This window comes from Vitis vinifera, chromosome 2 (genome assembly GCF_030704535.1).
Source record: "Vitis vinifera cultivar Pinot Noir 40024 chromosome 2, ASM3070453v1".
Taxonomy (NCBI): domain Eukaryota; kingdom Viridiplantae; phylum Streptophyta; class Magnoliopsida; order Vitales; family Vitaceae; genus Vitis; species Vitis vinifera.
This window is the reverse complement of record NC_081806.1, coordinates 9551832-9613456: the sequence shown is the minus strand read 5'-3', so window position 1 is coordinate 9613456 and position 61625 is coordinate 9551832. Positions and strand designations below refer to the sequence as shown.

Here is a 61625-nt window from a genome sequence, read left to right as displayed (position 1 = left end):
AGAAGGAGAATGGTAGCAAGTTTATTAAATTTGAGATTTTTGGTGACCTAGAACCCTAATGAAGGATGAAAAGTTGTAGAATTAAAAATATTTGAAATCTGTAGTAGAATTAAAGTTATTTAAAAAAAAACTAGAGTTTTGAAAATTATTTGAAAATTGAAATATTGAAAATTAAATTTAAAAATTGAAAATTTCAAAATGGGAGTTTTGAAAATTAAATTTGAAAATTTGAATTTTGAAAAATTATTTGAAAATGTAAGTTTTGAAACTTAAATTTGAAGATTGGAATTTTGAAAAATTATTTGAAAATGGAAGTTTTGAAAATTGGAATTTTGAAAAATTATTTGAAAATGGAATTTTTAAAAATTAAATTTGGAAATTGGAATTTTGGAAAATTATTTGAAAATGGAAGTTTTGAAACCAATTTTTGAAAGCAAGAATGAAGAATTAAAGAAATGAGAACATGTGGCCTTTGGGAATGATTCATAGAGGGTGGGATTCTAAAATTGACTTAAAAAAAAAAGTATGAAAATATTGAAGGAAAGCCATGTGTCTCTCAAAATAAAGCATAATGGGAGCCATGTGTGCATGCAAAAGTAGGAAAGATAGAAAGGAGCTGGTAGGGCCATTTTTGGTTAGCTAAGATGTGGGCCATTCTTAACCTTAGTCGCGTCCATCTTGTTCAACTCTGAGGGAGTAGACTGCTATTTTGACCATGGACATGGCTATATGTCTACCGGTCTGCTTCTATGGTCAAGGAAACTGATTGACTTGAAAAGAAACTTTGCCCATTTTGTCCATCTCTTCCTTGATTTTGCTTTTAGTTTCCCAACAAATGGAGCAAATTCAATTGCCAATGTAGGTGACTTGTGCCCAAATGAAACGTGAGAAACAAAAATCTCAAGAGACTCCTGTGACACGGCAAAGATTGATGGTTCTGAAAATTGTTGAAATGGTAGAAATCGCTCTTCGTGGTATAAGCTATTTTAGCATATTTTTTAAGAAGGCCTTCCTTTATAGCTTGTGGCCTCATCAATGTTTGTTTAGAAATGGATTTAAGGTGATTTATTAGAATCAGAATTACCATTCTTTGAATTAAGAGTGATCAGAGCTATGGAAGCTTTCCAGTTCAAGCTGGTGGGAATGAACATCACCAAAAAAAATTATGAACTTTGCTTGCCCATCTGTTGTGCAAGTAACAATGCTTTCGATTACCCATGTAAGCCATGAACTTTGCTTGGAAAATATTGTTAATATTACCATATTCAAATGAGAGTTTGTCATGCCCAGATTCCCCATCCTACAGTATGATCCGCCTTGCATCGTGAGAGAATTTGTGAGCTTCTCCATGGTTACTTTCTAAAGCCCTCCCATTTACACTATGATTTCTTGCATTGCCTTCAACAGACCCCACCAAACACATATTTCATAACCACATTTGCATGGCTTCAGTTGCTGATCAATCTAATCCATCTTTTCAATGCGAAGAGGGCAACACAAAGAGGACAAACTTCGATATCTTTTTCATTGTACATGCATTGTCACTCCTGTTTAACTCCATGCCTAACACATTGCCAGTTTCAGAGGATAAACTTCTTACGTGTAAGCGCCTCTGTTTACAGATATCAAAAGCATAATACATGCCCATAGTTGAAGCAGTTGTAACATCATTGGGCCCCAAATATTTCCTTTTACCAATTTTCGAAGATTCACATATAGAGCTAGTTCTTAGTTTGATTGACCCTTCTTTACATTCCTAATTTTAACAAGCATTAGATGTACCCATTATAAGAAATAGACCTTCAAGATGAAAGGTTGCAGATATATAATCCTCAAATTATGGAGCATTTGCCACAACTCAACCTTCAATACTGAACTTTCTGAACCGTTGGCACACCACTACTCAGCACCCTACTAGACCAAATCATCCATCATTTTCAGATATTTCTCCACAAGCATCCCTAAAATCTGTTGGTATCACTCGCCCAACTTAATGACAGCTTCACAACAACATTCAACAACCTCATATACTCTTTCATCTCAAACATCACACAACCCAACAGAAGACTCACGAGAAAGTGTATAGAGGAACAAAGAGCTAAGATAAAAGCAGCGTAAGAGAAAACCAAACAAATGTTAAATGTATGAAGCTTCATTTCATATATCCTTTATGGGCTTGAAACAGGTAAGGAAATCTTAAGCTAGATTTAAAGCATGAATGAAAATGATCTATATAGATTGCTACACAGTGTATATGAAATAGAGTCACACTAATCCCAAGCCAACCCATAATAATAGTAGAGAGATCGACAACAACAAAATATAAAAATGATCCAGAAATCAACAAAATTTAGCATGCAACTCATATCATCAACACCCAAATCGACAAGTAATGTAAAGCAAACAATGGGAAAGAAAGGAAAAGTATATTAATCAAAATAAGCAAGAAACCCACAACAAACTTACCTGAGGCTACTCCCCTTCCCTGTTATGGACTCATTTTTTTCTTATTTCTCTTTGCTTCGGCCTTTTCACCTCTATAGAGCTATTCTTGCCAAAGACATTGCCCAACTCATCATCCTCTAACCCCCCTCATTCCAGCCATCTCTCTCTCTCTCATTTCTGCTCTATTTTTCCTCCATGTTTTCACCTTCTCCCCCTAACTGCTCTACTGCTCCCTGTTAAGCAAAAAAGTCTCCATCCCCAACCACCACCATGGCAAGGTGGTCATGTCTTTGCCACACGTCCCAAGCAGCTTGCTCACCTATGGAAACCATCCCCCACCCCCAAATGAAATGCCCAGCTCCTTCCGATCCAAAGAACGTTCACCCCCTCTCTCAAATAAAAAATACCTTGCTCTCTCGGGGTTGTAGGAAATATCCCTTGGTCTCAAGAGGGGTCTACATAAATATTTTAAGATTTTAGGGATTTTGAGTTTTAAAATTATAAAACGTATTTGAGATTTTGACATATTTTCTATTCCTTCCATTAAACAATTGTAACCCACTTATGTAAAGTTTATAATTTTTAGAGTTACTATCTCTTCCTGTTATTATTATTTCTTACTATTCCTACTCTTTTTTCGTCTTATTTAAATAAAAATGTTCTTATTATTTTTCAGTAAAAATAACTCTTTTTTTAAAACCAATATATAAATATTTAAAACATCACAATGATTAGATTTACAATTTAAATAATTTCATCCTATTAATTAAATATTTCTAATGCAAAAGGAGTTACTTGTAAATGGTCTTTTCAACTGGTGGATGGGCCATTTCGGGAATGCTACGGTGTTACGCGATACACACTAGGAGTCCTCCGTCAAAACCCTAACGTCTCAACCTGTGTGTCTAAAGCCCTAGCCTCCCTGTTGGCTATGAATACTCCGGTCTTTGTCGAGGAAGAGGAAGGAGATATCTAAAATTTGCATTCGAACTGGTGTTTTTGTACTTGATTTTTCCCATACAGATACAGAGCTGAGGCGATAGGGCTTGGTTCATTCAGTGGTGCATTTGGTTATTGAATCTCAGTCTTGCACCAGCGGAGACCTCCTTTGATCCAAAGCTGGTATCTTGGTGACTTTCTTGCTTGGTTTTTTCGTTCAAGAAGAGGAACCTGCAGAATAGGCAATGCCGCGCACTAGCACACTGGAGTGCCCTGGTTGTCCTCCAATCAGAGCTTTAACATTTGATGTCCTCGGTCTTGTTAAAGGTGATTTCTAATTTCCTCAATTTTTTTTTAATCTGTTTGAACTAATTTTTGTTTTATATTCTTATCAATGTGCTGTTGCAATGATTGTAGTTACTGAAGCTCGTAGTAAGGAAGGAGGAATTCCCAAGGTGGTGGATAGATGGGGTGAGCCCGACTCATCCAAATGCATACTTGCTGCTTCTATTGATGACCGCAAATCTGGCCCTGTATGTTACTTTTGTGATATATGAGTTGTTAAGTATACATGAGTGGGAATGCAATTTTTTTTCTTTTTAAATTTTATGCCAAATGTATTTTCTTGCCCCGGAATATTTTGATTCCTGTTGTTAGTGGTCGTGGTCAATTGAAAACTAGGTTAATCAACTTCATGATTGATGCTATAGGAAATAAGAGAAGAATGAAAAGGAAGCCTTAGGGTTTTTTCTGATCTCGCTTTCTTATATAATACGGATGGTAATGGACCTGTTGCATTAGTTTCAATGAATGTAGGTGCTGATTCATTGGAAAGTGCAATATGCACATGTCCGCAGGAGAAGCTTATTTTAATCTGATTCATTTTCTTTTTGCATAAGAAGTTCTCCTTGAAACTTAAAATGCTTGGGTTGGGCTCTCAGAGTAATAGGAAGGTGGTATGTTTATTCGGCTACCTGTGAAATTGCATTGATAACTGGGGATACAATTTACTCTTAGACATTTTTTTAACATTTTTTTCATTGTGGTCCTGTTTTATCCATTAGACATAAAAGACCACCATGTTTATTATGCAAGTGGCCTGACTGTGTTGATGCAGTGGGTGAAGACATGCCTATTTCAGGTTCAGGTGCTATGCCATTGGCTTGACAATGTTGTGTTTCTGACAATTTAATTCTTGACTATGCTGTATAATTAATTTGCGTATTCTCATTATGACTAGTACGTTTTATGGGAAGGTTCTTTTTCGCATCACTATAGGTTTTGCGTTCTTGCTGGGCACAACCATTTAGTTTCTCTGTTTGGAAACAATTATTTCCTATTTAAGTTTCTGAATTCTTCTCATTTTGATTTTTCTCTTGTCTGTTTTTCTTCTTCTTGATGCAGTTGTTAGCTATTGCTAGGGAAGGTGGTCTGGTGAGTTCTTGAAACCATGAAGTCTTGGAATGCATTTTAGTTTTCAATTATTGCTAGGAATTTTAGGATCACTCAAGCTCTTTTGGATATTTATGCCACAGTTATGCATTTGCAGATTGAGATTCTTAACCCTCTTAATGGGCATCCTTGTCTTTCAATCTCCAATATCATTGATAATGGTCCTGAGCCTGGAGATGATGCTATTGTTGGGTTGCATTTGTTCAAAAAGCAAAATTTGGACTTATCGTCAAGGTAGTAACTGTTGCTGCCTTTTGGCCATGCCTTATGCACATAGATTCAAATGCAGACCTACAAAGCAATAAATCATGAATTTATGTTTTGGTCTTCCAAGTTTGTGATACTGTTCAACACATTTATGTCTTTATCTGTAGCTTTTGATCCATATGATTCTTAATTAGTAGCTATACTGTATGTGCAATGCATGGTGTTTATGATATCACTTGTCTTCCTTGTCTATGATTAGGTCACACACCTTGCTTACATGTACAACAAAAGGAAATGCAAGTATGAGGTCTGTTGAACTTACCAGTTCACATGCGGATTCCACCTCAAGTGTTTCTTCAAGAACATGGAATGTATGTGCTTCTGGTAATATCTTATGTTCTCAAGTGGATGGAAATGAAAACTATGCTTTGTTTGGCGGGTGAGTGTATATATTGCATATCTCTTCAATACAGGATTGAAGAATTATGTTTATCTTCAGTTAGGAATGGGACATTATAGTGTTCTCTATTTTTTGGGTGTGAGGAATGACAACTTCCTTGTTTTCTCACTCAGGAAGGGTGTTGAAGTTAATGTTTGGGATCTTGAACAGGGTACTAAGATTTGGACTGCAAAATCTGTAAGCCTTTGCATCTCTACTATTGCTCTTGAATGTGTAACATCAAATATTTAGTGTCCTCAAGACTCTCAAGCTATTTTTCCTTGCATTTATCTAATTATACTTACCTCGTGCAGCCTCCTAAAAACAGCCTTGGCTTATTCACTCCAACTTGGTTTACATCTGCAACTTTCCTAAGTAAAGATGACCACCGTAAATTTGTTGCTGGCACAAACAGTCATCAGGTAATTTCTCATGGAAAATTCTTCTTTTATGCCCAAATGTCTTCCAAGGAAAATAATATTCTTCTAGGTTACTGTCAAGAGCAAAAAATCTAGATAAATATTTATTCTAAGACAATTCCTTTTTGAGAATCCTTTGCCATTTTAGTGCTGCTAGTCTGGATGGTCAATTTGATTTCATTGTCATGTTTACTCCCAATATTTGCAGTACCAGAAATGCAAGATTTCTGGAATATCCTGTTATTTGATGTGCCTTGATGGGTAAAATTTTGTGATACATGCATTATTCATTTATATATGCATGTTATAAATATTTTCTGTGGGCTTCTTTCTTGGCTAATTTTTAGACAATATATGGAAAAATACTGTTAAATATATCTCCTGGTGTGAATGAGGCAGCCAATCTTTTTATTTTCTTTTAAATTATATAAAAAGAAGACCAAATTTTAGCTTAAACCGTTGGACAGCTTTGCTGTGTTCTGAACCATTTTGACCTGTTCTTTCAGGATCTTGTGATTTCTTGCATGTTTTTTGTACTTCATCTCTCAAGGGATGAGTGATCATATGATGTGTTAACTATAACCAGGAGAAGTTCCTTCTTGCCCTTGGACCCCAATAGTGCTAATGTTGTGAGAAAACAGGGTTCAGATGTGCTTCACTCCACTTTGCTTCAGAGAATTGCAGATGTTATGTCGGAAGAGCTAAAAGATTTTGACTGTATATATCTACATTATATTTGTGACATTTAATAAAATCTAAAGCTCTTGAAAGCTTTTCATGGTTAGAGGCTATTATAAAATGCCTGTTAGGTATTTTACCAAATTTGTTCCCCAGAATTTGATTTTGTGTTAATGTTTATTATTTTATTTAATAAATTTAAGTACTTGAAGTTCTATTTCATATTTGTTATCACAGAAGCTCCTTTGAGTAATCAGTTTTATGGTTAACTACAACAGGTTCGCCTTTATGATATTTCTGCTCAGAGAAGGCCTGTTATATCATTTGACTTCCGGGAGACCCCTATTAAAGCAGTTGCTGAAGATCAAGATGGCTATACCATCTACATAGGAAATGGATCAGGCGACCTTGCTTCTGTTGACATGCGCACAGGTATGTGATGTCATGCAAATGCACAGTGGTATGGATTTTATGTTCTGGTTTAGGAATATGATTATTATTGAAATCTGCTTAGGACCTTAGCCTACTGCTATGCATTTCTGCCCACAATTGTAAATTAAACCAGTTTGGGTGCTAGGATAACCGGTTGAAATTTATCTGGAAATCTATTCTGAATAACTCAACTCTTTTCTTGTGAACTTGGTTAAGCATGCATCAATATATTCTTGTTTAACTTAGCCATTCAAATTGGCCTGAGTTGTATCAAACATAGCCTGATTGGCTCTAACATGCATCAGCAAAATCTACTATAGAGTCCATCCTTTCCAATTTTCTGTTGTATTTGTAGCATAATTTTATTTTTATCCAAAAAATGAAAAATATTTTTTAGGCTTCATGAACTGCTAAAACAAGTAAGGACACTCTAAAACTTCTCTTTACTAACATAGTAACATATGAGGGCTCAAATTTGGTTCTTAAAACCTCTAAAAACTTTCAGAAGTTAAGATAATGTAACATTCTTAAATTAAAGATTCCTAATATTCTTGAACCAGTAGAACTAATAAATTGCTATACCTTTTTCCTAAGCCCCAAGTGCATCAAGATCCTTTTGCGGAAGAAAATTTGACCTTGGGTTTTAGGGCTCTAAGAGTTGAGGTGATGAACTGGCATTTTTGACATTGACTGGTCTTTTTGTATCCCATGAAATCTCCAACCAGAATCTACTTGCCTTAAACTGATGATCATAATTTTAAATTTCCCAAAAGCATGTAACTTTTTACAATACCAAACTTGGTGTGGCCTTTGCTTGTGTTCTTGAAAATAAGAACAGAACTAAGTGATGTTATTAAACACAAAAGAATGTCCAGCTTCGAGTTAGAGAAGGAAAAATCTTCACTTTTTCATTTATTCTTTTGATATTTTGAGAAAGAAAGAGGTAAGATGAGAGTAAAAAAAAGGGAGAGAGGGAGAGTAAGGCATTCTTCCATGCTTCTCCATCAGTTTGATCGATTAAGAGAGTGATACTCTCTAAGTGGCATTTTATCAAACATATCAAATGCCCAAACCTCAAGAAAAAAAGTAGAAAATTCTTCTCATTTTGTCATTTATTTATTTATATTTTGAGAAAGAGAGGAGAAAAGAGAGCAGCCAATAAATAAATAAAAATAAAAATATTATTAGAGAGGGAGGGGGCAAGGTCCAGAGGGAGTGAGGGTGGTGGGGAAGGAGTGGGTCGAGAAGGTGGGAGAGGGAGGGATCTGCGGAGGGGCTTTCCATGATCTGGTGATGATACTTTTAGTTTTCACAAAAGTGCATAATTGGTACAATACCAAACCCAATTTAGTCTTGTTAAATGTTCGGCAAACCCAATTTAGTCTTGTTAAATGTTCGGCTAACTACATTGATTAAACACACACAGCCAAAAAAAAAAAAACGGAAAACAAAAAAAAAAATCTTCTGTTATTTGTTTTTTGATAGTTTGGGAAAGAAAGGAGGAGAAGTAAGCAAATAAATAAATAAATGATGAGACTGGAGGGAAGAAAAACCCAGTGGATTTACATTTCAATTGAGCTAATAATTCTTTATTGGAATGATAGATGCTGTCTTGACTTTGTACACCTACACAAATACATCTGTACGTTTAGATATATTATTATTATAGCCACATGTACAGTTGCACATACAGATATGTATTGATGTCTTCAAATTACTATTGCTATCATTGAATTAAATTTTTTGAATGATGTGAATTGTTTTCTTTCTTGTAAGGGTTTTCACTTCAATTTTTTATTTGACTTGTGGATTTCTGAAAGGATTGGTTTTGAAATTTTGAAGTACAACCTTTTGGTGGATTGAACTACTTTCCATTCTGAAATTCGTATCATTGGCAGATTGTTGAACTCAATTTTTAAGTGCTCTAACCTTTTATCTTTTTGTTTGGTTGCTTTTGGTATGCAGGGAAATTGTTAGGATGCTTTTTGGGAAAGTGTTCTGGAAGCATTAGATCCATAGCCAGGCATCCAGAGCTCCCTGTGATAGCATCATGTGGTGAGTATGTTTTCTATATGTAAATAAATAATTGATATCATCTATGTTTACCTTTTTCAGGGATGTTTGGGGTATTGTTCTTGATTTTATGCTACAAGTTACGCTGAAATCATTTACCAAAAACTTCTATGTTTTATGTTCCTGTCTACTGAAGGAGGTCAGTCATTTGACCTCTTGAGAAGATGGCCCCTGGGTGGGGTGAGGTAGGGTAGGAGAGTGTGGTAGGAACTTTTGGGGAATTCTTGTAATCTAAAGAACCAAAAGAAAAAAGAAAGAGAAAAATATGAAATGATGTGTCAACACTTACCAAGCCATTTATGTATTATGAATCTCTTTTTCCAAGTAATTTCTTCTGTTCATCTTTGTTTAATAATCATGGTGAGTGAATCTAGCATCAGCATATCTGTAGCTTGGATGCTCCATGATTTGCATTATCGCCTTTATGGTTTAAGTGTGCTTGTGTTTTTGGGTTAAGTTTCTCTTTGAGTAATGCTGAAGTGATGGACTTTATTTATTCTATAGGATTGGATAGCTACTTGCGCTTTTGGGATATAAAAACAAGGAAGGTTCTTTCTGCGGTATGTTATCAGATTATTGTTATGAGCAATTACTTAAATCTTCTTTTTCATAGCTGTTATGCTGTGAACTTCTTGTGCTGAATGTTATTAAAAATTATTTGCAATTTCATCATAGCCTCCACATTTGACATTGTAACACTAAACTCCCTTATCAATTATGGGAACTCAAGTTTTAGGCCAGTGACATCTTTTGTGCTTTAATTTGTACCAGTGGCACTTTTCTTTTCACAGTGGGAAAAAACCTATGACGCATTTGGAGTCTTTTCTTCAAGAATTTAGTTGAACCTTTGTCTTCCTGAGGATTTGGCATTTCCCTCAGCTCATATGCTGGAGTATATAACTTTATATGCTAAATTTTCATGAGTCAGTTTTTTTGTGCAGCGACCTTGGCTCTCCATCTTATCGAGAAAAGCTTAATTACAGTATAATTCATCTGACTTAGGAGTTAGGGATGACATAATTAAACTGGACTGATGAAATTCCAACTACTCAATGCACCTGAAATCCTTCTTTTCCATTCAAAAGATTTTCAGAATTTATGCTGGTGAAGTTAGGGCTTAATGTTTTACACTGGCTTTCAACCTACTTCAACTTTCTCATTTGCTGGGCCTTGGGACAAGCTTTGTCAAAGGGCAAGGCCTTATAACAGTATACTTCTGGATTCTTAAGTTTATTGCAAAATGGTGTGTTTTCAATAAATTATTGTGGCCCATATTTTTAAATTGGATTAATATGGGTCCTTACTGTCTCAGTTTCATAGAGCTGTTTTGCACTTGCATCTTGCAATGAATCAATTTTTCACACACTAAACATCAAAAGTGCAAAGTTATGGTGCAATTAATAATATGAAAAGAGCGAGCTACTGCTTTTAGTGGGCCAAAGGTAGCTTTTATTTTGATTTTATTGTATGGATCCGCAAAGTCTAATTCTATCAGTCTTCCCTGGAACCTTGCTGAGACAAATTAAATATAAGAAGTGGTGGAACACCTCTTGGGTAGTATTTAACTCCTATGAAGGGGAGGTGGTAATTGAATGATTTGCTATTTGGACCTATTAACAACTATCATGATGACATCATGAATTTTGTTTTTTGTTTTTTGATGAGAATACATCAAGAATATTGTTGATAGGTGAAAATGTCAATCTTGAAATGCTTGGACCAAGACCATTGTGTTTTGTGTGTCTCCATACATGCATTTCACTTTTACTTGATCAGAAGCCTGTCAATTTTTTTAGGCCTGATCCTGAAAAAAGAAAACATCCTCCATCTTCTGCCCATCATGGAAAGTTCATATCCATTTATGATTCATTTAACTAGAAGAGTGCTAAAATAACATTGAAACCTGAAAGTGTACTTAGGTTCTTAGAGGGATATCTTTGTTTTTGTAACTAATGGGTTAAATGTGCATGCTGCTGATGTTTCTAATAATGTTTAGGTGGGCCTGAATGCATTCTACTGGATTAAGAGATTGACATAAAATAAGTATGTAGAAAATTTGCAGCCCAAGCTACCAAACAAGATATTCAACCAAACAAAAAAAAGAAAAGCACAAACCTATATGAACACGACCCTGAAGTTCCACCTGCCTAAATGACATTGCTATGTTTTATAATATGGTGTACTGTCTAAGAATTTTGTGGTCTTAAATAATATTAAAATCTGCTATAGACATGATTCCAAAACGACCACTATAAGGAATTTTATGGATCTTATTTAGTGGCTGAGGTTCTGTTTATTGGGAGATGAGTAAGTGACATTTTGTACAAACATGCCACACATGTAACTTTTGCATAACTATCTACATCATTTTTTTTTTTTTTTTGATAGGTAAATAAGAACATAACTATCTACATCATTGATGCAGGTTTTCCTGAAGCAGCCTCTTACAAATGTTGTTTTTGATTCTAATTTTGCTGAGGAAGGTCAGTATTCCTGTTTCAGCTTCTCTCATGTCTTTCTTCAGGGGCTTGGATTAGTAATTGTATTTTGGTTACCAATCACATTATTTACATGTGGGGAATGTGGAAGGACTGGATGGATGTTAGCGGGTCTCATTTAGATAACCTATGCTATGCCTACAATTAGGATAGAAAGAATTCCAATGAATTCTGAAGCATTCCCATTTCTTTGTTCATAGCATTTGAAGGTAGAAATTTCTCTTAGAAAGTTGTTACAAAAAAAAAAAAAAAATGTATTGCAAAGCCAATCAATTTTCAATGATGAGATCTGTTCTCTTTGGTTTAGAAAGGAATGAAAATGCCTATTTGTTGGTTAGGATGATCTTTTTCCTTCAATCTTTTGGGGGTGAATAAAAGAACTTCATTATTACAATCCAAGACTTTACATGAGCTTGATGTTGTCAAATCATCTGTTTCCACTCCTTTGGGGCCTGTTCCACAACAGCAAAGAAATTTAAACAGATCTTTGTCTTATTTTTTTTCTTTGTTTTGATAGGTAAAATTTAATGTTTTTGAATATATTAAACAAATATTTGTTTGCACAGACACACACTAACACATGTTTTGTGGTGAGTATATTCACCTTGCTGGATTAGAAATAAAAAGTCATGCTGTGTTTAAGGGTCCAATCTGCTTAAGATTAGACTTGGAGACATGGCTTTTGTTTTAGCTTGCTTGACCCAAATCTTTGGGTTGCCTTCGTTTTCTTCTCCTGTTGAATTTCTGTCTTTTAGAAATAGAAAAAAACATTTCATTTTTTCTCATGTGATTGTCAAAGATTCTGTTTCAACATAGCTCTAATCTTCAGGTTTTTTTTTTTTTTTTTGGTGGTGACCAGAAGTTCCATCTTCTGTAGTGGATCCACCAACTGAAGCACAAAATACGAATGAGACCCAGGAGAGTGATGAGGAAGAAGTGCAGCCTCTGAAAAGAAAGAAAAAATCGTCAAAGCATAGTGGAAGCAAGAAGCCGAAACCCAAGAAAAGAAGCAAAAAGGCTCAAGACGAGACGGTTGATGATTCATCATGATCCCAAATGAATGGAATACAAGCTTTTCACAAATGAAACAACACTGTTCAAATCTCTAAGGCGTATGCGAGTGGCTGTGGAGCATATTTTTACAGATGAAGAGAATTAAGAGTAGGACAATGGGGGAGGTATAGGTTTGGACGATTTTCAGGTTGGGGTGGAGGATCTTGGAAAGCTTAGAGCTTCCAGCACTGGACTTATCAAGAGCACCCGAGAGAAGGTAACCTTATATTTAGTTGGCTTAGTAGCAGTTTTGTGATGCTTTTTTGGTTTTCTGTCTTATGCTTGTATGTATTTTGGGATCTCAGGATTCCTAACTGAGGAGCATAGTTAGAATTTATTATTCCAAAAAGAAAAAAAAGAGAAAAAAAATTGTAGTTATGGTTGATAAACACATACTCTTTTATGACTTAGGTTTTTGTTTCAATTACCAAAATGTCAAGTGTCTCCTGATTTTGCCCATTTTTGGGCTTGCTTGCCAATGTTTTCTCAAACACTTCTTTAAATACAGTGCTTAAAAGGATCCATTTTTTAAAAAAACAATTCACCCTTCTTCAAAAACAGTGTTTAAAGAGCAATTTTCAAAAATGATTTTCTTTTATTTCAAGGAGTAAAATTTGAATATAACAAAAGTTTCTTCGACTTATTTTTCATGAATGCATGATGTATTCATATGTAATACAATAATTTTTAATGTACTTTTTAAAACATTTTTATTGTTTTTTTTTTTTAATTAAAAAATATTATTTTTAAAAGTTTATAGCATTGGTTAGTCATTAATTTTTGGAAAGGGTTTTTGAAAATAAACTGGAATAGAGTACAATTTTTAGAAAATAAGTAAAAATTGTTTTCATATATATATATATATATAATAAAAGAATAAATAATATAAAAACAAATAAAATAAAACGTTTTTAGTCTGTTACTTTCTTTCCACCATCGGGTATAAAATTTTTCAAATATGATATTTTTTTGATTTTTTTTTTACTTAAATTTTTTTTAGACAAATATATTTCGAAGCAAACCATCCTTGATACATAAAGATTATTAATTTTTAAAAATAGTTTGAAAATAAAAAGCCGATTCAATTAGTACAAAAAAGTTATGAAATTCAAAATTGATCCAATTAACATTAAAAATTTATAGATTAAAATTCATTTTGGATGATTTTGCTATTTTTGTGTTATAATTATATATTTGTGAATTTTTTTTTATTAGGTAAATAAACTTCAAATCAATTGAGACTTAATGTATTTGATTTATTAATGAGTTTAATATTTTAAAAATAATCTAAAACTTAAGTCGCGACCCAATTAATATTAAACATTTATGGACAAATTGTATTGTTTCTCTTTTGCATACAACTAAATTTTATAGACAAGTATAATATTTTTTAAAAATAATTTGAAACTCAGATAATAAAGTAATTAATATTAGAAATTTATGAACAAAAGTTGACTCGAAAATGACTATTATTCCTCTATTGCTTATAACAATATTGTTTCAATTTTTTTTTCATTAGATAAATAGACTTCAAGTTAAGTAAGACTTAATACATTAAATTCATTAACAAGTTTAATGATTTTAAAATAATTTAAAACTCATATAATGACTCGATTAATATAAAAAATATATGGATAAAAATTAGTCTAGAGTCACTATTGTTTCTTTTTTGCATATAACTATATTTTAATATTTTTTTTTCTAGAAAAATGAATTTGAAATAAAGCAATATTTTGTATTGAATTTATTAATAAGTTTAATAATTTTTGCAAATAATTTGTAAGAATAATTTAGAATTCAAAAAATTAATTTGATTAATTGTAAACTAAATCAAAAGTATTGTATAATACTCTCTCTAGTTGAGTATTAAATAAAAAAAAAATTATAATTTATGATTTTATTATAGTATTATTATTCATATTTTACTAAACTCTATTTATTTTTTAAATTTATTTTTATTTATAAAATTAAATTTATTTTTAATAACACTTTAATAAATTTAATTAATATTATATAAACATAAATTACAATATTTTCAAAAAATCAAAATAAAAAATTATTTTAAAATTTTATTTTTTATTTTTTGAAAAATGATTTAAAAAAAATATATTTGTTTTTTTCTCCGGTCAAAAATTATTTTTCTCTCTCTGTATATATACGGTGGAAGGTTGAATGTTAAGAGCTGGTTTAGGAATTTGGCGGGAAAGAAGATGAGCTCATCGGGTCCCGATCTGGTGTGCCAACTCGACAACGTCCAAGGTATGGTCGATGCTCTCACCGCCGTCCGATGGAAACGCCATCAGGTTCTCCCCCCACTTCCCCTGTTTGTTTCTCGGGAAACGTAATCACAAAATGATTTTTTATTTCCTTCTTTCTCGACAACCAAACGGAGTTCTAGGTTTTTACATTTTTACCTCCCTGGGAGTTGTTGATTACTGAAGTTGTGTGTGGATTTCTCTGCAACTGTTTTCCACAATTAGGACGCGGTCATGGAATTATCGGAGCACGGCGTCGTCTTGATCGTGGAGGAGACTCGTTGTCTCCAAGCCAAAGTTTATCTGCAGCGCGAGGCATTCACTTCACACTTTTCTTTTTTGCCAAAAATCCTTATCCCTCTGTTTGGTTTCTGAGAAAATGCAGGATAAGTAAAGAAATCACAAGCCTCACCTTGAATTTTTCATTAAGTGGGCGGAAAAACAAACTGAAACATAAAGTATAGATGATAAAGTTTCCGAAACTTTGTTTCCTTTATTTTCCCTCAATTTAGTTTCTTGGCAACCAGACGGGATTATTTTTATTTTTCTTATCCTCGAGGAAAATTGTTCTACTTTAATAGTAAATGTCGATCTCCATTTTGTAGCTTTTCGTTCAGTACGAGTACAGTGCTCAAGGGCGGCCTCGGTTTGGAGTGAGCTTGAGCCTCTTTGTTAATTGCCTCAACACTTTCTCAGTTCCCGGGCGCTCAAATATGATTGAAATTCGGTATCCGGGACCAGATATGCAGCTTCTTCTCAAGTATGTTCATGTGGATTTCTATCTTAGTTTGCTTATTGATTGGGTTGGCATATGAATTTACATGACAGCATTTCAAGATAAAACCTGATTCATTATTCTGTTTGCTTTCTTGGAAAAAAAAAAGAAGAAAAAAACTTCAAGTTTGAAACTTAGATTTTATATCACGTGGGATACTCACAAACTAAAGCCTTCACTTAACTGTGAGTAAGCGATCTGGTTTAGTTGAGTTTTTTATTTGCTGCAGCTCATTACAACAGAAAAAAAAAAAAAAAAAATTCTGACTTCCATCTTTTTATTTGTTTTTGTCCTTATATTTAGCATTGACTTCAAATCCTAAATACTTTAATTTCTTCAATGTTTTCTTAGGTCTGTTGATTCCATGGATGCTTGCATTTATGCAGAGATCAGAACAAGGATCCCGGATACAATTTCATGGGACTACAACTTTGAACCTGCTGGAAGTACTCCGCTCAGTTTTACTGTCAAGGTCTTGTCTTATCTCTTTCAAACATAGGTGACATTTTGGAACTCTGGAATAGAGAATGGGAATGGGAAATCAATTCCATTTTCGTTCATTAATGCGTTTGGATTGTTTTTTAGAATGAGAATGAGGATAAAAAATTTCGTTATTATGGAAACCAAATCCCGTTCTCATTACGATTTTGATTCCTCTCTTCTATATGATATTATGATTCACCTTCATTTCATCCTATTTCCGTTCCTCTTCGCACATACCAAATGAACCTTAAATGATAGGCCTTCCTGATAAATGACACCTAAGATCATTAGTTACATCTAGCAGTCTGCAAGATTTGCTCATCAATGAAATTGGGCAATTGTTTTACTATGTATATTCATTCTAGGTAGAGTTGAATGACCAAAAACATTTGTACTAGTAGTTAGGATGCATTAATTTGAGGAGTCTAGTACTACTAGAAATGTACTTAGGTATTGTGTTATTAATTCAGAAATTATGATTATTATAATCCTTTCTTTTTTATGAAAACTGCCTCATGAAAAAATTAAAGTCCTTTTATTAAGTTTGTGTTTCACTTTCACTTATGCTAAGCTCTCCCATACCATAAGTTCTTTTGTTACGATATCACAAGAATCTATGTTTAAGGGTATTGGTTTTTGGTATCCCATCTAAAAATTTTAAGTATGTAAGTTATTATCAACACAATTTGTGAAAAATAAAGTCATATATGCAGTATGCAGAAAAAGATACTGAAAGATAATCCTTGAAAAAAAAATCTCCAATTATTGATAATTTGTTTTTCCACTTAGATGAGTTATGATTACTCCTAATGGATGGCTTAGATGATTTATGATTACTTCTAATGGATGGCCTGAGGTAGGTGCACTTCTGAAAATGTGGGTGGTTTTTAGAATGGCAAGTCTCAAAATAATCTCATGTATTACGAAAATTAGTAATCATCTGACCAATTAAATTTTGGAAATTTCGTAAGCCCTGATTCGAAAACAAAACATTTCTTTATAGATAACTCTTCTTTATTTTGTGGTGATGCTCACCTGATTTTTTCAAGTCATGGCATTTAATCCCCAGTCTGCAGCACTGAAAGAAGCCATTGATGACCTTGAATGGCCAGGATCTAGCATCCAGATAACCTTGGAACCAGTTCCCCCTTCAGTTACCTTTAGAGGTGAAGGCCATGGAGACTTACAGGTGAGGTTTGACTGTCACGTATGGACAACAGGACACGTATTTGTTTGCATGATTTGATCCTCTTTGTAGGTTTAACTTTTAACTTGCCCTTGTCACAGATAGATTTCATGTATTACGCGAACACCGATCTTTTGATTGCTTTCCATTGTGATCACAGAGTCTCTTACAGGTATCACTCGATATCTTTTGACCTCCTTAGATGATTACGTCCAATACAACATTTCATTCTAACCACCTACCCAACCATGTTGGTTCTTGCCTTGATCTGGACAGATACAAGTATAAGTTTCTTCGTGCAACAACTTCAAACATACCCAGCAGTGTCATCAGAGATAACCGAGGAAGCAAGTTGACCATTGGGAGAGGTGGGATGTTGAAAGTTCAGCATCTAGTTTCAGTAGCAAGACCATCTATTCCACATCCACATGTTGATTCTGCTGGCTATCAGCAACCCAGTCGAATTGCTTACATCGAGTTCTTTGTCAAGCCAGAGGAATATGAAGAAGACATCCAAAACGGTTCCTAGGCATTTTTAGGAAGATATTTCCATCCTAATTTGTGATTATTAGCTGGAGACTGACTGTTTTAGTGAATATCAGTTTGCTCAATTGAACAAGCCTTACACATATGTTGATGTTTCCATGTTTTCTATTTTTCATTATCTTTCACTTTGTTATCTAATATTTTTACTTCTACCTTTTGTTTGTTAGTCTTTAAAATGTCAGCCCATCACAGCTCCTTATTTGAGGGATGTTGTTATCCTATAATGCAAAATGTTTATTGCTTAAGCTAACCACTCTACACTTCATGCAGTAGGTAGTTGAAAACTAGGCTTTTGTTGATGTTGTTAGGGATGATACCATGAGACTTGAATACAGATATCTTGGGTAAAGTGAAGTTCCACAAAAATCTCTCTCAAATTTGTTTGATACAACCCAAGAGTCCATATTCCATAATTTTAGACAAGATGCTACTGAGGCAAAATCTCAGATAAAAATGATCTCCTGCATGCTAATCTTTATGCATATTAACTCATGGCTAGAATTGTTTAAAAGCAAGAGAAAATTAAAATATCATCCTCAAATCAATCATATCATACTAGAAGGCTTAGTTTAGACTGTAAATGAGTCAAATTCTGCATGTACATAGTATACAAGAGTTCTCATGTTGCTCAGAAGAATCCAGTCTTTCCATCCCAGTAGGGAAGCTTGAAGCCCAAACATGCCAAGAGAGGATCTTCCATCAAAACCTGGAAAAAAAAAAGGGCCACTTATATACAACTTACTGGACAAGTTCATGTATTAGTGATTTAAACAGTGACCAAATCTGACATGGCGTCCATCAAATCTCATAGACATGTCTTCTACAGAAAGAGGGGGAAAAACTGAGATATCATGTGTCATTTCCTAAAATTAATTTGAAGCAATTGTTGAATGTATGGGAAAGTTTATCAAGGGTATAGATAAGTACTCCAAAATTTCAAGTCGATTCAATCTTATGGTTAGATTAGGTTTTCACCTTCATGGGCCACATTATACCAGATCATAACAAGCTGCTGCCACATGCTGATCATGCTCTACATACAGTAGCTTTTTTGAACACCATCCAATTGCCCAATCTGAACTCTCTCACTGAGCATTTTCTGCAGCACTTGGCCATTGGAGGAAAATAATGAACTGTTGGGCATTGGTTCACACATCAGCATCTATCTCCTGATTGCTGAGCACCCTGGATCAAATAGTGTCAGCATTATGGCTTATAGCATCAGTGATCTGCAGTAACATTTCTATATATATATATGAATATATATGTATGTATATATATGTAGGGTTACCTTGATCATGTTGGCAGTATGAATTTCCATAATAATAGCCTGAAAGCATATATCAGTAAGTCAAAGTTAGGATACCAATACATGAAATAAAGGTTCTTCATGAATTGAAATTTGCCTGATGGTAAAGGTACTTTATATGTTACAATTTTAATTCTTATAAATGGAATAGAAAACAAACAAGAGAATATAGTTTATGATGTTGAACTTGTTTTTTAGCCTAAACGTTTTAGAGATGAGAGAGATGTCTTTCTATTTACTAAAACAGATGCAGCTCTTGCAGTAACTTCAGAATATCTGTTGCAGCTTCTCATAGTTATAATCCATCAGAGTATCTGGCGATGTATATCAGCTAACAAATTTTTATTCAACATTAAGTAAAAAAATAGGACTTCTAATCCATTCTACAAATCGAACGAAATGCCTTTCCCCAGTCAACCCATCTAAATGATTCCAAAATACAGCAAGCGATGGAATTCAACCACTTGGAGAGATTGTAACAAAAGGTGGAAAGTTTTTGGCATGATTTAGATGATGAATGCCTGAAAATTCTTGGGGAATATGTCATACTCATTGAAGAACTCACCCAAAGTTGCCTCGTGTAAAAGATCGCCTACTTCCTTTAGCCCTCCACCATCATTCCTTGACCTTTATGATGCACCAAACAAAGGAAAACACATTCAGTCTTTGGAAATGACATCAGAGAAATTTACAGTCTCTTGCCAAATCACTCAAAACTACATTTTTTCTGGGATAAAAAATTAAAAATTTCACATGTTCAATAATACATTCAGGATTTATAAATTACTCAACATTCATGATAAGCATAACTAGTTCATTGATAATTAGCAATTGGAGATGACTTCTGTTACTGAGGGCACTACAAAGCTCATTCATATTCGATATTTCTTTAAAAACTAGGAGAAATTTTCCAAAATGGCTATAAGATAAATAACAAGACTTCAGTACCACAAATACCTAACAAAGAATATCTATGGTCCCACTCCAAACAAAGTTCATAGCTAAGATTCTTGAGGAATTGAAAGCTTTCCAGATTCCAGTCATCTTAGTCTCCTCCAAAGTTATTTATAACCATCTTTTCTTGATCAGAAAAAGTCTGCCACAACCTCTAAAATTCTCAAAATTTTAGTTCATAATGCACCAAACTAAATCCAAGGAGACTAAGCAGGACAGTGACTTCATAAATTCACACCAGTCGTTCTTCACAGATATGTTCATCAAAAGCTCTTTAGCTCGAGATCCCAGTTTTTCACTCTTTATAAGGCTTCCACTAAGCATCATTATTTTAAACCCACTATTTACAAAGAGAGGAACACTGAAGAGGGGATGTTGAGCATAGAATTAGGGTACCATGGGGTGGGAAATTATAACTGAAGTATATAGTATACTTAAGGCAAATATGGCTTGTATCACATGATCATAATATACTTGTGGAAAAATATGGCTTGACCATTGCTTTGATTTGAGCGCTTCTTTAAAAGGATTTATATAAAGAGATTTTGGTTAATAATACAAAATTTTAAATTTTGCAGCCTCTTTCTACAAAACATCTCTTCAATCCTCTTCTATATTAAAGTGCTTTAATTGCATTAAACACTCTGTTAACCTCTTAAATAATCATAAAGAGCTTTTCGATATTAAAGACGTTGTGCTAACAGGGACCTTTTCTAAAAATTCAACCGAGACCTTTTCTAAGTATTCATTAATCAACATAAAATACTGAGATTAAATTTAGTTAAGTTGATTTTTTTTATAGGCAAGTAGCAGTATATTATACTAATAGTGCCAATCAAAGTGGGGGTGCAACCCAAGAACAGGGGAAGTATACAAAGCAAAAGAAGGCAAAAAGAAAAGAAAAGAAAAGAAAAGAATTAAATAAGGCTGTTCATTCTTATATCACACCTAAGCTGTCAATAAAATCTAGATAGGAAACTTTGGCATCTCCATACAAAACCATCAACAACCCAAAAAATAATTTGAGAAACAGGTTAGTCATTCCTAAATTGGAATATTGCAACAAAAGATCCCCCTTTATGCCTTTCACATATGTAACAAAACAAGCAGAGAGGAGCCAGCTTCCCCACATAACTAACACACATCCAAGAAAATTGTTCTTTATAGTTGGTGAAACCCAACAAACCCCAAACAGTAAGAATAAAAGTCTGTTTGGCAGTGTTTTTAAAAAACACTTTTAACCTAAAAAGTGTTCTTGAAGAAAAATCAGGTGTTTGGCAAAATTTATGAAACACTTTTAAAAATTTGAAAAATCACTTGTAGTCTTGAAAAATCACTTATAGTGTTTCCTAGAGAAATTCTTGATAGGTGATTTTCCTAAAAACACTTTCAAAGAAAACACTTTCACTAAAAACACTTCAAGTAGAAACATTACCAAATGCACTCTAAAAACGCCCATCAGCACCAAGAAAATGTAGAAGTATACTGTTTGCTGGTTCCTTCCCTTGCTTACATGAACAGCACCAATTTACAAAATCTTCCCATGTCTCATGAACGGGTCAGTCGTGTCTTACTCTCACCGGCCTTCCGAGCAAAGAAGCTAACTTGAGAAGTGGCCTAAAATTCCCATGCCACCTTGACTGGAGATTAAGAGAAGACTCTTAAATTCAGTCTTCTTTAAGTTCTATTATTAAATAATGAAATAAGCCAACATTATAAAGGTAAAATTATAAATAAATTAAGGCGTCCTACTCTGAGATTTGTGTTGCATGAGCTCTATTTTTCTTATTCATATAATTTTTGGAGCGGTAATATCATGAATTTAAAAAACTTGCACTTGTCTCTCAGCATTATAGAGACCAGAGGAATATATTCATATTAGTTCTTAACTAAACAAGTTGATGAGCTATTTAACATATATTTGAAAATTATCTTCTAAAAAAATAAGTAAACACTCAAATCCAAATCATAATTGTTAATTTTCTATAAATCATTGTAAAGAATCTAAAGGTTACCAAATTAAACCAAAAACTGAAATTAATAAACAACAAAAGCATGAAAGATGCAGTTGTCATGGCCCAAGTAACCTTATTCTTCAATTCAAGCCCAAGATCTTGTTTTTTTCAACCCCTGACTGATAGATCTAGGTTTCCGATTGTTAAAAAAAAAAGGGGATATATCTAGGATGGAAACCAACCAAAATAGGATTTGAGAGCAAGAAAAAATGAGAAGAGGAACAAGGTTAGCTGGAAACCCCTTTTAAGAGGTTTGTGGTTCAATAGTAGCTGTAACAAAACTGAAGACGCATTCTACCATCAATTAGAGGTTACAATGAGAAGTACAATGTCATAATATACAATGACAAAGAATTCATATAATAAAATATGCACATGAGTCATCCCTATCATGCATTTTGTCCTCTGAACTAAGTTATAAAAGGTATAAAAGTATATTACATATGTGCACACACACACACATATATAAAAGATGGGCGGTCTAATTACTTACGAAGGTGGTTTTTGCCAGGTCATTTGCTCTGCTCTCAACCCATCATATTTCACTTCATCCGAATCCACTCATTATATTAGCTGGCAGTATAATCTTTCGCCAAAACAGCCATCAGTAATGAGCTTTACCCAATTCTGTGTATGTGGCACACAATCAAAATGACAAGCCACCATTGCATTCTCTAATCATTTTAAAAGACAAGATTAAGCAATATCTGCAGATTATAATTTTCTAACAGCCCCACAATATTTTACCAGGCTGTGTTGACTGACTATAACTGGCACACATACTGGCCAAAAAGATGCTCATCTTCATCCCATGAAATGAGAATCCTTTGAACTGCATAAACTGTAAGCAACAAGTCAATTCCAAGTTGTAAAGCATTTAGAAGATATATTCAACATAAGCACTCAAAAGTTACATGTTTGAAGATATAGAAGAATTAAAGAACAAAATGAGGCAGGTTTGCATGCATTTGGAGCACATCCCTTCCCCACAAATTTTCAAAATTGAAAAAGACTTGGCAAGCAAACGTCCAATCTTTAGAATAGTGAAAAATTCAAGTCAAGGAACATTTGGCACCAAGGACGATAAAAAAACTTGGAATTATTTGAAGTTATGTTGAAAAGATAGAACACCAATTTTAATTACAAGATTTCCCAATTCCCAATAACATAAGGAATACACCAAATAAAGAATAAAATTCAAGAAGAGGAAAACAATTCTTCATGGAAAGCAGTTGATAGAGATTTTCCTTTTTCTTTTTTTTAAAGGTTTTTCATTTTTGTTTTTTCTTTTGGTCCCTGTGGAGACCCAAACCTTGCCACTTGAGCTTGGTGTCAAGGGCAGTTGATAAAGATTTTGATGGACATATTGCTGACAACTGGCTTTTGATTGTCATCTCATAGACAGACCAGATGATCCAGAGATTTGGGAGATAATGATGTATGATGAGGGGGAATAGGGATGCATTCTTGAGGTAGAGCATAGGGCAAGGAGGATTGCTAGAGGGAGCTATTATGAATCTGACTGACTGACTTCTAAGCCAAGAGAGGAATTGCATGCTTGAAGCGATTAGAGTAGAACTATTTCCCATGTGGTTCTCGAAAGGTTTCATTGTTTATACCTAAGAAATGTTTGCTATTTTCCCTTTTCATCTTGGTGGAGTTCATTAATTTAAAGGATTTTTTTCATCATTCATCTTCCGCCATTTATGTAACAAAGTTCTGTATTGTATGGAATTGGGGAAGTGGTTGGCAGCATTTTTTATGGTGTTTGTTTGTATATAAGAAAACGTACACATGTTTTGTCACTTCAGAATACTTTAAAATGATAAAGGACCTGTTTGGTACAGAAAAAAAATGAACGCAATTCTTTAGGAAATGCTTTCATTTTTTTCTGAAAGCCAACATGTTCATATTCAGGTTATTTTCAATTGTTGAAAGTGCTTACACTTCTCAAAATTTGGAAAACAATATTTTAATTTTCTAAAGATAACTCATTTTCAGGAAATTTTCCCAAAAACAGTTTTTGAAAATGGGTTTTTAAAAGTGTTGTGTCATTTTCATTATTTTTCTGTTTTCAAAAACAGACAACAGTTCTCATCTCCCTTACCAAACAGGCCTAAAACTTTCCCCACAAGATTGTTAATAATTTCTGAAGTACTATAAGACAAGGATAAAATCAGGAACATATTTCAGTGAAATAGTAGCAATTTAGGGTGTCATAAAAGATTGACGTAAGTCATAGTATATAAAAAGAGAGAAAGATCAGATATCCATGGAAAAAATTAAAAGTTAGGTACAGTTCGAAGCATATAAAAATCAAGTTATGGTAATTTCACCAACTTCAAACAAGTAAAAGAATCAAATCATTCTCCAAAGTGCCCAAAATTGTGCATCAGCTAAAGAATTTGTCTACTTCATAAAGCAAGTTCCATCAAACTTTTCAGACAAACAAAATAAAACAGAAGGTGGTCTCATGCATAAGCTGTTAATCAGGTATTTCTGTCATGATATCTAAATAAGAATCTGAAGCTTAACTCTGCTAAATACATACTAGTATATCACTGCAATGAAAATGAAATTATCTTTGGTCACAAATTTTCAGAAATGAATGGAAAAGGGAAGAGTGGTTGATGTGGTTACCATCTAGTCTTTGCTACGTCTTGTTTTCAGCTTCTTAGCCTTCAGTAGCCACTCCAGCATCATGTAGGTCATATGATCTGGGAGAACACCATTCTCCTTCATTTCATTAAGCATTTCAAGTGCTTTATCAAGATTTCCACGTCTCCTGTGTGCTGCAATGAGAACATTATAAGTCACCACATCAGGAGTGATCCCCTTTCTTTTCATTTCATCGATTAACATATCAGCAATATCAATGCGATTCATCTTGCAATATCCATCAACTAGAGAGGTATAAGTAACAACAGTAGGCAAATGACCTCTCTGTAACATTTCATTGAACAATGCCCATGCCTTCCTCATGTCCCCGATTCTACAAAACCCAGCTATAACTGATGTGTAAGAAATCTTATCTGGAGTCATACCGTTTTCAGTCATTTTCTTAAACAGATTATATGCTTCACACATTCTGCTCCTGTGGCATAATATGTTGATAAGAATTGTATAGGCAACCATGTCTGGTGTAACTCCAATCTTTAACATTCTTGCGTATAACATCAAGGCCTTCTGTGAGTTTGACTGTTTAGCAAAACCATCTATAAGGGTGCTATAAACAACAACGCTAGGAAGAACATTCCTCTTTAGCATTAAAGGAAAAAGTTCTAATGCTCTTTCTGACTTTCTTTCCTTGCACAACCTGTTGATGACAGCATTATAAGTAAACAAGTTGGGGAAAATCCCTTGTGTTTGCATTTCATTCATAAGGTTCAAAGCTTCTTCCACACGGCCTTCCCTGCAATGCGCATCAATAATAACATTGCAAGTTGCAATACTAGGCAGAATTCCACCTTCTAGCATCATATTGAAAAATTCCAAGGCATTAACCCAGAGCCCCATCTTGCAAAAGCCATGAACCAGACTCTCAAAATTAGAAGGATCAGGAGCCAAATTATTTCTGACCATCTCCTCCATAAGTTTGTGGGCAGAATCCAAATCCCCCTGCATACAAAATCCTTTGATTAAGATGCTATAAGCAGTTTGGTCATACTTGTATCCAGCAGCCCCAAGATCACGGAATATATCTAGTGAAATATCCGAGAGCCTCTTCTTACAGAGACCATGAAAGAGTGAGCTATAGCTAACCAGTGAAGGTTCCATGTTACTGTATTTCATTTCCTCAATTAAATAAAGACCTTTCTCAACATCTCCCTGTTTGCAAAATCCATGAATCAAGATGCTGTAAGTATAAACATCTGGTGATATTCCACAACTCTTCATTTCTTCCAACACCTTCAAAGCTTCATCTAGTTCACCTTTTTTGCAAAGCCCATGAATAATAGCATTATAACAATAAACATTGACAAGCCCATTTGCAGATATCAAGCTCCGAACAAAATCCAATGCAGACTCAACATAACCAACCCTACAAAGTCCATAAATATAAGTACTATATGTTACAACAGTTGGGCTTTCCCCATTTCTCTCCATTTCCTCTAGAATCTCAGTTGCTTGTCGAGTATCAATGTCTGCCTCCCCAAAATTTCCTTTACAGTAAAAGTTCATCATAATGGTGTAAGTGAAAACATTAGGTGGTGGCCCGGTGCTCTTCATTTCTTCAAACAAACTCCTGAGAAATTCCCTTCTATTTGCTTCAGCCAGACACTTGAGCAAGAAATTGCAGGAGCGAGTACTCAATTCCAGCCCAGTTTTCTTAGCTTGCAAAAATACGTCCACAGCATTTTCAAGCATTGAATTTGCTGCAAAAACCTTAATAAGTAAATCAAATACAATAACTGATCTTGCTGCATCTTTAGGCGACTCCAACAAAATGGGGAACAACTCAAAAGCATCCAAATTAACTTTGTTATAATAGCAAACAATATCTCGAAGCAAAGCATACACCTCCATGTGCATCCCCGCCAAAGCTAACACATTAACAACTGTCCTGAATGCATCAATGGAACGAGAAAACCCATACTTCTTCATTGTTGTTGAAAACTTTATATGCCTGGCCACTTCCCAATTCAAAGATTTAAACACTTTAACTACCACAGGAGATAATACATGCTTTCTATGGATCCGAGACCGACGCTTCATAACCCTAATTTCATTGCGCTTTCTACCAACACGCAGCTGACATTTCTGAATATTAATTTCAACAAGATCATCAACTGGGACACCAGGACTAGTATCAAACACATGGTCGTCATCCAACAACAACGCCGAAGAAGCCGTACGGTACACTCTAAAGAGACATTTTAGATTGGAAACAACTCGAATTTGCAACAAAACCGGTTCCACCAAGCAGAATCTTGCAATTGAGCACATAACTATAAAGAAAAAATTGGGGTGGTCTTTCCAAAGTCATCATACAAACACTGCCTTATCCCAAGTCTTCTAGGTAGGAAAAAACAAACGCTGTTCCACCATTGTAGCGTGAGGAAGCCATATTTTGGATCAAGAACACGTACCAATCGATAACAGAGGATACCCATAACAATATTGTTGGTGATGAAGCGAATTGGGCCCCCGAAAGATAACAATAAATGATAAAAGCAAAGTTATGAAAAGGAGTGGTACTGGAAGCTTTGAAGCTTTTGAAGGTTTGTGTAGATTAGCAGAGAAACCATTCTCCAACAAAGAAATCATACTTGGGGATTTCCCATTCCCTCGTCACTGCGAATCCGCCTCTCTTCCCTCCGCCTTCCCTCCCTTCGTTTCTAAACACTAAGTTAGCGGCGCGTGCGGGGTGGTTTGGGGCCAAAACCCAAACGGGCCTCTCAAGGCCCACAAAATATCACATGTGGGCCTCATAGGGAATTTCCCACTTATTATCTAATTAACCTTTAATTTCATTTTTTTAAAGTTATACTGAAACCAAATTTTAAAAATAAGATATGGTATCTGTTGTCACCTCGCGTATCCGGTGGTCCACGTTGCTGCTAGATGGATGGACACGCGATTCTCAACACACAAGGGGTTCTTGATTCAGTGGTTGTACCTGCAAAAAGGCATCCGGACAGGGTGTCCGGATGCACCCTCCGATGATGTTGTTAGCCATAGTAAGAGAGTAAGATATATGAGGCAGTTGGCCTTTTACTAGGTATCAAGAGGTTACCAGGAGATCATCCCTTTCTTCTTCGTGTGAAGTCATATATATACAGCTTCAGGGGTACTGTTCCTTTCATTAATGGTGAGGAGATATTTTCTGTTGTGATGATGACAATAGGTGTTAGTAGGAGCACTATCATCCTACGAATGGCTGTCAGAGACCATGGTAGGTGATGCGGCTGTCAGAGATCCTGGGAAGTGATTATGTAGAATGATCGTGGGAAGTGACTTGCTGTCACTTCCTCTTGTCTTCTCATTCTGCAGGTGATGGGATGTGGGCCATGGCTGCTTGCTGTGATTGCGTGTAAGACTCGCTTTACTTTAATTGACCATCCAGACGATTTATATCCGGATGGATCATGCTGATTATCCGGATGTGTTGTGGAGACTATCCGGGTGTCTACGCTCTGCCAGCGTCGTTTGCTCTTCCTTGGATAGGAGAAGCTGAAACGTCGTTTGCCTTTCCTTGAGGGGTTCCGGATAGGATAGCCGCACCATGCATATCTTTAGGAGAATCCGGATGATGATGGTCCGACTGATAGTACGTGCCACGCGTCACCATGAGCTGAGTGCCACGTGTTTCCCAAGGGGAGGGGTCCCTACATTGCCCCCCTTTTTAACTTGCCTATTTTGCCCAAAAAATGGGCGGGTTAAAAATAACTGGGTTTTTGAAAATTGAAAAAGTCCATTCGTCTAACTTGGCCACGTGGCGAGTGGGGGTGCGGAAGCCAAAAAAGGCATTTATGGCGAGCCGCCGACCCTGTGTATCCCCAGGCAATATGTCGTTTCAATGATAACATGGCTGTTGGTTTGGCTTTCCGAGGGGCTGTCCTGCTATAAATAGGGCACTGTACCTCTTTTTGTATTTTTTCTACTGCATTCTCTTGAGAGCCTTCCTTCTTCTTACTTTTTTCTGCGTCCTTTGCTTTTCTGAGAAAAACTTCGAACGACCTCGTTTGTTTGTTGCCGGTGATTTTATACCGAGAGAGTAACCGTTCTTCTTCTTCAGAGCTCTATTTGGTACGTACCTCTTTGCTACTGTCATTCCTTTGGTTGCGTTTGCTGGTTCTTTAAACTTGGTTCCTGGCTTTGTTTTGGACAAGTCGCTTGCAATTGTTTGTTGAATGTTGGTACTTTGTTGGGACGTCATTTGTTTGTTTGGAGGGGTTTTTGAGGGGTTTTTCTGACTGCTTTGGGTTAGGGTTTGTGTATTTTCTGATTGCTTGGTCTGAACCGTTTGCATTGCTTTTGCGTGCAGATTTTGCTTTGGCTTTGTGGTAAGAAATGGCTCCAAAAAAGACTGTTTCGTCTGTCCGGGTTAGCGAGGCTGGCGAAAAGGCGATAGATAAACTAAATGCGAAGGAGTTCCGGAAGCGATTCCGCATCCCCCATGACGTATTGATAGACTTGGTGAACGAGGAGGCGGCTATGCCTACTGAGAAAGGTGGAAAAAACGTTATCCTCTTCACAAAGGAACAATTCAACGCGGGGCTCCGGTTCCCTCTACCGTCGTTGTTCAAGGAATTCCTCCACTTCTCTCAGATTCCACCCATCTTCATTCATCCCAACCTTGTCCGGGTGCTGATGGGATGCAGCATCATCAACATGCTGTACAGCCTCGACCTTACGCTACTGGAGTTGTTCTTTGTCTATTCCCTGAAGAAAGCAAAGAATGATATCTTCAGTGTGTCCGCTCACCTGCCCTCCCTTCAAATGGTGACAGAATTGCCAGATTCGACAAAGGGAGGGGCGAAGGGGCTGGTGGCAGTCTGGGGTGGATGGGCGGGGCTATCGCAGCATCCGTCGAGGCCTTTTTCTCCGAATTATACCTTAAAAATTCCGGGTAATCTTGTTTTGCGACTTTTTTGTGTCCGGATTTTGCTTTGTTGATTTTTTCTGATTTTTCCGGACGGAATTCTCACCTTTTGTTGCTGACAATGCAGGTTTGGAATTGAGGGGCCACCTTGTGGATTGGGTGGAAAAAGCGTCCTTTGCCTGCGTCTGCAAATTATTCGAAATAGACCCCAAGGAGAGGGCCTACAAAACATTGCTTTCCGCGCGGAATCTGATAGAGGTCGTCCGGGAGCCCCAGGAATATGTTATCAATATTCTTCCTAGGAAACTGGCAAAGGATGAGATAGTGCCTGGGGAGCATTATACTGTGAAGGAGCTCCCCCTCTATCAGGAAGCTAAAGAGGCTGACGCTGAAAGGCGGCGAAAGCTCCTGGAGGATAGAGATCAGAAAAAAACTGAAGGCACTATCCGGAAGGCTCCCGGACAGAAGCGGGGTCCGGACTCTCCTCCAAAGAAAACTTCAGGAAAAAGGGGGAAGCTGGTGAAGAAGCATGGGAAGGACATGAAGGAACCCACTCCTCCCAGGGAGTTTCCTCCTCCCCAAACTACCTATGAGGGGGAAGTAATGATAGAGGAGCCAGTAAATGCTGCTCCGCACTCTATCTCAAGCGGCCCCGGACGCATGTCGGGGTTGAATCACTCAGGTCCTTCCTTGGTCGCGGCTGCGCGTCTGGCTAACGTGGCTGAGGAAGCTGCATCTATCAACCGTCCGGGCAACCTTAATCCGGATGCTGATGCAGCTGAAACGGCCCCGTTGGAGGAAGCGGGAGCAGAAAGCCAAAGTCAGCCTTCCGACGACCCGGATCGCCTGGCCATAGTCCTGGTGAAAGGGCCTCCCCTCAAGAAGCCGCGTTTGACGCGCGATCTACAGTCCGGACTCTTCGAGCGGCTTCAAGAGCGGCAGCAAGAGATTGAAATTAGCTGCGCTTCTGCCCATGACGCTCATCCGGATGGAGGCGAGGTGGAGATGGCTACTGAGACCTCAGCCGCTCCGGCAATAATTCCGGCTGAGGATGCATCCGGACCTATGTGTCCGGACGAAGATATGGGGGCTCCGATTCCGGGACAAGAGTTACCCTCTGCTTCCTCATCTGAGGAGGAATCTGCTGACGATGCCGCTCCTGCTAGCCCTTTCAGCTACGCGGAGTTGGAAGTTAAGTTAAAGCAGATTACTCCTGACTGGAGAGCCATCAAGCCCTCTGCTCAGATGTTTGATATGATAGAAACGGTATATCGTTGTCTTGTGTTTTTGCTTTTTGACTTTTTGTTGTACTGATGTGTTTGTTGTAGTATGATTTATGTCTTTGCTTTTCTTGTTTGTGTGTCAGCTGGTGAGGGGCCTCCGCAGCATGTCTCAACAACACGATCTTTTTACTCAGCTGCTGCAGACTGCAGACTATATGAGGACCTTCTCCTCTCGGCGCCAAGAGATTGAAAATCAACTGCGTCTGAGAATGGAGGAGGCTGAGGCCAGTCTATCCACCATGCGAGAGGAAAATGAAGCCCTCCGGGTGGAGTTGGCTGAGGCAAAGGGTCGAGAAGAATCAACTGCGGGCCGCCTTCATGAGGCGGAGGGTGAGGCAGCCCGGCTAAGGGATGAATTGAGTCAACTCCGGACAGAGGTTTTGAATGAAAAGAAACAGAAGGAAGACTTGCAGCTGCGTCTGGATATGCAAAAAGAGGAACTTGAACGGGAGTTTGCTGTGGAAAGGGAGGAACTTGCAGCGGATTACCAGAAACAAGTGGATGATACATTTATCTTTGGGTATCGCTGCTGCATGAAGAAGAACGGTATAAAGTGAGATACCCCTTCAATTCCTCCAAGTGAAGAAAAGAAGCTCCATGAGAAACCTGCTCCCTGATAGTTTATCTCTTTTTGCAATTTTTCTGCTGTAATTTTTCCTTCTGTATATTTTTGTGGTCCGGATGTCTCTTTGTAATTACATTTACTCATATCAATAAAACATACTCCTTTCTCATTTGCACTTGTGTACACTTTCTACTGATAATACTGCTTTAAATTGAACACATTCCATGGTCTGAGTAACGGAGTGCCATCTAGGTTTTGTAAATGATAGGCTCCATTTTCATTTGCCTTAGACACTATGTAGGGTCCTTCCCAATTGGCTTGGAACTTTCCTGCGCCTACTTCAGCAGTATTTTCAAAAACTTTTCTAAGTACTAGCGCACCATTTTTGAAGTTTCTGGGCCTGACTTTTCGATTGTAATGTGCTGATGCCCTTTGTTGATAATCTGCCATCCGGATGGCCGCGCTTTCTCTGACTTCGTCTGCCCAATCCAAATTTCTTCCTAGGTCCATGTTGGCGTCTTTTTGCTTTGCTGCATCAGTCCGGATAGTAGGAAGACCTATTTCAGTGGGAATGACTGCATCCATTCCATATGTGAGGGCAAAAGGAGTATTTCCTGTTGGTCGTCCGGGTGTGGTTCGATAGGCCCACAGGACGCCGGGTAGCTCCTCCACCCACTTCCCTTTGGCTTGCTCCAGCCTTTTCTTTAAGGCATTGATTAGAGTTTTGTTTGTGGCTTCCGCCTGGCCATTGCTTTGAGGATAACGTGGCGTGGAGTATGAATTCCGGATATTCAATTCCGAACAGAAATTCCTGAATGCAATGCTGTCAAATTGTGGACCATTGTCAGCTATGATGATTCGGGGAATTCCAAAGCGGCAAACAATGTTCTTCCATACGAATTTGGTGACATCTTTATCTTTGATGCTTGCATATGCTTCAGCTTCTACCCATTTACTGAAGTAATCAGTGGCGACAAGGAGGAATTTCTTCTGGGCAGGTGCTGCTGGGAGGGGTCCTATAATGTCCATGCCCCATTGCGCGAAAGGCCATGGGCCTGAGACCGATTTTAATGCGGCTGATGGCATGCGTGGAATGGGAGCGTATCTTTGACATTTATCGCACTTTTGGACATATGCTGCCGTGTCTTTCTTCATTGTTGGCCAATAGTACCCTTGTGAATGAGCTCTATGTGCTAGGGATCGTCCTCCCGTATGATTTCCGCATATTCCTTCATGTAATTCAGCTAGCACATACTGGGCCTCTGAATGCCCAAGATAGCGAAGATAAGGCCCTGTGAAAGATCGCTTGTACAGGTGCCCCCCGATCAGGGTGAAGCGGGCAGCCTGCACCCGGATTTTGTGCGCTTGTTTAAGATCTTTGGGTAAAGTGCATGTCCGGAGATATTCTGCAATATCATGCGTCCATTCTTGATTATCCGTTTGGGTTGCTTCAACGGTGTTGCAAGTGGAATTTTCTGCGACAGAGGGATGGGCTTGCACATGTATGGGCAATAGAATGGCTTCTTTGATAGGTAGAGAGGCAGCTATGCCGGCCAAAGCGTCAGTGTGCCTATTGTCAGCTCGCTTAATTTTTTCGATTGTCCACTCGTTGAATTGCTGTAAGGTGCTTCTTACTTTGGCCAAGTATCGCGCCATGCGTGAGTCCTTAGCCTCATATTCTTTCTGGATGTGCCTTACCACTAGTTGCGAGTCGCTGTAGATCCGGAGTTTGGAGACGGATAGAGCAAGGGCGAGGTCCAATCCGGACAGGATGGCCTCGTATTCTGCCTCATTGTTAGACGCGGAGAATCCCAGCCGGATGGCTTGCTCCAGATGTTCCCCAGTTGGGGACTGTAATACGAGCCCAACTCCAGAGCCTGATGAGCGTGAGGCTCCGTCAACTCGTAGTGTCCACCAGTCCTGTTCACTTGATTCGTGGTGCTGGTTGGGTCTTCGTGAATATTCGAGCACAAAGTCGGCCATTACTTGGCCTTTTTTGGATAACCTGGGTTGGAATTCGATTCCAAATTCGCTCAATTCGATGGCCCATTGTAGCATTCGCCCAGTTAAATCTGGTTTGTGTAGAATGCTACGAAGGGGTTGGTCGGTTAGTACAATCACTGGGTGGGCTTGAAAATAGGGGCGGAGCTTTTGGGCAGCACTTCGAAGAGCTAAGGCTGTTAGCTCCATTTTTGAATACCTGGTTTCTACATCTGCCAATGCCCTGCTGACATAGTAGACAGGTTTCTGCTCCTTTGGTGAAGGGCAGCGGAATAGAGCGGCGCTGATTGCCCATTCTGAGACAGCTAGATACATATATAGCTTCTCCTTTGGGATGGGGCTGCTCAAGATGGGTGGATGCATAAGACAATGTTTAATTCTTTCCAACGCGTTTTGGCAATTGTCCGTCCATCCCTGCGTTCCAGCTTTTCGTATCGCTAAGAAGAAGGGTCGCAACTCATCAGTGAAGCGGGCTATAAAACGCCCTAACGCAACGAGCTTGCCTGTGAGGCGTTGTAACTCCTTTTTGTTCCTGGGAGGAGGTGTCTCCATGACTGCTTTGACTTGATCCGGGCTGACTTCTATGCCTCTTTGGCTGACCATAAACCCCATAAACTTGCCAGCACTCACGCCAAAGGCACATTTGGAAGGGTTTAGCTTCATGCCATACTTTCGCAAGAGGTAAAAAACTTCTTGTAAATGGAGGATATGCTGCTCTCGAGTTTTGCTTTTAACCACGATATCGTCAATGTATACCTCGACCGAGCGGCCTATCAGAGGTTTGAAGATTTTAGTCATCAATCTTTGATACGTGGCGCCAGCGTTTTTGAGTCCGAATGGCATGACTTTGTAGCAATAGAGGCCGTGTGGCGTTATGAATGCTGTTTTTTCTTCGTCATCCGGAGACATGGGAATTTGGTGATATCCGGAGAAGGCATCCAAGAAAGAGAGCATCCCTTGCCCGGAAGTGGAATCCACAATTTGATCTATCCGTGGTAAGGGAAAACTGTCTTTTGGACATGCATTATTGAGATTGGTGTAATCAACACAGACTCGCCATTTGCCCTCTTTCTTTGGTACCACTACTACATTTGCCAACCAATCCGGATAAGATACCTCTCTGATGAACCCGGCTTCCAACAATTTGTTAATTTCATCTTGGATAACTCTTTGTCTATCCGGGTGAAAGCGTCTAATCTTCTGTCGAATGGGTCTGGCTGTTGGAAAGACGTTAAGCTTGTGAGAGGCGATAGAGGGATGAATTCCCTTCATATCCGAATGTGTCCATGCGAAGATGTCATGGTTGCTTCGAAGGATATTTTGTATGCTCTGGGTTTCTTCTTGTGTCATGAGGGAACTGATGTTTGTGAGGTGATCATTCTCTTCTGAGATTTGGATTGTTTGTAAGGGATCTGCTGCCGGGGGATCCTTGTCCACCGGACCCAATAATTGCTATTGGTCGTGCGCAATGCTAGGTTCAGGGGGAGATGCATCCTCCTGGTTAGCGACTGCTTCACGTGCTATTTGGTAGCACTGGCGAGCGGCTAACTGGCTGCCATACAAGTCAGTTTGCCCTTCGTTGGTGAGGAAACTCACCATTTGATGATATGTGGAAGGGATGGCTTTCATGTAGTGAAGCCATGTGCGTCCCAAGATGACATTGAAGGGTGACAACTCTTGCACCACCGAGAATTGCATGTTGAGAGTGACTGGTCCAGCTCGAACCGGCAGTATAATGTCTCCTAAGGATGTTGTTGATGATCCGTTGAATCCGGATAAGATTCGTCCGGGGTTTTCGAGACCCGCGAGACTATGTCCCATATGGCTAATGACTGATGCTTGTACTAGATCGGCTGAACTGCCTGGATCAACCAAGATACGTCTTACATCAAAATCTCCTATTTCTAGAGAGAGGATGAGGGCGTCGCGATGTGGCTGTAGCGTCCGGGTGGGATCTACTGGTGGGAAAATGATTGTCCCATCAATGGGGCGAGGGCCCTCTCCAGTAAGACCCGACCGGATGGAATTAATGCGTTCGCGTATTGACGCGGCTCGCAGCAATTTCTGTCTTTTCCGCCTGGAATCGTATTCCTCGTCAGATGGGCCCCCGTTGATATAGTTTATGACAGCCTTGGGGGCGACTGGGGCCCTCGGGGCCCCAGAGTTATGATGCTGTGATGCGTCCCTTCCTCCAGTATTTGAGCGGAGGTACTGTTTTAAATGTCCTGCTTTGATGAGCCTTTCAATTAGATACTGGAGGGACCGACATGTCTCTATTGTATGACCATGGTCTTTGTGGAAGGCGCATTTCTTGCTGCGGTCTCTTATAGATGGGTCCGTTTCGAGGGGTCTAGGCCACCTGAAGTCGGACAACCCTTGGATCATTGGGAGAAGTTTTTCGTAGGATATGGATAGGGGTGTGATGGGCGGCCTATCCGGACGACTCGGCCCTTCCTGCCTCCGGTCAACTGGTTTTGGCCGGTCCGGAGGTTTGGCATGTCTGTCCGCGTTATCTCTAGAAGCCCGTCCGACAACTAAAACTTGCTGAGTGGCTGCACGTACGTCATCTTCGAGCATTGAATATTTGTTAGCGCGTCTGAACAAATCGTCCATCGTTGTAGGAGGTTTTTTTGCCAGCGATTCGAAAAATGGGGTGCCTGGACAGATGCTTCTTTTGAAGATCTGTAGGACAGCGTCCATGCTGCAAACCTCTATTTGGAGTACGGCTTGGCCAAATCGTTTCACAAATTCCCTCAAGGATTCGTTGTCTCTCATTTTTATGTTCTGGAGGGTGCTGATATTCTGCTTGTGTCGAGCAGAGCATAAGTACTGTCCCACGAATGCTTCAGAGAGGTCCCTGAAATTGTCAACAGAGTTAGGAGGTAGGCGATGAAACCATGAGAGGGCCTGCCCTTGAAGGCTGGCGGGGAATACTTTGCATAATAATGCATCGTTGCCAATATCGAGCGTCATAAGCTGTCGATAGTGCATGATGTGATCGAAGGGATCGTTGGTCCCATCGTATGTGGAAAACTTTGGTACGAGGAATCCTCTTGGGGGCTCGTAATGGGTGATATGAGAGCAAAAGGGCGTGGAGAGCATGTCATCCAGCCTTTTCCTGATGGAGCCAATGGGTGGCTCGTTTGGGAGGTTTCTCCCAGCTGGTCGTTCCGCTAGGTGTGAGTGAACGTTCCGCATCGCTGCGGTGACCATGGGGTCACGATGCGGAGGTACGTTCTGCACCCTGGGAGCAATCATAGGATCGGGGCGTGGCGCCCGGGTTGTGGCTACTGGTGGCCTTGATCTCCCAGGCTCTTGTGGGCCTAGTCTTGCGCGCATAGAACTTGACAACTGTGATTTTCTATCACGTTGTCTTTTTGCTGAAAAATGAGTGGAATCTGAGCTTTCCTCACGGGGAGCTCGAGGCATGGGTGTGCGTGGCTCATGGGGCCTTGCGTTGTATGCTCCTGGGACAGCTCCTGTTGACCCAGGATATATTGATTCTGGTTCTGGCCTTGAGTTTGCCACCTGGCCTCTTGAACGCTGACGACGAGGAGGACTTGACGTTGAGGCTTGAATGCGTAATACAGCATTCTCTTCCCTTAACCTCTCCGTCTCCTGGAGGAGAGCTCTTAGCTGTTTTTCGCTTGCCAACTGTCTTTTTTCGATGGCTTGACGCCATTCGTAATTATCTTCCTCCTTTCTACCAGATGATCGACTTTGGGAAGGTGTGGCCATCTTTGCTAGTGCCTGAATCAAAATAAAAAGTAAAGCATTCCCACAGACGGCGCCAATGTTGTCACCTCGCGTATCCGGTGGTCCACGTTGCTGCTAGATGGATGGACACGCGATTCTCAACACACAAGGGGTTCTTGATTCAGTGGTTGTACCTGCAAAAAGGCATCCGGACAGGGTGTCCGGATGCACCCTCCGATGATGTTGTTAGCCATAGTAAGAGAGTAAGATATATGAGGCAGTTGGCCTTTTACTAGGTATCAAGAGGTTACCAGGAGATCATCCCTTTCTTCTTCGTGTGAAGTCATATATATACAGCTTCAGGGGTACTGTTCCTTTCATTAATGGTGAGGAGATATTTTCTGTTGTGATGATGACAATAGGTGTTAGTAGGAGCACTATCATCCTACGAATGGCTGTCAGAGACCATGGTAGGTGATGCGGCTGTCAGAGATCGTGGGAAGTGATTATGTAGAATGATCGTGGGAAGTGACTTGCTGTCACTTCCTCTTGTCTTCTCATTCTGCAGGTGATGGGATGTGGGCCATGGCTGCTTGCTGTGATTGCGTGTAAGACTCGCTTTACTTTAATTGACCATCCAGACGATTTATATCCGGATGGATCATGCTGATTATCCGGATGTGTTGTGGAGACTATCCGGGTGTCTACGCTCTGCCAGCGTCGTTTGCTCTTCCTTGGATAGGAGAAGCTGAAACGTCGTTTGCCTTTCCTTGAGGGGTTCCGGATAGGATAGCCGCACCATGCATATCTTTAGGAGAATCCGGATGATGATGGTCCGGCTGATAGTACGTGCCACGCGTCACCATGAGCTGCGTGCCACGTGTTTCCCAAGGGGAGGGGTCCCTACAGTATCGAAGAGGTAGTTTGATATAAGTTTGGGAAGGCGAATATATGATTTGATACGAGTTTGGGTTATTATTATTATTATTATTATTATTATTTTGGGCTTAAGGGCCATTTTGGCCCAAACTCTCTGAGGTTTGGGCTGAGTCGGTGTAAATGGGCAAATTATACTTAATTAATTATAGTTGTCTTCCTTAAGACCAAATGGTTGGGTTTAACATTACTCGGGGAATCAATCAGATTCAAAACAAATGACAAAAAGTTAAATGCTTGTTAGGTGTGATGACGGAAATTATAAAAGTTTTATATTTATTTATTTATTTTTAACTTAAAATTTTCCTCGATTATGATTTTAATGATAATAAAATAAGGTTAAAGAACTAATATTTTAATTGAGTTTAAAATTTTCAATTTCTAAAGAAATTCAAGTCAAAAGCTAACTAAAGATCAAGGCCGACATATAAAGACTTTAGCATTATCAAGACTCTTTAGGAGTGATCTAGGCTTGATTGGTTGAAAAGAAAAAGCCAACACATCTTCAAGGTGAGAAGATATGTGATTATTCAGCTTTTTTTGTCAGCGAGAGGCCACCCATTGGGTGTCCTTACATAATTATAGTAAATCTCTTTTCTTCTATATAGGCTTTGTTGGTGTAAAAAGTCCTTGAGCGAAGCTCCCTCTTGTTGAAGAGTTTGAGATTGAAGAAAGTTCAAATCTGTGTTCTAGCACATATATACTTACACCCTTTTAAGGGGTTTCACTAGAAGAGTTAGAGAAATATCTATAAAATAAGAAAGGGTTAAATGAAAAAGTAAGACAAGTCGAGAATCAGATCTAACACTTTCACTCCTTTCCAAAAAACATTTTACTAAGAAGTGAGACTTCTGCAAAATTCAATCTTCGTAAGGGAGCTTACAAACCAACTTTTACTTGGTCACCCAATTATTTATTTGGGGGTTTCAAAGATTTAGATAAAAGGTCTGGGATTACTTTATAAGGGATAAGAGTTTTTTTATATATTTATTTTTAACCTAAAATTTGCCATAATCACAATTATAATGGTAATAAAATAAGATTAAAGAACTAGTAGTTTAATTGAGTCTAAAAGTTTCAAATCCTAAAGAAATTCAAGTCAAAAGCTAACCCAAGATCAAAATAGAGATATAAGGACTTCAACATTATGTAGCCTCTTTAAGAACCTTGTATAATATAAAAAAATGTTGCATTAGGGCTATATTTTCTTTTCATGCATTTAAGCACCTATATCCATCCAAAATACTTTCAAAATTGAAATAAATCATTTGTACATTTAACAAAAATTACTTAAAGCAAAAATCCAAACTACAAAATTTTTTTTCACAAAGGTTTTTCAATGTACATGAAAATGTCTAGTCAATTATTTTTCAAGATTTAGAGTTCAAACTTTCATATCTTTCAAAATTATCAAAACCACAAGGTAGTCAACCACTCAAGAAGGTATTTGTTTTCAAGTTGAAACAAGCAATAGTCATCGATTGAGCCATCAATTGTTCACCTTTGATTGAGCATGTCCCTCTAAAATGATGTGTTGGTCAATGGACTGAGGTAAATTATGCCCTAATTTGACCTTATTTCTCTTTTAACAGTCACAACTTGGAATTATTGCTAAGAGAGCATTGTGTTTTTACTATTCATTATTAAAATACAACCTTCAATTAATTATTTGAGTGCATTAGAACCAATTTTACATACATGAAAGTACTACACTTCAATCAACCTTCGTTTTGTAATCTCTTGAGTCCAATTGTCTACCATGATTATGAAAGATCATTCTCCTACCTCTTAAAACTGTGATATTTATTTAAGAGGGAGATACCATTGAGGAAAAAGTGTAGAAGGTCTATTGGAATTAAAATCCAAGTATAAAGGAGTCATGTACTTTGGTTGAAACTTTGAAAATATTGAAATCTTCAACTTAGTTGGAACTTGAAAAGAGTCCACATACACTGGGATTGGGTTGAACCACCAGAAACTTATGTTTGCATCTCTCTTCTTTCTCTCTATTTATTTATTTATTTTGTATATTAAGCACATTATTATTTGTTCTTGTCACTTACGTTCACACGTGTTTAGCCTATCATCAAATATGCCCACTGAAGGTTTTGAGGAGAAAAAATTAATAAAATTTTCCCTTATTATAATAATGCATGGATTATAAACAAATAGAACACCAAGCATCCATAAAAACAAAGAGTAGCAACAAACTAGGAACAAAATAAGAAATAAACTTAACTCCTAGGAATCAAATTCTAAAAAAGTAGGAATATGTTTTTTTTCTTTTTTTAATTCAAACAAGAATAAAATCCTAGCTAATTCTATCTTTCTGACACTCTCTCTCAAGTTGGCACAAAGATATCAATCAAGCCCTACTTCTAAAAAGAAATTCAAAGTTAGATTTGAACAATCCTTTTATAAGGATATATGTTGTTTGTTGTGAAGTTGGAACAAGTGAGATATAAATAATCTTTGCCTCAAATTTTTCTTTAATGAAATGTTGATCGATCTTAACACGCTTGGTTTGATCATGTTGCATAGAATTGTTGGAAATGCTAATTACGGCTTTATTGTCGCAATACAATTTCATAGAAGTGTTCACAAGCATTTGTAATTCAGCCAGGATTTGTTATAGCCATATCAATTCACAAACTCCATTGGCCATTGCTTTATATTCCACTTCAACATTACTTCGAGCTACTAAATTCTACTTCTTACTCCTCTAAGTAATGAGATTACCCCACACATAAGTACAATATCCTATACTTGACCTTTAATTGATGGAAGAACCTACCCAATCCTCATCAGTATAGGCTTCAATACCTCATTGAGTGTTCTTCTAAAAGATTAAGCCTTTTCTTGGAGAATTCTTCAAGTACCTTAGAATATGATAGGTGGCCTCTAAATGCTCTTTGTATGGAGAGTGCATAGATTGACTAACAAGGCTAACTACAAAGACTAAGTCAAGTTGTGTATGAGACAAGTAAATCAATTTCAAGACCAACTTTTGGTACCGTGTAGTGTTTACAAGATCCCTTTTATTGTTATCTCCGAACTTCACATTAGGGTCTACTAGTCTACAACTACTCATTCATGTCTCTTTAAGAAGATCTAAAATGTATTTATGTTGACTCACCATAATCCTCTTTTTTGATTTAGCAATCTCCATTCCTAAGAAATGGTACTATGTAGTGTCTATAGGATCTTTTTTCTTGCTATCTCCAAACTTCACATTAGGGTCTACTAGTCTACAACCACTCATTCATGTCTCTTTAAGAAGATCTAAAATGTATTTATGTTGACTCACAACAATACTCTTTTTTTATCTAGCAACCTCTATTTCTAAGAAATACTTGAGAGATCCCAAATCTTTGATTTCGAATTTGTGGCTAAACTCATCTTCAATCGATCTATTTCTATCGAATTATCACCTATCAAGATAATGTCATCAACATAAATGATTAAGATAGTTAATATTCTACTTACTGAGTGTTTAAAAAACATTGTGTGATTGATTTGAGCTTGTGTGTATCCTTGATTTTTCACTAAATAGGTGAATTTCTCAAACCATTCCCTTGGTGATTGCTTGAGACCATTTTTTTTTATAACAAAAACTTCTTCAATCAACACACTTTTGAGCCAAAGCTCTTGAAACTCGGTGGTGCATCCATGTAGACTTCTTCTAAGTCTTCATTCAAAAACGCATTCTTGACATTCGGTTGTAGCAAAGGCCAGTTCAGGTTAGCTATGATTGATAGCAACAATCTCACAGTATTAAGTTTCATCATTGGTGTTAGTGTCTCCATGTAATCAATTCTATAAGTTTAAGTGAAGCCTTTAACCATCAAACGAGCCTTATATTTTTTAAGGGATCTATCTAACTTGTATTTCATAATAAACACCCATTTGTATCCTATAGTCTTCTTTCCTTTTGGCAGGTCTACTATTTCCCAAGTCATGTTGTTCTAAAGTGCCCTCATTTCTTTTGGAACTACCTCATTCCACTCTGGAACCTATAAAGCATCTTGAACATTCTTCGAAATCTCCACAAATGAGAGTTGAGTGGTAAAAGCAAAAAAAACATGGTGATATTTTTTCATAGGACACAATTTTGGACATTTGGTAATTTGTACATGACTTGACACTTTTTCAGAAAGCAATTGGAATATTTAAGTCATCAAAAAAGGATTTTTTAGGAATATGACTCAAGACTGGAGGAATCCCTAGTGAGTTTAGGTCCTCCTGTAGGGCGGACTCATGGCCTTGTTAAGAAACTTTGGATCGAATTTTTAATTGGGGACTTTTCATGCTCATGACTTGTTGTATTTTTTTCGAATATGCATTGTTTTTCAATTGATTTTTATTTATTTATTTATTTATTTTTTGGGTTTGAATCTAGTCTGAGGTTGTTGGGCACCGATAAAAAAATGAGATTTGTTGGCCTAGAATTTAAATTTGAATTTTGTTCAATCTGGATAAAATCATCCGGAAACAACCTCAAATCATTTGTGGATAATTCCAAAATTTTAGAATCTTTAGGAACCCTAGTTTTTTGAAAATTACCTTCAACTAAATGTTTTAAATCTTTACGCACATTTGAATTTTGAAAAAAAAAATCTGCACAAGATCATAACACTTGTAACCCTCTTGGGTTGGTGCATAGCCTAAAAATGCATTTTATGACCCTAGGATTTAGCTTCCCATGTTTTTAATCATGGTAGTGAACACACAGAGTGCAACCAAACAACTTAATTGGTAATTCTGATGAGATCCTAGAGGTCAAACAATTTTTTGAAAAAACTTGCAAATGAGTTTGAAAATGTAGAATTTTTTAAGACATTCAATTAACGAGACAAGTTGTTGTAAGAATTATATCACCCCTAAAATATTTTGGAACATTATTTGTGAAAAACATAGGCTCTCCCCACTTCTAGGAGATGCTTATTTTTTTCTTTCAACTATCCCATTTTGTCGAGGGTATTAACACAAGAACTTGGTGAATAACACAATTTTCCATGAAAAAAATGCCCCAAAACATTATTAAAAAAACTCTTTGCCATTATCACTTCTAAAAATTTGGATGTTCTCATGAAATTGAGTTTGCATCATGTGTATTTTTTTTTTTTTTTAAATTCCTTCAATCTCTTATTTTTCTCATAGCAAATAAACCCAACTTACTCTAGTATGATCATCAATAAATGTGACAGACCAATTTTTTTTTCCTAAAAGTGTCATGATCCTTGAGAGACCCCAAACATCACTATGAATTAATGAAAATGGTTTAGTGGGTTTATATGGTTGTGGGGAATAAGAGGATCGAGGTTGTTTAATCAAAACACAAATTTCACATTGAAATAAAGATGAACCTTTATTAAGAAGCAAATTGGAAACAAATATTTCAAATAATGAAAACTTGGATGACCTAGTCTATAATGCACAACATAAATTCTAGGATTTCCCATAAACCAAACAAAATATAAACAATAACACAAAGACCACGAATGAAAAAAATAAAAAAGAAGGAAAAAAACTGAAACCCTAACTAGGAATCTCTGCAACATCTGGATTTTGCTTGTTTTGATATTAGAAAAGAGAAATAGTTCAACTTTAATGAATAAAAGTTTGGATCTTGGATGAGAAATAGAGAATAAGAGGAAATAAAAACTTATCTTGATCTTGATTTTTGTCCCAATATGGATATTATATATAAGGAAAATAGTAAAAATTACTAAATTTTTATAAATAAATTAATTTGATTTACTTTAAGATTTATTTATTTATTTTTTGTATAATAATTAAATATAAAATAAATTTTAATTTTAAATAAAATTATAAATATTTTTAGACAAAAAATTATCATAAATATATCATTATAACTTAATTTTTTTATATTATTAATTACATTTAAAGTAGAAAAATTTGATCATAATTTTCCAAATATAATGCATTATTGTTTGATAGCATAAATTATATCTTCATAAAATCCAATCATTGACATTTACAAATTTATGATATTTTGATAAGATATTTTACCAATTATTAAAATCAAATATACTTAAGATATGTTTACAAAATAATAATTTATTTTAAAAAATTAAAACTGATGCAAAAATTATCAAAATGGAACAAAATGGAACATTTTATTTTTATTTTGATGAAGTGTGAATGTAAGATACAATATCAAGTTAATTAAAGAAAATACTCAACTTTAAAAAAAATTCCAACAACAACTTCTAAACTTTGTTTTATTCATTCTTATGTTTTTATTAACTCTATCAAACATATACTTTTTTTTAGAACAAAAAATGTCTTTTAGAATTCAGTTCTCAAACACAATTTTGTTTATGAAAACATAAAAAAATATTTTCAAGAACTGTTTCAAGAACTGTTTCAAGAACTATTTTCAAAAACACTTTCCAAATGCCACCCCAAGCTCTCACCAAAGAATTTATTGACCTCCATGTTTTGAAACTTGAATCATATGCCACGGATTGCTTCACTTCTCTAATGAGATATCCTAATTTTCCCTGACCATTGATTGCAAGTTTAATGGACTATGACCATTCAAGATAATTTTTACCATTCAATTTGTGAATGGTGATTTGTAAGGAGGAACTTGGTGTCAATTGATCAATGCCGACAATGAGAGGAGTTGCTAGGGTATTTTTGGATGTTGATTCTTATATGGATTGGGATTTGTTTGCATTGGTCATCACCATTTTCACCATTGTTTTTCCTAGATCAAGAGTCGTATGTGACAGGAAATATGGGATGAAAAATAATAAGTTCTGTCTATTAGATTGACTATACACACAGTTTATATAGGAGATTATAAGAGAAGAAATAAGAAACAAGAGACATAATAGGAAACTAACTTATTCTTAAATAAAAAAACTATCTATTTACAGAAATAGGAAACTAATAAAACTAATTTATTTACAGAAATAGGAAACTAACATAACAGGAAAATAATTCTTCTATTCTATTTACAACTCAACACTCCCCCTCAAGTTGAGGAATAGATGTCTTCCATTCCCAACTTGAATACAAGATTGTGAAACATTTAAGTGTTTAGCCCTTTTATTAGGATATCAACTAATTGATGTTATGATTGAAAGTAGGACATACACACTACTCATTCCTCCAGTTTTTCTTTGATGAAATGCCTATCAATCTCAGTATGTTTTGTCCTATCGTGTTGTATAAGGTTATGAACAATATTGATAGTTAACTTTTTGTCATAATAGAGCTTCATAGGACCATCCCACTTGATTCTCAAATCATCTAGAATAATCTTCAACCAAAGTAGTTCACACAACCCTTGAGCAATGACCCTGAACTTTGATTCTGCATATGACTTTGCTACCACATTCCGCTTTTTACTTTTCCATGTTACCAGATTACCTCCAAGAAAAGTACAATACCCTATAGTTGATCTTCAATCCACTAGGGAACCTGCATAGTCAACGTTGATGTATGCTTCTAGAGCAAGAGTATTGTTCTTCTTGAACAAAATTCCTTTCCCGAGGTTGCCTTTCAAGTAATGCAGCACCCTGTAAGCAGCTTGAAGATGAAGTTCTCTTGGATCATGCATGAATTGACTGATCACGATCATCGAGTAGGTGATGTTTGGCCAAGTGTGAGCAAGGTATATGAGCCTACCAACCAGTCTCTGGTACATTCTTTTATCCACCATTGGTTTTTCTTTAGCTTTTCCCAACTTGTGGTTTGAATCCATTAGGGTAGAGACTGGTTTACACCCAATCTTTCCTGTTTCTGCCAATAAATCAATCACATACCTTTGTTGAAAGATGAAGATCCCTTGTGTTGAATATGCCACCTTAATATCGATGAAGTACTTCAGTTTCCCTAGTTCTTTTATCTCAAACTCTGTTACTAATCTCTACTTCACTTCATGCTTTTCTCTTTCATCATTTCCAGTCACTATAATGTCGTCAACATAGACTAGAAGAGTAGTTACTCCCCCTGCAACTGAGTGCTTAATGAAGAGAGTGTGGTCACCTTGGCTTTGTCTGTACCCAAACTCTTTCATGACTTTTGCAAATCTCCCAAACCAAGCCCTAGGAGATTGTTTTAGCCCATAAAGGGTACTTTTTCAGCTTGCACACCTTATTACCTATGTTTCCCTCAAATCCCGATAGGATGTTCATGTAAATCTCTTCATCTAAATCACCATGAAGAAATGCATTCTTAACATCATACTGTAGGAGTTACCAATTGTAGTGGACATCCAGTGACAACAAGATTCTTACAGTATTCATTTTTGCAACTGGAGCATAAGTCTCCTGATAATCAACTCCATAAGTTTGAGTGTACCATTTGGCTACCAATCCTGCTTTATGTCTTTCAAGAAATCCATCAGCCTTATATTTCAGTGTGAAAATCCACTTGCAATCAACAATGTTTTTCTCTTTCGATTTTTCAACAACCTCCCATGTTTTATTCTTTTCTAATGCACTCATCTCCTCTCTCATAGTATCATTCCATTCAATTTTTGTCAATGCCTCAGAAACAGTGTTATGGATGATAGTGGTGTTTAGACTCACGATAAAATTCTTGTGGGCTGGTGATAGGTGCTTAAGAGACACATAGTGTGATAGTGGATAGAGTGGTCGGTTAGTGCATTCTTTGGTGCCTTTTCTAACAGCAATGGGAAGGTCTAGGTCTAGGTTGTTTGTTGAGTCAGTGGAAGTTTCACCAAGTTGTGTATGTAAAGGTGGGTCTGATCTTATCGTGGTTTCATTCCCAACGTTTGAGTTGGATTCTTGGACCTGCTTTTGTTCTGGAATGACTTTTTCCCTTGAATACACCTTAGGAAACTATGGAAAATTGCAAGTGACACTAGCTAGAACAGGGGATGACACGGGTTCTTCATCACCATGGGTTGAGACATGAGGAATATTAAAAGGTTCAAAGGACTCACAATGACTATCTTTCATAATTGAAATCTCCTCCTGAAGAGAGGACTTTGGAAAAAGAGGTTTATTTTATGTGAAGGTGACATATGCAGAAATGTAAAATTTTATGGCTAAAGAATTGTAACACACGCCTTACTAGAACTATACTTGAGGCACTTCATGAGTGTCAACCAGAAGGATTGGGCTAAGTTGCTAGATATAACCCATTTCTCATACAACTTGCAAAGGAGTGAGGCAACCAACAAGAGCCCGTTCGAGCTAGCCGCAAGGCAACAACCATTAACTCCTCACACACTAATGATAGGCTATATAGGAAAAAGTCCAACAGTTTTCAAGTTCGCGAAGGGGTGACACGAGCAAGCTGACATAGCACACTCATACTTGGATAAGGCCGCTAGAAAAATGAAGAAGTAAGCTGACAAGAAGCTACGACACACATGGTATAAGGTTGGAAGGATTCTTCCCCATACTTGGGAAGGTCAACAAGGTGTCCTACAAGGTTGAGTTACCACCAAGGTTGAAGATTCACCTCGTCTTCCACGTAAATTACTTGAAACCATATTACAAAGACAAGGATGATCCTTGTCTAAGAGGGCACCTACACCGATCGTGACTTCCTATGACAAGGTGGTAGAACACATCATTGTAGATCAAGTCATCAGGAGAAGAGGTGTGCCTCCTGCTACAGAGTACTTAGTGAAGTGGAAGGGAATACCAGAGAGCGAGGCTAGTTGGGAGCTAGCAAATGCACTATGGCAGTTCTAGGAGCAGATTGAGCAGTTCCGGGCGGAAGATGCAACAAGGACGTCTGTGGCTTAGGTGGGGGAGAGTGTCATAGGATGCTTCAAATGAGCCTCCCCATGGGTTTATATAAAGCCCGAGAAGCTTCCAGAGACTCCTACACTTAGCCATTACTGGGAAGAATGTGGAAGGTTTTAAAGATGCCTAGAGAAGTCCACACATCTTTACACTATGGTGGAAGGCATGAGAGGAGTCCAAGATTTTCTAGAGAATTCTAGAGATCTCTTGTATATTCTTGTACATAGGCTTGTACATAGAATTGTATAGGGTGTTCTAGAATATTCTTGATTTGTATGGAACCCTCCAAGGTCCCAGAGTATTCCATTGGTGCCTAAAAATAGGTGAGGACCTCATTTGGCCAAGGCACCAAGCAAGTGAGTTCCCAAAGCACTTGTAAAGCTTCTTTTAAGCAATAAAAGCTTCCATTCTTTTAGAGTGGCCTACTACGTCTTCTAAAGCTTCCAAATCGTGAGCGTCTTAACCTAGTAAGCTAAGCATTGGGAGTAAGACTGACTTAGCAAGATCAAGGGTCTTGACTTGTCTAAGTGTCGCACAAGTTTAGAAAAAGACTAAGTCCGTGACACATAGCTCTAATACCATGAAGGTTTTGAGGAGAAAATTTTTTTTTCCCTTATTTATAATAATGGATGGATTACAAATAAGTAGGATACATGCTATCACAAAAACAAAGAGCAACAACAAACTAGGAACAAAATCATAAACAAACCCAACTCTTAAGAACCCAATCCTTAAAACTAGGATTTTTTTTTATAAAATTCAAATGGTAATAAAATCCTAACTAATCTTAAAATGTATGACAATTTTTATTTCTACTTTGATATCATAGAATAACCCAGCTATATAACACTTGTAAACATCAATACTAAAATCATATGACCAAGAAAATTTTTTATACAGGAGGCCACAGTCAAGTCACTGAGACTGAAAAAACTATGGTACCTGATTCAATAACCATGGAGGTCTCCATATTCATCATTGAAGTTGACAAAAGAATAGAGATTATTCAATGAAGATGACTATAAATAATGAGATTAAGATATAAATGAATAAGACCAAGATACAAAACAATGTGATAGAAATACACACATGACACAACTTGAATGATCATACTTTTCGGTGGGTACCGGTTTGATACTGTAGCCAAACCCCACTCCAAAAAGAGCTGAGGTGACCTAATATTCAAGCCAAGTTGTTAACCATATGTGATTATAAAGCTTATTCCTCCAAAATGTGTTTTTTTGTAAAGCAAATGATAAACCTCCTCAAAACAGCCCCAAGGGATCCATACTCACTTTACTCGATATAAAAGCACATATTTTAAGTCAAAGTGCAGCAGAAAACAAAAGAAAACAAAAAGGGATAGTATATAGTTCATGAAGAAATCATCCTTTCTACCTCTGGGTCAGTGACATTTTAACACAAATTTAAATGAAACAATCATCCATTCAATGGCATATTTATTAACTGAATGTACAATTCCAGTGTATAATTCTCTCTAAATGGCAAGTCTGGTTTTTTCCCCTTTCTTTTTCCTTTTATTCTTTTCCTGCTAAACACGATTCAATCACGACAATGGGAAGCCATGCTCACCAAATGCTCACATATGCATCATTTCTGGTAGCTAAGATTTGACTGGGAACCAACCAAGTAAAGAGAAATGTGCACTCCACTACTGAAGAAGAATTAAGTAGAAAGAAAGAAAGCAAAGCAAAGATAAAAATATGGAGCAGAATACACTTGCAACAGGATGTATCATCACCCAGAAGAGGAATCCAAGAAAGCGTATATGGGCAGCCAAGTGAGGATGTTGCTTCTGGTAAGTTTCAAGTCATAATCTATATCCCCATGGCTCCAACACATCTTTCCAGTCAGCTGCTACCAGGGTGTAGTTATCATCAACTGGATTGGTTTTCCCTTTTGAATAGCTTCTCTAGTTGTCGATGCAGCTATCCCACCGTATGTTGTTTGCAACCCTTGGGCCCAAAATGCTGAGAGCTGCGCCTCACAATCTCTTTGCATAAGTAACAATAGTGGCTCTGGCATGACCAACAAAATATGTGGTTGTTATTGCCGACCTGTAACAGCACCAAGGGTAAGGGAAACAGAGAGCTCCATCAGTTTTGTGTAGACGTGATCAGATGGATCTGAATAATGCATTTGAGCAAAGAGACTTTATCTTCACTAGTCCTGCTCATGGACTGAATGTTCAAAATGTGTTTATATCCATAGATCCAGTAGTTATTCAAGTCATAATTATGGTATATTCCAATCAGTCCAGTATGAACAACCTGGTTTAACATATTTGACAATGTTAGGTAGATCTATACCCTACACAATTTTAACCAGAAAGCAATAAAGAGGGACTTGAGAATATATTTTATTTAGACCCAACTGGGTCTGAATTGCACTGGTCAAAATATCAGGTATATGTATACTTGTACATATGGCTTCCTATTCAGGAACAACTGTGCAATTATGCATAAGGTGTATGTCTCATGGCAATAGAAATTTTGTTTCTTACCTTTTGCAGAGAGCAAATTTTCTCTTAGTCTTATCAACTTAAACAGAATAGACTTGGTTCTTAAAAGATGAATTACTTCTCTTTGCTTAGATTGATAAGGTGGGATTGGTTTTCATTCTTCAATTCAAAACTTTGTTTCTAGGAATGAATTTTAATGTATTTTTTCACATATTGCTACATTGGACCAATATACCAAATTGTTTAAGAGCCAGACACAAGTACTTAAAACCATACCAGATCTGACAAATCCCACATACAAGCTAATTCTAGCGCAGACTTTATAGAAGCAACTTTTGACATACATAAATCCCATCAAAATATAAGCTATCAACAGGTCCTACTCACCTTTACATTGATTTGACGACATATGGGGCATGAGTGACCACGATCAGCAAAGAGTTCAGCCTGAATCTGACCCACAACTTGGCGTTGATTAAGCCGTGCTTCCCAGTCCCATTCCCAGTTCTGAATCATTTCTTGTGGGAAAAGTTCACATGCACTATCCCTTCAATGAGTACAAACTAATCAGTTCTATATAAAATAAGAAATGGGCATTCATTCAGACACAAAACAAGCATGAAGAGTGGATCTTGAATGTGTAAATTGGAGAACTAACCTGAAATGTTCATATCCATCAATAGCCTGGTTACAGCGATAGCAGAAATACTGGCCACAGTTATTGCAGACCATCTTGTTGCAACCTTCAGTTCGGGAAATTGCCATCTTACAAGATGGGCATTGCTTAGCATCACGGAGTATTTCCTTAACACTAAGAAGCTCATTGATCATTTCACGCTCCTTTTTCCTTTGTTCATCCTTCAGCTGAGATGAATGCTGGCGCCCCTGCAAGGAAAAACCTAAGTTTCTAAGAACTTATAATTTCACAGGTTATCTATGAAAATTTATGATATACAAGAGCAAGGTTCTGAAAGGGCATGGCAACAGCTGGATATAACATGAATGAATCAAGCCAAGTAATCTGAAAGTTCAAGCTAACAAAAGAACAAGCAATTGCTTATAGCCTCAAAATCACAATGCTTGGATGATCTAGCCATTAAGAACCAGGGAGTCAGTTACGCAGGAGAAAAGAGAATAATAACATCAGAGATAAAACAAATTTGAAGATACCATATACTAATGTCAAGGGAAAACATCAAATAACTTGAGACTAACATAGCAAAGAGGTCCTGTCAGTTCCCATTTCCAACTGAAAGGACCATGTAAAGATATGAGTTTCAAACAGCAAAAAGAACAAATTTTATTATTGTTCCCTCAATTAAGACACACTGAAAAACATTTTAAGACAAGTTTAGAATAAAAGCAAGATGAGCTTGGACGACCACATGTTATAGAAGCCAGAATTTAATTATTATAATGGATCAGTAATCATCAGTAAAGATTTGCACATTCCAACTGATTATTGTGCTCTGCAGAGAGACTTATAATTCCCAGATTTAAAGTAGGGTTTTGGGGTAGGGGGTGCAACAGCAACAGCAGGAAAAGGGAAAGGGGATGAATAGGGAGCCAGGAGCATTCTACCACCTGCCAAAGAATCTTCCCTTTTGGTAGGCTTCCAAAGCACCTACTAGCAAAGTCCATTATGCAAATCTTTGAAGGCATTACTTATCCTCATCTCTTATTATGTCAAGAAGAAAAATATCAGGCAACAGTCTGTTACTTCCATTTCCCCTTTTTGTAGTTCACTAGATTCCAAATCACAACATGCTACAGCCTCATACAAAGGTTATGGCTCATTTCTAACTGAAAGCAGTTGAATGACAAGACTTCCTTCCACAATAAAGATGATCAGTGAGGATATTATTGTAATTTGAGTGTTAGGGTCATTTCTAACTTAAAGCAGTTGAATGACAAGACTTCCTTCCACAATAAGGATGATCAGTGAGGATATTATTGTAATTTGAGTGTTAGGGTCATTTCTAACTTAAAGCAGTTGAATGACGAGACTTCCTTCCACAATAAAGATGATCAGTGAGGATATTATTGTAATTTGAGTGTTAGGGTCATTTCAAACTTAAAGCAGTTGAATGACAGGACTTCCTTCCACAATAAAGATGATCAGTGAGGATGTTATTGTAAAGTTGAGTGTTAGGGTTATTATAAGGTTACATTACATATGGTTTGCTACTGTAGACTGTAGTTTATTTTTTATTTTTTATTATTATTATTGTTGTTTTTTGGATCAGAAACCCAATAGATCTTTTCCATTAATTAAAAAGATTAAGAAGAACAAGACATCCTTCCACAATGTACAACTTTAGATCAAGACCGTTACTGTAGTTTATTATTTTCTAAGATGTCCTGCTTTTGGTGAAATGATAGGTCTGCCTCATCACACGCATACAAAATCACCAAACTGCAGAAATCTCAAGGATGACCATTAACCAGCAATGTTTACCTGCAAGATATGAAGCTTCACTTCTGGAGTCATGCATTCTAATCCCACATGGCGGCGGTCCCGGCAAAGTGTACAGAAGCTAAAGAAGCACTTTGAGCATTGTGCATGCTGGTCTTCATCCTCTATGCAGATTGTTTCACATCTCGGGCAATAGGTCATATCAGACATTGACTCAAGTGTTTTCTGCAGCATTAAGGACTCCCAATGTTCAAATTCTTCATCACCAAGCAATCGTTTCAACAAAACAGGTGGAACCATGGCCCTGCATTTTGTTTCTGGACAAAGAAGCTGGCTTCCGGTGCCTTCCTTTACATGCATCTCAGAATAAGTTTTCATGCATTTCCAGCAGAAGAAATGCTGGCATGGCAATTTGATGAATTCAGTACCTGGTCAGGCCAATTAAATAGAGAGAAAAATAATATAATTATCAGTCTTTTAAGTGGTTATAAATTCTAAGGGTCTACATAAAGATATGAAGTCTGAAATATCAGTGCAAATATGGTTAAATAAGCAGAAGCGATCATTATTGGAGAAAAAATAATAGAAATAATTTCATGAATCATAATCATGCTAAGTTTGAAAACATTACAACTGCAAATCCATATAGTTTTTTTAAAAACACCTCATGAGTAGATAATTTTCCATGAACAAACTGCAACTGAAGATCCTTAAATGTAGGATCTAGAGGTGCAAACCTGTAACTGAAGATGGTAGGCATTATAGATTTATTTTGTTATAAAACAATATTGAATATAATTTTATTTTTTTTGCTCTAAGTTTCTCGATTAAAAAAAATGAACAATAGTATTAAGTTTTATGTTATCAGATAGGAATATAAAAACCTACACAACTTAAAGAAAAGCAAAAAAATTGTTTCTCTTATGAAGATCTGAGTCAAGAACTCCTAAAGTTTCGTAACATCTGAAACCAAAAAGCAAGTTGACAATTAATCTGCTCTTCCATCACAAGTGCAGAAGTTTCCAAGTGCTAGCAAATGTAGCAATTTTCTTCCTTTCAAGTGACCTGTAGGATAACATAGGAACTCGACCTGATTCAAAAAAGCTCCAAACTCCAACCACCTGAATCTTTCAGGATACATCATATAAGGTTGGGTTTTTTGCCTGGGAAGCATCTTGGAGCAAACTTCTTACTCTTGATTAGCTCAAAAGGAGGGGTTGGAAGATCTTGAATAGGTATTATTTGTGCAAAAAAGGGGAGACTACAAATCACTTACTCCTGTTTTGCGCCAAGGCAAGTATATTGTGGAACTTGATTTACTCCCTTTTTGGTGCATAGTGGGTTTTGCATTCCTCGGTTAGAGGGAATCTGTTAGGTTGGCACGACTCTTTCGTGGGTAAAAAGCAGAAGAAAGCATGGAGGGATGCTCCTTTGTGCTAGTTGGGGACCATTTGGAAGGAAATGAATAGAAGAGCTTTCAATGACATTAAGCACCCCAACCAAGCTAGTAAATCTAATTTCATTTATACTTTTGTGAATTGGGCTAGGGTGTATGTAGAGGATCACACGTTGTCTTTGTTAGATTTTATAGATTGGTTGAATGTCAGGTAAGGAGAAGGGTTTTTTTTTTTTTTTACTTTTACATCTTTGCCTTTACTGGGCTTTGTTTGTATACTTCGTGTGTACTTGTTTTGCCATCTTTTAGGCACTTTATCAAGTCCTCTTTTTGCCTATCAAAAATATATATGGTTAGACATGAGTGACGTTCATGTATATTGCCTATATCAAATGTTTTTTTTTGCTTATTATTGTATTTCCCAAGTGAATGACTGTTATCATTTTTAACAATTTTCTACTGTTGATATTTTCAGTTGTTCTTGTAATGCTTTCTTTCCCTAAAAAGGTGAAGCATTCCCTTCAGAAGATACATATACATATAGATGGTTTTCTCAAGTATCAGAAGATACACTCAAACTTCTACACGAGTTTCAAAAAAAAAAAAAAAAATGATTGCATGATGTATAAACAATATTTGGAAATTGACGACAAATATGCCTTTTCATGAAACACTAAGCATTAAAGAGACATCATGTTTTCAAATTCATAAGGTTTTTCATTACTTGATTGAAAAAAAAAAAACTCCAAACGAGTACAACTATCTGCTTGTGTTCTATAAGTTAAATTTATTACAGTCCATGTCCTGTGTCTGTGATATGGAGAATTTGACCCTGAATGAGAATTTCCTTTCTTGTTTTAGATATTTAAAATTGTTACTGTAGAGAACATTCAAAGATGGTGTCCAAGACTAAGACCAACAGTATACCTTTTTCTTGCATAAGACACAATGCACCTTCATGCACAACCATCCCCACCCATCCACCCACCACACACATACACACACACACACACCAAAAAAAAAAAAACACAACCACCTTTAGAACATTCACATAAATTTAAAATAGCATGAAAAATTAACCTTAAAGAACTAAAAGAAATAAAAAAAAATGTCAAATTGTACACTATCATATGTATTATCTAAATAGTGTTTGGTAATGCATCAAATAATACAAGGTAATTAGTATTCAAAATGTAATCTATAATGCAATACATATCGTTTGCATATGAAACATACCATATCTTAGTATGAAAACAATTGAAGCCATTATTTGAAATCATTTTGTTTGGTGTTTCAGGGGTTCATAGATAGGAATGCTAGTATACATTTTTATTTATTTATTTTTAAATGCTGTCAAAATTACAGTTCAGCATAGTAATGGGTATGTAGCCCTTTATCAGTAAGATGGCACAAAGGAAATGCAAACTTGATGGAAGAGCAAAATAACTATATGATAAAAAATGGCAATAGAGTAAAGTCCAGCAGGAGATATGAAACTAATCACAGTTGAGGAGAGACATGGACCTAATTTTCTAACAACTAATAAAAGCGTGTCAAAGGTGGAATACTTGTAAGATTGGACATGTGTCATAGAGTGGTTTAATTTTCACTTCCCTCAAAAGAGTGAGGCAAAAGGAGGCCTGTCTAAGCTACTGAAGTTCAGAAAAAAACTATTTTCACAAACTACTTCAGATAATTTATAAAACTTCTGTAAAGAGCTGAAAACTGGCTTGAGTTTTTGACAAAATTACAGACTCTGTCTACAGTTGTGGTGTCAGTATGATTTGTCTCCCCTGTATTCAGAACTACCAAGCATTTGGAAAGACTGAATAATTCTTAGATTAGTATTTAATATCTAGACCAGAGGCAAAATGAATCTTTCAATAATCTGGATGTGAGAGGTTCCAAGTTCAAGTCCTAACAAGGAAAAACTCAAAACATATAAAAAATACAAAAAAAAATGAACTTAGGTTGGTTAGAAATACTTTACTATGTATAAAAACCCTGTAGGTGTGTTTGGTATGTAGGAATAGGAATAAGAATTGGATGGGAATAGGATGAGAATTGTGATGGGAATTTAGATGGATCATAATACCATGTAGAAGAGAGGAATCACAATGTGAGACTAAGATTTGGTTTCCATAACAACTAATTTTTTCTTCCCATTTTCATTCTGAAAAACAATCCAAACACATTAATGGATAAAAAATGGAATTGATTTCCCATTCCCATTTTCTATTCAGAGTATCAAACATAGCCAGAAGATGATCGCAGATACAGGCACATAAACCAAAGTTACAATTTTTCCAAAACTTTTCTTTAAGTAGAAATCATGATGCCCAGCAAAGGTTAAAAAATACCTGCATATTCAGTGAAACAGATGCAGCATTCATGAAAGTTTTTGGAAAAATTCTCATGGCGTTTCTCATCATTGTAACTCTTCATTGAAGGAATATCAACGTCAAGGGAAACACTTCCTGAAATCGCACGCCTATCTTCAGAATTTCCCATGTTATAAGGACCAAGAACTATTTCTTTATCAAATCCAAGATAAGAAAGACACGAACTATGTAGCCATTCCACCCACTGGTATAAAACTTCCTGTCCTGGTTGTTCCTTCCACAATGAATCCAGCATAGAGCAGAGTTTGGAAATACTAATGGAATCCAACCACTGAACAGAAATGGTAAAATAAGGAGGGAGATGACTAGGGTATGCTTTGGGTAGCAAACATGTCAACACAATTGGTGGGAGATACTGAACATTGAAAGAGTATGAGAAATCATCTGAACCATCACTTTCAGTTGTACGGCCACTTGATGAATTTAGCTTTGCAGTTACAGTAAGTTCACCCAGGGCTTCGATATGTACATGGATCTGCAAAATGATAGACAGGTGTTCAAATGTTTACCTCTTGACAGATATGATATGAGATTTTTTGGTGATAGCAATACCTGAAAAGATTGCAGTCCTTGCTGTCTATCAAGGATAAAGACATTGTCACCATATATGGACTGCATAGCAAGTAACTACAAAACACAACTTGGAGATCAGAAGGGATAGAAGGGGAAGCAATCATAATTTTTTATCCATCTTGTAGAGAAGGTTTTAAAATTTCAAGGAAATTTTGAAATATTCCACATTGCTTATGTTTTCAAGCAATTTCTCACAGAACATTTTCAGTAACTAGAAAAAAATTATAGAAATAAATATTCAAAATTTCAGTTCCATTTTTTTTATTTCAACTCCAATGCAATTGAAATAGAAATTACTCAAAAGATAACTAACAGATGACCGAAAAATACTATTTAGTCCATATTAGTGGAATGTAATCTATGTCATAGTTTACATGCATAATCAACAAAACTACATCAACCTGAAAGTATTTCCAATGAAGACAGTCTGAGATAGGGACACCATGCTTCAAAGGAATGGGATAAGGCCCCTAGCTCAGATGGATTTCCATGGTATTTTGTCAAGATTGTCAGCCAGCTCTTAAAGGAGGACTTACTCCAGGTTTGTGAGGAAGTTTACTAAAATGAAATAGTTAACATGTGTACTAACTTTGCTTTGATCACTCTAGTCCCAAAGTAGGGAGTGTTTGGGGAAATTAAGGATTTTCAACCCATTAGTTGAGTAACACACCTTTGTAAAGTCCTTCTGAAGTTATTACGGAAACGTCTTAGAACAATGCTGCATGAAACCATTTCTCTGGGCTTGGGTGCCTTATGGATGGGAGGCAAATCCTCAATGTAGCACTAATTGTCCATGAGACTTTGAATGATAGCAGACCATCAAAGAATGCATTGATTGTGCAAAAGGTGGACTTCGGAAAGGCATATGTGGAATAAGGCCTCATGGATTATGCCTTTGTGAGAAAAGGTTTGTGGTTCAGTAGAGGAATTGGATCAGGTTTTCCTCTTGATGGAAAGATCAAGATGTTCCAACAGTTGGTATCAGAGCCCTAGGTAAGGGAAAAAGCATGTTAAAACCTTTCTAAGGTGTCCTCACCTTTGTTTTGCAGGGTTTCTTGTTCATGGAGCAATCAAGATATTTCAACTACTATCAGAGCCTTGGGGAAAAAGCCTGTTTTGTTTTTGCAGTTCTTACTCATCCCCTGACCCCAGGGATGAATGGTTAAATCTTTCTCTTTTAAAAGATGTTGAAAAGAAACAAGTTGAGAGATAGAGTGATGGTTGTCAAACTCCTTTCCTAATGGTAATAAGCAACTTCAAATCATCATTAATATCAAAAGCCAGATTTTCATTTTCATTACCTGTGTCACAAGTACAAAGATTGAAACATGTGAGGTTATTGTGGATTTTTTCCTCCTGGAATACGCATTGCAGATAAGAGTTTCAGGTCACTCATTCTTGGTCTCTTGAGACTTTACAATCCTTAAAATCTCAGTCGATTTAATGGACTGGTTTTGACTATGAGAATCATGACTCAATGACTCATTAGGACCAAAAATTGTACCAAAATTGGAACCAAGATCAGAATTTGTATCAAAATGGGTACTGAGACCAGAAATAGCACTCGACATGGGATTATATACCACATTTGGTATAGGAAAAGGCTGATTAGACTCTCACCACCTATCTTCTCCTAGTTTGCTCTCTCCCCATGAAGATGAGTGTCCCCAAAGTATGCTTGATTTTCCACAAAGGTAACATCCATGGAGACATTTTGTTTTTGGTTGGAGGATGATAACATTTTTATCCCTTTTGAGTGGATGAATAGCTTAAAAACAAAACACTTGATAGCTTTAAGGTCAAATTTCCCCTATAAGTGACCATGAATGTGCACATAACAAATACACCCAAACAGTTTTGGAGGTAGAGACCTGAACCCTTGGAAATTAGGAAACAAAGTTGAGAGTTTACTGAAGGGATACTAGCAGTCAAGAACATGAGATGACATTCAGTTGGTAAAATATGCAGCTATAAGAATAACGTTTCCCCCAATAAATGTTTAGGACTTCCATTTGGAAAAGAAGTGACCTAGCAACAACAAGATGTCAGTTTTTCCTTGTTGTAAGCTCATTTTGTTGAGGTATGCCAACACAAGATGAATGATGAACATACCCTCTTTTTGAAGATAAGTGATGAGGTCTTGATAGAAGTATTTTTTGCCATTGTTTGATTTGAGTGTGTGTATTTTTAACCCAAATCAAGTGCTAATGAATTTGTGGAAGGTAGGGAAAAAATGAATGAAACCTCAGACTTAGATTTCATTAGGTACGCCCAGGTAGTTTGAGTACAATCACCCATAAAAGTGACAAACCATTGAGAACCAAAAGTATCAGTAACATGCGAGGGACCCAAAACGTTGGAATGTTTCAAACTAAATGGAGATAAAATCTTTGGATTTTTCAAAGGAAAAGATACACGATGATGTTTAATAAACTCACAAATTTCACAATGGAAAATTTCCACATTATTGTTTTCAAACAAGGAAACAACTTTTTCAACAAAGAAAATGGAGGATGTCCTAAACGTCTATGATATAGAGAAACTTGATCTTTCCTCTCTTGATAGGTTGTACAAACCATGCCTTGAGACCCTAGACTTTTATTCACCAAATTTGCTTCCAAGTACTAGAGCTCATCATGCCCAATCATCTTCCCTAGCTCAGCCTTGAAATTTAAGTCTTTATAGAGTTTTCCTATAGACAACAATTATAAGATAGATTTGGAAAATGACGAACAAATTTTAGACACAAAATTGATGATATCCAGACAGTGCCTTTTCCAGCAATGGGAGAAAAAGATCCACCAGCCACTTTGATTCTTTGAGGAGCTAGTCATATGATGAAGCATGTGAATCAATGATCCACGTATCGAGTAGTAATTTTTGGAGGTAACTGAAGCATAACTATTACCTGTTTAATCTATGGATTAACTGAGTCCTCAGACTGGTTTAATAGCTTCCTTAGCTTCTCAATGTCTCTTTGGCTGAACACTGTGGCCTCCTGAGAATCTTCTATATCTGTTGTTTTGTGTGCTTCCCCAGACTTTGCTACATGGTGTCCTCCTTTGCTGCCAACTCCCTTCAAAATTTGAGGTTTCCCATGAAATTTCTAGCATATCTTCCTAGTATGTCTTGATTATGGCAATAATCACACCATAATTTATCCTTGTCCACCATTCTCTCTCTCTCTCTCTCTCTCTCTCTCTCTCTCTCTTTCTTTTTGATGGGTAAGCAAGACAATATTATAAAAAAGAAATGCCAACTGAGTGTCATAAAGTACATAGGAAGTATACAACGGACACCTAAAGACCCCACCAAAAGAATAGAGGGACAACAAAAATCATCCTCGTCCACCATTCTTTTGCCTTCTCCCTTATAATTTTCAATGATAGAAAAGGGGTTTTGAGATTGCCAAATCTGAATTATTAGGTATAGGATTTCTAGGATTTCCAACCATTAGCTCCTTATGACTCTCTTTCCCTCAAACATGGGCAAATGCTTCATCTAGAGATGGAAATGGTTCTCTGTCTGATATTTGACCATTCATTTGATCAAACTCTGGATTAAGATTTAAGACCCACAAAAAACTCGAATACTTTCTCCCTTTCCATAATTTCTTTCAATTTCTGTGTTAGTGGCTGATTTCATCTCTAGGTTCTCATATAAATTTAGTTCATGCAACAATCCTTTCAGAGTATTGTCATAATACTTGAGGACCCTTGCTTGGTGTTAATAATTTGTCATTTCAACTCAACTATCTGAGAAGAAACACCTACCTTGGAGTAGATATTTGACACTGCTTCCCAAATGTCTTTAGCAGTAGATAGGTGCAGGTAAGTCTTACTGATTTCTGATAGCATTGAGTGAAGCAACTAGAACCATGGAGTTCTCTACATCCCAAACTTCATATTTCAAGTCATCCTCTGCTAGTGGTTTTGCAGTCCTCATCACATACTTAATCTTTCCCTTGCTCTTCAAGGATATTTTTGCTAATTGTGATCATGCTATGAAGTTTCGCCCATCCAACTTGGAGGTGGTGATTTGAAGGGTTGAATCTTCATTGTGGATAGAAGCCTCGTTGGAGGAAGACATATTGATTTGAGTAACAGGTTCAAATATTCAAGCATGAGCAAAAAAAAAAAAAAAAAAAGATGGATTCCAACGATAATGTGAAATAAAGTTAAAAAGAATCCTCACATGTAATGCTAAAAGTGATAGAAAGGCGACCAGTGTGAGATATGATGGCAACGAAGGCCACTAGAAAAATACTTGGAAAAAAAAAATCTCAGAAACCTTAGATGGGCTCTAATACCATGCTAAAGTTAGAGAGAAAATAATTCTTTCTCTTCATTCTAAGGTAATGGTACAAGGTTATATATTGAACAAAAGTTCTAACTCTAGAATCTAAGCAAGGAA

General features: G+C 36.9%; 4 protein-coding genes across 12 annotated transcripts in view; 2 read left to right on the top strand and 2 right to left on the bottom strand.

Annotated features, from left to right (window-relative positions):
• The first annotated feature begins 3275 nt into the window (after window positions 1-3275).
• LOC100260812 (uncharacterized) lies at window positions 3276-13059 on the top strand. Of its 2 annotated transcripts, none has more exons than XM_002277252.5 (12): window positions 3276-3711; window positions 3802-3917; window positions 4789-4818; window positions 4934-5070; window positions 5303-5482; window positions 5617-5680; window positions 5797-5904; window positions 6858-7011; window positions 8977-9066; window positions 9589-9644; window positions 11510-11567; window positions 12442-13059. In XM_002277252.5, the coding sequence occupies exons 1-12, from the start codon at window positions 3630-3632 to the stop codon at window positions 12630-12632; spliced, it is 1266 nt and encodes a 421-aa protein (XP_002277288.1). In that variant the 5' UTR covers window positions 3276-3629; the 3' UTR covers window positions 12633-13059. The 2 variants fall into 2 exon arrangements, with proteins under 2 accessions (XP_002277288.1, XP_010663266.1); XM_010664964.3 differs by having other exon boundaries at window positions 3285-3711; window positions 3802-3855.
• Window positions 13060-14802: 1743 nt separating this feature from the next.
• LOC100255740 (uncharacterized) lies at window positions 14803-18130 on the top strand. 3 transcript variants are annotated; one of them, XM_010664973.2, is made up of 7 exons: window positions 14803-14894; window positions 15116-15205; window positions 15496-15650; window positions 16017-16137; window positions 17218-17337; window positions 17436-17506; window positions 17611-18130. In XM_010664973.2, exons 2-7 carry the CDS (start codon window positions 15125-15127, stop codon window positions 17861-17863), a joined length of 801 nt encoding a protein of 266 aa, XP_010663275.1. In that variant the 5' UTR covers window positions 14803-14894; window positions 15116-15124; the 3' UTR covers window positions 17864-18130. The 3 variants fall into 3 exon arrangements, with proteins under 3 accessions (XP_010663275.1, XP_002277302.1, XP_019080202.1); XM_002277266.4 differs by having other exon boundaries at window positions 14804-14938; XM_019224657.1 differs by lacking the exon at window positions 15116-15205 and having other exon boundaries at window positions 14804-14938.
• A 193-nt stretch (window positions 18131-18323) lies between these two features.
• Window positions 18324-27537, bottom strand: LOC100852839 (pentatricopeptide repeat-containing protein At1g63330). 6 transcript variants are annotated; one of them, XM_010664981.3, is made up of 8 exons: window positions 24799-27537; window positions 22906-22999; window positions 22652-22785; window positions 21579-21783; window positions 19755-19816; window positions 19172-19210; window positions 18856-19065; window positions 18324-18586 (listed from the first exon to the last, which is right to left on the bottom strand). In XM_010664981.3, the coding sequence occupies exon 1, from the start codon at window positions 27103-27105 to the stop codon at window positions 24802-24804; it is 2304 nt and encodes a 767-aa protein (XP_010663283.1). In that variant the 5' UTR covers window positions 27106-27537; the 3' UTR covers window positions 18324-18586; window positions 18856-19065; window positions 19172-19210; window positions 19755-19816; window positions 21579-21783; window positions 22652-22785; window positions 22906-22999; window positions 24799-24801. The 6 variants fall into 6 exon arrangements, with proteins under 6 accessions (XP_010663283.1, XP_010663291.1, XP_019080195.1 ...); XM_010664989.3 differs by having other exon boundaries at window positions 21579-21827; window positions 24799-27509; XM_019224650.2 differs by having other exon boundaries at window positions 22942-22999; window positions 24799-27509.
• Window positions 27538-49375: 21838 nt separating this feature from the next.
• Window positions 49376-61625, bottom strand: part of LOC100262589 (uncharacterized) — a 16908-nt gene continuing 4658 nt past the window's right edge. The window contains exons 2-7 of the mRNA XM_010665009.3: window positions 57192-57266; window positions 56598-57114; window positions 52884-53269; window positions 51084-51310; window positions 50813-50972; window positions 49376-50021 (exon numbers count right to left, since the gene is read on the bottom strand). Coding sequence (XP_010663311.1) covers window positions 49893-50021; window positions 50813-50972; window positions 51084-51310; window positions 52884-53269; window positions 56598-57114; window positions 57192-57266 — 1494 coding nt within the window. The 3' untranslated portion in view covers window positions 49376-49892. The remainder of the gene's footprint in view (window positions 50022-50812; window positions 50973-51083; window positions 51311-52883; window positions 53270-56597; window positions 57115-57191; window positions 57267-61625) is intronic.

Bases quoted from the DNA above. Each gene is read 5' to 3' on its own strand.
- LOC100852839 (XM_010664981.3), bottom strand. From the start codon at position 27,105: ATGTGCTCAATTGCAAGATTCTGCTTGGTGGAACCGGTTTTGTTGCAA.
- LOC100260812 (XM_002277252.5), top strand. From the start codon at position 3,630: ATGCCGCGCACTAGCACACTGGAGTGCCCTGGTTGTCCTCCAATCAGA. The intron at 3,918-4,788 runs GTATGTTACTTT...TTCTTGATGCAG, and splicing joins ATGACCGCAAATCTGGCCCT to TTGTTAGCTATTGCTAGGGA. The intron at 5,681-5,796 runs GTAAGCCTTTGC...TACCTCGTGCAG, and splicing joins AGATTTGGACTGCAAAATCT to CCTCCTAAAAACAGCCTTGG.
- LOC100255740 (XM_002277266.4), top strand. From the start codon at position 14,846: ATGAGCTCATCGGGTCCCGATCTGGTGTGCCAACTCGACAACGTCCAA. The intron at 14,939-15,115 runs GTTCTCCCCCCA...TTCCACAATTAG, and splicing joins TCCGATGGAAACGCCATCAG to GACGCGGTCATGGAATTATC. The intron at 17,338-17,435 runs GTGAGGTTTGAC...CCCTTGTCACAG, and splicing joins AAGGCCATGGAGACTTACAG to ATAGATTTCATGTATTACGC.